Raw genomic sequence first — 72089 nt, forward strand, 5'->3', positions numbered from 1 at the left:
CAACCTACCCCATCCCCTTACCTGCTCTACAGCTCTCGATGCCCCTCACAGACTTCAGCAGGGGACACGGCCTCCCTCGTTCTCCCCACAGAGGAGGCAGGACTGGAGCAGAGAATAGACCCTCCCACAAGTAAGCAGCAGGGCTCTTATTATCCTGGCTGCCGATCTCACACGGGCCGCACCTCGAGGCGCATGTTGGATGCCCCTGCCCAAAAGCAATACCACTCGAACAAAAATAATTCCCCAGGACACAACCTTTAGATGTACTGTAGTTTTACATAAATATTTGACACATAAATGGGATTATGTTTTTTTGTTTGTTTTTTTAAAGAGAAACGTGAAAAAAACATAATTATAGCAGAGGTAAATGAACACCAAAGGAAACAACAACAGCTATAAAATATCAGTCGTAATGAGCTTCATTTGTGTCAACTTGCATTAACAGAAAATATAATTTTTCCTCTGATCCTATAAAACAGGTTGTGACAGAATAGATGTGCACACTGGGCTGTAATTATGAGATATGGTTGCTAAATGTGTATGTGTATTTAAGCACTTATTTTTTTTATTTGTGCCCTATGAGTTGCTAATTAGCAACTATGAAATCTTTGCAAAGCCTCTTGGCCACACATTTTCACCTCAATGGCAGAATAGCTTGTCTCACATACTCACATACAAAGTGTCCTAATGCCTGTGCAATCACCCAGGAGACGTGGCCTACAAGTGTTCCTTAATGATAAATTGCTCAAAAAAGAAACCCCAACGAACAAAAAAGGCCATTACACTCCTGTTGGCTTCAAGATGATCATGGACTTCAGACACTTAAAAATGCACCTTACTTATTTGTACTGATGCCAGGAATTCTTGGTTCTGTGGAATCGCAACAATAATTCAGATTGTGTGGGGATTTGTCAGTGTCTTTAAAATGCACAATTCTGATTATTGAAAGGGGAAATGTCAATGTCACAAGCTTCAACCAAATCAATTTATTGAAAATACCTATAGCTTGTGCTTTTTTCTGTCAATCTTGGAGATAGTTAACTTAAACATTTGCATAACTGAATCTGAGATTTGTGGCTGTCTGTGACAGAATCACATTTCCTAATGACTGTCAAATTCTCACTTCCCTCTCTGTATTAAGCAACAACAATCAACAGCTTAGTAATAAAGAGTTGTGAGTTACTAGGCAGGAATGATAATGGAGGACCCGAGAAAAGGAGACTGTTTTCCCTTACATCACATAGGATTTACACATTTCTTATTAGTAGGTATTACCCATTACAAATGGTTATATAGTGTATAAAAACCGAAACTATTTGATACTGCATTAATTACTGAGAACTACAAGGTTGGTTAATTATTGAAAACGTACGAAATTTTCCTTGCTTACCTCGGAAATTTCAGTTCCTGTAGTCCGTAGGCAGCACAATATGGGTTAAGTTCCGTTCCCAGGAACAAGGCAGAAGAGTCCAATTAGCATAATTAATGAGCAATCTATTTAAGGCCCCAAGAACAGACATACACTGAGTTCGTATGCAGCAAAGAAAAATTTATTGGGTGGGATCCCTGTGCTGCCTATGGACTACAGGAACTGAAATTTCCGAGGTAAGCAAGGAAAATTTCGTACGTTCCTGGTCGTCCTACGGCAGCACAGTATGGGATCTAAGTAGCAGAACTTAAAGGGAGGGTCATTAGTAATCTCTCGCCTTTTCGAGCACTTTTTTGCCTAAGGCTGAGCTCTGAGACAAATCCAAACGGTAGTGTTTATCAAAAGTAGATGGAGATTTCCATGTTGCAGCTCTACAGATCTCCTGCAAAGGCACTTGGCATGCTTCGGCCCATGAAGCGGATGTAGCTCTCGTGGAGTGTGCTTTCAAACCCTGCGGGGGCTCCATGCCTTCCTGTGAAAATGAGAAGATTATAGCATTTTTAATCCAATTGGATATGGTCGCTTTTGCGGCCTTTTGACCCATGTTTCTTCCAACAAATTGAAGGAAGAGATTCTCAGATTTTCTAAAAGCTTGAGACCTGTCTAGATAACATAAAACTGCTCTCCTAACGTCAAACGGAGACGGTTCTTCAGAATTATCTGATAACGGAAGAGATGGAAGAATGATTTCTTGGTTGAGATTATCTGGTTTGTTTATTTTGGGAATGAAATCAGGTAGGGTTCTCAAGCATAGAGCGGTTCCCACATCCCTCAGATATGGTTCTTTACAGGAGAGAGATTGTATCTCACTGATCCGTCTGGTGGAGGCAATGGCAACCAAAAAGGCTGTTTTCCATGATAAGAATTTTATGTCAATATCCTGGATTGGTTCAAACGGAGGTAGGGAAATATGTTTGAGGACTGTAGGTAAATCCCATGATGGTATGGGTCTAGATACTACAGGTATAATATTCTTCACACCTTTGAGAAATTTCTTTATTACCGGGTAACCTGTGAATTTCCCCATCAGAAAATGGTTAATTGCAGCAAACTGAACACATAAAGTAGAAGCTTTTAAACCTTTTTCAAGGCCGGCTTGCAGGAAACAAAGAATCATCTGAAGATTGACTTCTTTATCCGGATATGAAGCTCAAAACATATCCCAAATTCTGTTACAGGATTTTTTTGTATTTGGTCTATTTGCATTATCCAGAGTAGCACATTATCTGGAAGACCTTCTTGTCTAAGCGATTCTAAGACACTTTCCATGCCGCTAAGTTTAGGGCCTGAAGATTTTGATGCAGCATTCCTCGTTGTTTGAGGAGGTCTGGAATTTTAGGAAGATTTCAGACATTGTTGTTGGCTAGCTGTGTTGCCAAAGTAAACCATGCCCGTCTTGGCCAATAAGGGAGAATTAAGATGGCTTTCGGTTTCTCCCTTTTCACCTTCTCCAAGGTCCTTTGGATCAGTGCTGGTGGAGGAAATGCGTAAACAAATTTCCTCTCCCAACTTATGGCCAGACCATCGAGGTGAAATGGACAATGATCCTTGTTGAGGGAACAGAATAGGTTCAGCTTCCTGTTGTCTCTGGAAGCAAAAACGTCTATTTCTGGGTGACCGAACTTCATTATTATCTGTTGAAAAATCTTGGTGTTCAGTGACCACTCTGCTGGGTGTATGACATGACGGCTGAGGGTGTCTGCTTTTATGTTTAAGGTGCCTGTGATATGAACAGCCGAGAGACTCTGGAGATTGGCTTCCGCCCAGTTGAAAATCAACTTGCATTCTTTCATCAACAGTGGAAAATACCGTAGGGAGGTTGTCTGACCTCACTAACGCTTCTTTCCCCATCAGACAAGATTTCAATTGGAAAAGAGCTAGTCTGACAGCTCTTAGTTCTCTTACGTTTGACGATAACGCTTGACTTTCTGTTGAGGACCAGGAACCTTGTAGCTATTTTTGATAGACGTGGGCACCCCAACCTGTTTGTGAAGCATCGGTTGTTACTACCACTTTTTTTACGTGTAGTAGTGATCTTCCTGTTGCTAGACGTCCTGGTTCTAGCCACCACTTTAGATCTTGACAGACTTGTGTCGGTATATGGAGGAAATGATCCAATGACTGAGGATCCCTGTTCCACTTGTTCAGAATGCAATTTTGAAGAGATCTCAAATGGGCTTTCGCCCAGGGCACTGCGTCTATAGTTGAGGACAGGCAACCCAGGGTTCTCATGGCTTGAGGAAAGGACACCTTTGGAGATTGAATTAGGTTGTTGACCTCTTCCTTGAGTTTCGTGATTCTGTCCGGGGAGAGAGAAATATTCATCTTTCGGGAATTTATCATGAACCCGAGGAATTGAATAGACTGTGTAGGGGTGAGTTGTGATTTTTTGAAGTTTGAGAAAACCGTGTCTTTGAAGGAATTGGATGGTTGTCTGTACATGCTGTGTTAACAGAGCTTCTGATTCCGCTTTGATCCACCAATCGTCTAAATAGGGAACGATGAATATCCCCTGCAATCGGAGTGCTGCTGACAGTACAATAATGATTTTCGTGAACACTCTGGGTGCCGTTGAAATCCCAAATGGAAGACACGTGAACTGGAGAAACCAGATTCATTGATCGACCTGAATGGCTACTCTCAAATATTTCCTGTCGGATTTGGCAACTGGGACATGTAGATACGCATCTGTAAAATCTAACGTAGCCATCCAATCTCCTAGACTGAGAATGGGAAACACAGACCTTATATTCTCCATCTTGAAGTGCTTCACATCTATGCATTTGTTCAGATATGTTAGATCGATCACCAATCTCCATCGTTGATTTGGTTTTGGGACTGTAAATATTCTTTAGAAAACCCCCGTATGTGTTTGATCCTGGGGGACCCACTCCAAGGCGCTCTTGTGAAGGAATTCCTGTACTAATGGAAATAATTGGGGATTGTTCGTATAGTTCAGGACGAACTTGTCTTTTGGCATTTCTTTCAACTCGATGGAATAGCCGTTCCGAATAATTGAGCGAACCCACCTGTCTTGAGTGGTTCTGTGCCATTCCTGAAAAAAAAGTTTTAATCGACCCCCAACCTGGACAGGTAGTAATCTGGCGTCATTAATCAGATTTCTTTTGTGGTGGTTTCCTTTTTGAAGTGGAAGCTTGAGGATTATATGCCTTTTGTCTGAAGTTCTTGAACCCCGCTGATTTCTGAGGGTTACTTCTGATCTTAGGAGAACCTCAGAACCTTTGTTTGAAATTGTAGTTATCCTTCCTAGGAGGACGAGGAAAATGTGTCCCCTTATCTTCGTTCAGCTCTTTAAAAATTTCTTTAAGCTTTGGCCCGAAAAGCGATTCAGGAGAAAATGGCAACGAACAGAAATTATTTTTTGAAGAAATATCTCTCGGCCAATTTTTTATCCATAAGGTTCTTCTTATGGAGTTGATGACGGCCATGTTCTTAGAAGAAAAGCGTAACATATCTAGAGGGGCATCACACATGAATTGAGCTGCAGTCTTCATGATAGGAATTTTTTGAAGAATTTCCTCTCTGGGTACATTATCTTGCAAATCCTTAGACAGCTGGCTTAACCAGATTCTCAATGATCTTGCCACAGGTAATGTTGCCATTGCAGTTTTAGCTACTGCAGTAGCTGCTGAGTGTGATTTTTTTCGCCAGAGCATCTGCTTTTTTGTCCATGGGATTGGACAGCATAGAAGATTCTTCTGAAGGAAAAACTGACTTTTTAGCCAGTTTAGCCACAGATAGGTCAATCTTTGGAGGAGCGTACCAGGCTTCTGTCGTCTCCGGATCTAGTTTATACAAAGATTTAAACCTATCGCCCACATCGAGCCTTTTATCTGGCTTTTCCCAGTCAGCTTTAAACCACTTATCGACCAACAGATGAGAAGGAAAAAACTTATTATCTGAGACTGGAAAATAATACAAGCCTTCTTTGGGCGATTTACCCTTAACTGAACGATCAGTTTCAAGGACATGTTTTACTTCTTTTATAAGTTTGTTTGTGTTTTCTTTGTGGAACAGAAAATAATCTTCAGGAATATCTGAATCAGACCCATCTGAAGAATTTGAACTGGCGGCTATGTCAGAGGAAGAAGAATTATTTGTAATTCTTTTCTTCTTAGCGGGTGGTAGCATATCACCTATGACTTGAGACATTTTCTCTTGAAACCAGGAAAAAAAAATTTGTGGCTTCTGATTGAAAGCCGTCTGTTGGTGCCGGTGTTGCACATGATTCACAGACATCCTCCTCATAATCCTCTGGTAGAGGTTGATTACAAGACAAACAAAGTCTATGCCTAGTCTTCCTAGTCGCCTTCCTTCGTGATGAAGATGAGAGAGACATCTATCAAGAAGGAAACACACCGTCAGTAACGATCAAATATCATATGTTATTGCCCATAAATCTGCAAAGAAGGGCAAGATATCCATAGACATGCATATGTAAGGAAAACAAATGCTGAGCAAACTGCAGATACAGATCCCCTGCAGGGAAGCAAGATATACACACAAAGTATAATAGCCTGTAATAGAAACACATATGCAGCCAGTCTGTGTTGAATTACATTCCTGCAGGAAAAGATGCTCTGATTACTCGAGCAGGGATTACTCACTGCGATGTGCTCAGAGCTCAGCTGCCCGGCGATGTGCTGGGATGCTGAATGCAGAGGTAGGAGCTTTATTTTTAAAACCTCCCGCCTCCAGAACCAAGCAGCATAACACTGAAGGGAGTGGATTGCTGAGTAGGAAGATGTCCAACACCTGCTGCAAACGGTATGTTGCTCTGCTCCCCTCTAGAGTGCAGGAAGCTGGGTGAGAGCTATCCGGATGGCTCAGACTCTGGGTGGTAGAACTGCACACCCGGATAGAGTCTGCCAGCAGCGGCTGGATAAGCAAAACGGGTCCATTCCCGGAATTTAAACGCCCCTAAATATCACTCCCGGCGGTAGAACTGCACGCCAAAGGGAGCATATGGGGCAACGTAGATAACCCAAATAGGTGATAAAAACTGCACACCTGTAGAGGGTTCATCAGTCCATAGATCACACTGTTGTTCTTTCCAGGTAGACTCTTCACCTTGAGAAGAAAAAAGAACTCAGTGTATGTCTGTTCTTGGGGCCTTAAATAGACTGCTCATTAATTATGCTAATTGGACTCTTCTGCCTTGATCCTGGGAACCGAACTTAACCCCATACTGTGCTGCCGTAGGACGACCAGGAACAAGGGTTCCGAATTGCATCACACAAGCAAGCCACTAGGATGGTTTCAATGAGTAAGCAAGCTATTGATGCTTCCTTTCAGTTTGTTATTGGTATTCCCTATTAGTCTGTATTTTGTTAGTTGCTTTATATTCAATTGTTATAGCTTGAAACATATTTAGGGTTTATTGCTTACAGTTGTATGTCTGGAATATGCCTACTCCTTCTTCGTACATAACCCTAGATTTTACCCTGGATGCCTAGCAACAAGCTGTCATACTTCTTTCTGATTTTTTCCACCTAAGCAATGGAGACACACTTGGTTATTATGGCAATTACCAGAATAGAAACTCTTCAATCAGGGCCGGCCTTAGGTGTTCAGGCGGCCTGTGCGGACTACTTCTCTGGCGCCCCACTCGACAAAAAAGAAAGGGAAAAAAATCTTAATTAGAGATTCTTTATGTGCAAGTGCAAACAAGCACAATAATATATATCTGGAAACACTGGCAACAATAATGTACCTTAAATACATTAAATATAGGAAAAAACAGCTAACAATGCAATCTTTGTAACAAAAACATTTGGGGAAAAATGGACCCTAGGCAATTATTTCCTTTGCACCCCCTCTACGCACCCTAGCATGCAATGACTCCTTCTGCTCCCACACCAAAAAAAAATATTTGTGAGAGTCAGTGCAGTCCTCCCTCCTTCTGACTCTACCGTGATATTGAGAGGTCCTCTCTCCCTTACTCTTCCATATGCCTAAAAAAGTTTATATTTATTGGTTATTTATCTATGAACCTAAATAACAGTTGATTTAATACAACAATAGATACAATGTACTTTAATCTTAACTACACAACTTGTCATATGATGGGGTACTGAAAAGAACTTGTGAATTTTTGTTTAGCCACTGACTTAGTTAGAAATCACCATACACTTGTCCGAAACTAGCATCACATTCCTTGATGTTAATATGAAAATGGAAATAACTGTATTAGGCCAATAGAAAAGACAGTATTTAATAGAAATTGATACCCTTTATTGGGCCAACTTAAAATAACTCAGTTACTCAAGCTTTCACCACCACAGAGTTCTCTTTTTGAAACTCCAGGAACTCAAGCAAGAAAACCTACAACAACTGTTTTCAGAAAAAGTTCATTCAGAAATACTGCATTAAGAGCGTTTTCACTTTCTGTAATTGATTGAAGTGTGACCTTATAGTGGAAAGGAGCTTTACTGAGCCACAGGATCAAAAGCATAGTCTAGAAGACATTTTCAATATTATATATGATGTATTATTATATTATTCAAATCTGTAAATTAAATGAATAAAAAAACAAGTTACAAAGATTTTCTTGTAAAAATGGATAATTGTAATATTTATCAACATGCATATTGCTAAGTAAATCTATCATAATGTGGTCAATACTGTTTAGTTACCATTTTGAATGTCTTATTACTCAGAATTTAGTGGCTCTTATAATACAGGTACCTTAAGAAAGAATTTTATATAAATAGTAAGGTCGTTCATATTCAATAATCGAGGCTATGATAAATTAAAGGAACATGCAAGTTTCATGGTTATATGCTTATTGACTACAAGATTAAATGAAATTAAATCCATCAGAGTATATGAAAGTAAGTATAATGCTTGCCAACAAAGATAATACATTTCAACATACTTAAAAACAGTCTCACTGTAATTGCAGTGTTTCTCCCTTTTTTCCCTTTTTTCTGTGTGTGATATATCCTCTATCGTGGCCATAGGTTACTTGGATAATAACATTATGAAACTAAAAGATGACATCACATCTCTCTTCCCATAGACTTGACATGACCTTGAACATAGCACACACTGTACATAACTCATACATTAAAGGTCCTGTGTGTATCTTTTAATGTTAACACAAATTGACTTCCAGTATGAATGAGAAAATCAGCACAAACGAAGTTAACCATTTCACTTACACATCTTTAGCTAACGTTCATGTATTAGCATGCCTATACCATTCTAAATGAGAGTGTGTGTACAGTAAGTCTAATATATAGAATTAGGATACCAATTTTAAAGATGACACAGGCAAACTGGGGGCAAAGATGGCACTGAAAGGCTGTTTGGGGACAATTATAGCACAAATAAGCTTATTGGGGGCTAAGATGGTGCTGATAAGCTGTTTCGGGCAAAGGTGTCACTCACAAGCAGTTTGTGTGACATGTTACTTGGTGAAGGTGTGGGCCCAGTGCGCCTTCAGTCATACATTTATCTTTACAAAATTCAGGAAACATTATCCAAAAACTGAAGCACTGCTTTCATTGACACCTTTGTAGTTTTATGAAGGGAGAAGAAACTACAATTCCCTGATTTATTGGAGATTGACCATGTGCTGATCCAACACAATGGTTAGGAACAGGACACAGTATTGCAGTAGAGAGAAGCAGAATAAATTTATATACTAATGGTTTAAATCCACAAGCAATATCCACCAACCCAGTCCCCATTGACACCCTTTTAATAAATATGTGTCGCCAAGAGCAACCAAACAGGGACCACATCCAGAATGGACGCTCATCTGTTAAGGAGTGCAAATACTGAACCACCCAGGCACCAACATTTACATTTACAAAAACTAAATGACTCTCTGCCTCCTGAACAGAGGGTAGAAATCTACACGAACACTTGAAAATTAACAGCTAACTTGTTCATTAAAGAAAACAGCTACGATGCCATAGCTAGAGGGCATTTAGACATCCATGCTTACACAGACTTATGCATGTACATCCATGCTCACATGCACTTTTACATAGACATCCATGTTCACATACACGTGACCCTGCTGCTCTCCTGTCTCTGCATGCTGGGCCAAAATTGTTTAAAAACTGAACAACTTTCAAGCAGCATGAGCAGACAGGAACAAGTGGTCTCCTAGTGACAGGCTCCAGTTGCGACAGTTGAGACCCCTGTAGTTACGCGACTGCCTATATGGAATGGCTGGCCCTGATCATCTCTGGACAGAAAACGTATATGCTAATTTTGGCTCAACTTACCATGGATCCTGGCTCCCATAATGTAAAATAGTGCACTTACAGTTAAAAAATATCTTAAATCTTAATCACAATCATTTACAAACAACAAAAGCACAAGATATAGGTACTCATTATTATAGGTAATACATTAATTCAATAATATTACTGTAAATTAAGAACTATGTGTGTAACTTTTCCATTTGATATATCAAATAATGTAGGCACATTGTAAACTCTGTTGCTGCTTGTGCTGATAACCCGTACAAAACATTCCATCTGCCACCCACCTGTGAAACCAAATCAATTAAACCACCCACTCATCTCAGACACTCCTATCAGTAACTTTTTATCAAGGACAAGTAAACAGGCTTCATGAATGTTAATTTTTCAGTGTGCAGTTTGTTTTCCTTATGCCATATTAACCCCTTTGTGACAATGGCTGATTTTATTTTTTGTACCCTTCGTGACAATGGCTGTTTTAACATTTCTGTGCTGCTTATGTTTAGCTGTAATTATATTCTTTCCCGTTTACTGAACCCACACAAGTTATATCTTGTTTTTTTCAGGACCAAAAAGGGTTTTCTTCAGATGACATTGTTTTGGTTGTATCATATTATGTATTATATTATTTACTATAAAAAAAAAAAAAAAAAGTATAAAATATGGCAACAAATTTAGAAAAAAATATTTTACTCATCTATAAAAGCTATTGAAAAACCCTGCTAAATACCGTATTTGCTCGATTATAAGACGAGGTCTTATAATCGGGGTCGTCTTATAATCAGACCTCAAAAAGGTCTCACTATGAGACGACTAAGATCCAGATCCCCCGCAGCTGCAGGGGACCTGGATCCTCCTGTCTTCCCCCCCCCCCCCGCCCCACTTACCGGTACTTCTGAGTCCCCGGTAACTTCCGCTGCAGCAGGAAGGAGGCGTGGCTAGCAGCGGGGGTTGTCTGCGTCCATCGCGCAGACCTTCCCCGGCTGTCAGAGATCAGAGTTCCCCGCACTGGTGCGGCACTGGCACCGGTGCGGGGAACTCTGATCTCTGACAGCCAGTGGCCACTCTAGAAACAATATATAGGGGGGGCACACAAGATACCACAGTCAAACTGGGGGGGCATTAATAATTTCCACCATTAAATCATACCACTGAAAAAACATATATATATATATATATATATATATACATATATATATATTGCCAAAAGTAATGTGCTATGGAATGATACTTTTGTTATTGGACCATACAATACTTGATCATTCAACATGGGAAGCCTGAAGCCACAATTTAGTACGACTAATCCTTGAAATCCTTTAAACAACACAATACCTTAACTTTTGCACTAAATGATTTCAGGGCCTAATATTAGATCCTGCTGCTGATATATATATATATTAGCCCCTGCTGCCCATATATATTTATATTAGTCCCTGCTGCCGATATATATATATATATATATATATATATATATATATATAAATATTATATCCTGCTGCTGATAGGAGGTATAGATCAACACATTAACACACAAACCCAGCTTTGCATGTATAGATCAATTGAAATTCACTTGTGATCTCAGCACTGAAGGTATATATCAAATAAACAGAATCAGACATACAAATCCTGTATTTGCAGGTATACAATAATAATATATGAAACGTAGCATTGCAGGTATAGATCAAATAAATACATGGAAACAGCATTGCAGGTATTAATCAACTGAACAAGACATACAAACCCTGTATTTGCAGGTATACATAAATAATGTATGGAAACATAGCATAGCAGATATGGATCTACATAATAACACAGAAACCCAGCTTTGTAGGTGCAGATCAATTGGAATTAACATAAAAACACGGCATTAAAGGTATATTTAAAACCCCCTAATTTACAGGGATAGATCACAGGTTGCACACCCCAACCACGCTGCCCACATAGAACCTGGCCAGCACCCAGATAACACACATAAGATTTGGCATCTTTGTCCCATATACACCCTGCCTGTGCCATCTCGGTCCCCAAGGCTCAAACATCCTGCTAGTGCCATCTTTTCCCTTCCACAATTATACATCTATGATACACACAAACACATTAACTCTTGCTCTCCCTCATTCAGACAATTCATCCACACATTAACTCATGCTCTCCCTCATTCAGACAATTAATCCACACATTAACTCATGCTCTCCCTCATTCAGACAATTCATCCACATATTAACTCATGCTCTCCCTCATTCGGACAATTCATCCATTTTGAGAAACTACGCCCCTTGGAGCTTCAAATGAGGGGCTACATGTATTTCTAGGACAAAAGTTGAGTGCACAAATAATGATGGAATATGTCGCTTTGGCTAGAAAATGTTTTTTCTGTCCATAGCGACATGTTCATTTGTGTCTTGCGCACTCCAGGTTTGTACTAGAAACACATACAGCCCCTCATTTGATGCGCCAAGGGGTGTAGTTCTTGCAAATGTGTACTTTTTGTGCCATAATTTAACTTCCTACATGAGCAGTAATGCCACGTCAAGGCTTCAACCCTAATTACTGATCGCTCACACGCCTTTCATATCTCCATTCACTCGCAGAAGCACACACCATACTTTACATACATTCACTCACAGAAGCACACACCATTCTTTCCCCTTACAATCCCAAAGAAATTATGGTAAAGGGAGAAAAAAAAATCACTTTTACAGCAAAAATAAGTTTTGCAGTAAAAATGCAAGGCGCTCCAGGGATGAGATGGTTACTCACGTACCGCACAGGCTAAATGGCTGATTTTAATAATATTTGCAGTTCATCAGGATTTCAAAAATTGCCTCCCTCTACCGTTGACTAAATTTAACCCCATGATCAAAGGGATCATGGGATTAAAAATTAGTATCGGCCATTTTTAAAAAGGGAATGTGACTTTTTATAGCTATATGATCACTGTGGTAACATTGGCTACCACAGTGATCATTTAGCTAGAATACTTAAACTTTATTTATTTTTTTTAAATTAAACTACTTTATGCTTAAATAATTTCATTTGGGGGTCTCTAGGCAATTTTGATCTTTTTTTATCTGCCTTTAGAGACCCCCAAATCATTTTTTTCTACCTTTTTTTACATTTTTATTTTTTTAACTTAAGATTTTTTTATTCTTTTACAAGTTATATACCGTTGGAAAGGTGAGGTAATTACCTTTCCAACGGTATATGTTGGGGGTCTGTAGCTGTAGCTACAGGCATCTAAGCCGCATGCCCCCATACCGCTTTAACTGACAATTGTCAGTTATTAATAAAGTTGCGCGGTGACGTCATCGCGTCATTGCGCGTGCCGTCACCGGCCGGATCGGGTGGCCCCGGTGATGCCCTTCAGTGTGAGGGGCAGATCGCCGGGGCAGGTGGTGATGGGGGTCCACAGACCTCCATCAAGGTAAGATACTGCTAGCGACGGCACCATGCCGTCGTTAGCAGTCAAGGGGACTGTCCTGTGTGGCTCCAAATTCGGCGGGGGGGCAACAGGGGGGGCAAGGAATATCCTAGGGGGGGCAATTTCCCCCCCTTGCCCCCCTGTAGCGACGCCACTGCTGACAGCCGAGGAAGGTCTGCGCGATGGACGCAGACAACCCCCGCTGCTAGCTACGCCCTCTTCCGGCTGCAGCGTAAGTGCGTGGGATCTACATGCTGCCCCAGCTACATGACAGGGAAGTCAAAAGCACCGGTAAGTTGGGGGTGCTCTGCGAAATGCCTTTTAACCCCCTTAATGCCACTCTGCCTCCAGAAATGCCTTTTTATCCCTCTATACGCCACTCTGCCTCCTGAATGATTTAAACCTCCCTATATGCCACTCTGCCCCATAATATGCCTTTTAACCCTCTAAATGCCAGAGTGGCATATAGGGGTATAAGGCATTTCTGGAGGCAGAGTGGCACATAGGGGGTCAAAAGGCATATCATGGGGCACATTGGCATATAGGGTTAAAAGGCATATCATGGGGCACAGTGGCATTTAGAGGGTTAAAAGGCATATCATGGGGCACAGTGGCATATAGGGGGTATAAGGCATTTCTGGGGCAGATGTGCATAGCTGGGGGGCAGGTTGGAAAATAGAAGGAAATAAAACAAAAATATTTTTTTCAATCATAGCTTTTATTAAAAAAAAATAGTTTAGATTAATTAACATTTACTGGTAAAACTTTTTTCCTATAGGGTCATCTTATATTCAGGCTTTTTCTTTTTTTCCTAAATTAATATTCAGATTTGGGGGGTCGTCTTATAATCAGGGTCGTCTTATAATCGAGCAAATATGGTAGATTCTACTGCACGTTATGGAGCAATAAGTACAGGTAGCGTTTTGCTATTTCAAAGCCATTTTTTCCAAATCTGGTAATTCTTCCCCCCATGTGCCATTTCGGTTATCTTTGAAGCCGGCCAATGCAAAACACCCCAATATGTGTTCAGCAACATCTCCTGAGCGCAGTGATACCCCACATGAATGATTTTGCCTGGCTGTTCGGGGGCAAAAGGGCACATTTGGGGCATGCACATTTTTCAATGTTGAACTTTGGCATTTGGGGATCCATTGCCCATGCCCTATTTGGTACATCTTTGAGCCGGGCCATTTCAGTGTGCCCAACAAAACCATACATTTTTGAAAACTAGACACCCCAGGGTATTTTAAATGCTGGTATTTTAACTCTTTGCATGCACACATTTTACCACCAGCATTTTTTCAAAGTTTGCAGTAGTATTTTTGTGTGTGTATTTTTCCCACACACACCTACTTTATGTATGAATTTACAGCTCCTGGTATATGCCGCTGTCACACGACACCCCAATATGTGTTCAGCAACATCTCCTGAGTACAGTGATACCCCACATGCATGGGTTTGTCATCTTTGGGGGGAACTAAAAGGCCACATTTGGTATGTGTGCATTTTTCTAACTGGAAATTAGATGTGTGGCCATCCTTCCCCCCGTGTTAATTGGGACCTTGTTGAACCCGGCCAATTCAATTTACCCCATCAAATCATACATTTTTTTAAATTAGACACCCCATGGGCATTTAATATGCCAGTATTTTAACTCTTTCCATGTGAGAATTGTTTTAAGCTAATATGCTAATTTTAGGACTTGCTCACAAAAATATATATATTTTTTTTTGCCTTTTTTTTTATTTTTTTAAATTTTTTTTTCAACTTGAAGGTTCCCCTGATAGTGACATCAGTGGGAAATTATTTTTACATTTTACTGTTTTTTTACTATTTTTTTTTCTAATTATTATTAATTTTATTTTATTTTTAATTTATTTTTTCTAATCACACTGTGATTAGAAAGCTGAGCTCCATTGACTTGCATGGTTGAATGCAGTACCTATATTCAACCTGCAAGTGGAGCCAGAGTTCTCTAGAGGGTCTGGAGACCGTCTAGCGAACTTTTTAGACTTTATTGTTTTTCTTTATTGAATTTTCCCGGACCGCCGCCATCTTGCTGATGGCGAAGATCACCGGCAGCTGTGGCTGTGACCGCTCTCTGGAGCGGTCACAGTCCATCCCCAGGTAAGTGTTTGGTGTCGCTGGATGCCTCCTGATCGAGGCATTCCAGCAACACCATTTAAGTTTAGGAGGCGATCGTTGATCGCCTCCTAAACGCTTTTAAAACGGGCGATGTTGACGCCCCCGGGGAGGGGCCTTACAGCAACGCCGTTTCGGTGCACAAAGCGAAAATAGATCGCTTTCTGCACCCGTTTAATGACGTGCTGGTCCTGGCACGTCATTTGTCGTTATCGACTTGAATTTCCGTGACGTGCCCGGACCGGCAATTGTCATCAAGGGGTTAAGGGACCCTGCCATCTTGCGAGTGGCAAAATCACTTGCAGTGGCGGTTGTGACTGCTCTCCGGAGAGGTCACGGTGCGTCCTGGGGTGGGAGTTCGTGTCACTGAACGCCTTGTGATCTGCCTCATTGAAGTTTAGGAGGTGATTGTTGATTAAGAAACCTCAAAGGGTTAACAAAGTTGGATTCTAATTAAGAAGACAAGTGCACTTCAAAGAGTCTTACTTGATACACTCAATATAGCTGACAATATAAAGAGGATGGAGAGGAGGGATCAACATGCATCTGAGGAAGCCTGATTGGGCAAAACGTGTTATGCACATTGGTGATCACATTTTAGGGTGACCACATTTTATTTCTGCCATTCAGTGACACACTATGAAGCACACACACACAGGTATATATTGTGTATCTCACAAAAGTGAGTACACCCCTCATATTTTTGTAAATATTTTCTTATATCTTTGACAATCTGCTACAATGTAAAGTAGTGAGTGTACAGCCTGTATAACAGTGTATATTTGCTGTCCCCTCAAAATAACTCAACACACAGCCATTCATGTCTAAACCTTGGCAACAAAAGTGAGTACACCCCTAAGTGGAAATGTCCAAATTGGGGCCAAAGTGTCAATATTTTGTGTGGCCACCATTTTTTTCCAGCACTGCCTTAACCCCCTTGAACATGGAGTTCACCAGAGCTTCACAGGTTGCCACTGGAGTCTTCTTCCACTCCTCCATGACATCATGGAGCTGGTGGAAGTTAGAGACCTTGAGCTCCCTCATCTTATGTTTGAGGATGCCCCACAGATGCTCAATAGGGTTTAGGTCTGGAGACATGCTTGGCCAGTCCATCACCTTTACCCTCAGATTCTTTAGTAAGGCAGCGGTCGTCTTGGAGGTGTGTTTGGGGTCGTTATGTTGGAATACTGCCCTGCGGCCCAGTCTCCGAAGGGAGGGGATCATGCTCTGCTTCAGTATGTCACAGTACAGGTTGTCATTCATGGTTCCCTCAATGAACTGTGTATGAACTGTGAAATTGATTATTTTCACTCTATATAAATGAGTTTGTATTGTGCAAACTAAGATAAGGTCACTCAGTGCCCTGTTTTAAATTTATCTCTGCCTTATTGGTTCAGCCAAAACTATTTTACATGAAGGTGTGTTGCTAATGAAATATGGTATTGGTGTTTCTAGATGCCATTAAATATCCAAAAGCATCAGGTTTTCATAAGCAGCCTTTAGAGACGAAGCACCGACTTGATCCACATATCTTGTCTTGCTTGGACCCTATTGTTCATCTGAGAAATCGAAACCAAGGAGATTGAAAAGTTTCAGTTCTGGAGAAAGCATGGCTTAAAAGAAGGAAGTCTGATTTGTGGCTTTAGAAAATAGTACTCATTACTTATATATATAATTCTAGGCACATGGAAAAAATTATTTCCAGCGGCACTTTTACCTCTTGTGTAATACAATGTAACTTCCTCTACATTGTAAACTAATTTGAGCAGGGCCCTCCTTACCATTTACTAAATGCTTACCAGAGACTGAGATTAATACTCATTGCTCAAAAATAATACTATAATTAATAGTAGACTTGTGCATTCAGATTTGTACAAATTGCAAATTTACAGAATTGTCGTAAATTCAGCGAATTGTACGAAGCCCCAAAATGGTGCCATACCAGATCCTCCAATCAGGGAAGAGAACTTCACTGCAAACTCCGCCACATTGCTCTCAGTTCACAAGTGGGCAAAATGACGGTTCTTGCGGCGACATCCTCTCCACCGATTGGAGGATTTGGGAGAGGACTCACCACAAGTGCTGCAATGTTATCCTTAGTTTACATGACGGCAAAATGACGGCGCTTGCAGTGACGTCCTTTTCCCCAATTGGCAGATTGGGCATAGGATGTCACGACAAGCATGGCCATTTAGGCCAAAGTTCGCACCGGGTTATGCCTGCGGAGATGCTGACAAAGAAAGAAGATAGCAGATTGAAGATAGAAGATAAGGGAGAAGATAAACACGAACTGAAAGTGGAAGAGGTCGGCAGAGAAGGTAGGACTGGGCACTGGGCAACAAATTTTGTTCCTGAATCAAAAATGCCCTCAAATTTTCGGGTGAACCGAATGGGCAGGGAACAAAATTCACCGTCTGAAAACAAATGGGCCAAAAAATAACCGAAAAAATGTATCCAAACTGTTTTTGACTGATTTCCTCATATGTAATCAATAGTTTATTTTACGGCAGAAAATGTACTGTTGTAGGTTGTTTTAAAGAAACTGTACTGTATTACAGGAAATGCAGTTTCTGAGTAGACTTTGAATGGGCCATTGCAACACCTTGCAACACCTTAATTCTTGTCTGTTTCAGCCATTATATTATAAATTTGCTGGTGTGCTTGGGATCATTGTTCCGAATTTCAGCCAAGCTCTAGCTGTCAGACAGATGTCCTCCCATTTGACGCTAGAGTATTTTGGTATACAGAGGAGTTCATGGTCGGCTCAATGATTACAAGGTTCCCAGGTCCTGTGGGTGCAAAACAATCTGAAATCATCACCCCTCCACCACCGTGCTTGACAGTTGGTATGAGGTGTTTGTACTGATATGCTGTGTCTAATTTTTGTCAAACGTAGCACTGTGCATTATGGCCAAACATCTCCACTTTGGTCTCGTCTGTCCAAAGGACATTGTTCCAGAAGTCTTCTGGTTTGTTCAGATGCAACTTGGCAAACTTAAGCTGTGCTGCCATGTTCTTTTTAGAGAGAAGAGACTTTCTCCAGGTAACCCTTTCCAACAAACCATGTTCAGTGTTTTTCTAATTGTACTGTTATTAATTTTAACATGCTAATTGAGGCATTGCACGGTGTCACGGAGCTGGATAGTCCAACGGATTACCTCCGCTGACTTGTACTCACTTAGCCTGGGACAACACACTCTTTCCCCGGGTTTCCCAGTCACTAGCCGACAATCGGTGTAGGGTATAACCAAAATGAAAACGACTTTATTTTTCACACTTATGGCTGGATATAGCCAGCAAAGCACACATTAACATAAAACAAGATATTGGGATAATCTGGCTCCCAGAGACAACACAGTCAGTAAAGGGATTAACATTACAATGGGGTCCCAACCTCCACTATCTATTACTGTCCAGAGATTGTTTGGCCGGGGTAAATGTCTGTAGTGGTAGAACTGGGGGGGCTGACTTATACAACATATTAGTGCAACATGGGGGGTGGGACTGATTATACAACATATTAGTGCACCATGGGGGAGGGGTCTGACATTAAACTGAAACTCCCTGGTTGCATATCCTAGCTGTCTGCTGGAGATAATCCCATGAGCAAGTGATGAGATGATATACTTCTGGGGTAGACACAGAAGTATTAACAAAGCCAGAGCCCATAGTTGGTAGGGAGGAGGCTGGCTGTCAGGCCTCTCCAGTGGCCCCAGTGATGGAGGGTTCCGTCACACACGGTCTGAACTTGGGGTCAATTTGTTGAAATGTCCACTCCTGGGATCATTGCGGATGTCTTTCCTCCTTGGCATTGTGTTAACACACACCTCAATGCGCCAGACCAGCAAACTTTATATAGGTGGTCAAACTTGCTAATGATCAATTAATCAAGGGCATTTGATTAGCAGCACCTGTTTGACAGAAACTGTAGTGTATTACAGGAACTGCAGCAGACCTTTTTCACCTGTTTAATTAAGACAGTTGCCCACTTATGCTACTAGCTAAACTTTGGTCAAGCAATTTTTTTAGATCATCTATTATTCTTAATTGATAAATAACCTTTGGTGACAAAACCACGCATTTTACAAAACACAGGTTTGGCTGGTAGTGTAAATGGACAATTGTCTTAAACTGTCTCTCAGTTGTTTAAAATTTAAAACCTGTTCGTGAATAGCTTAAGACAGTTGCCCATTTACGCTGCCAGCCAAACCTGTGGACAAGTTAATGATTTTTATTATCTTTCTATAATATCATATATTATTGTTCATTGATAAATACATATTGGCCACAAAACCTGTCAATATAATACCGTATTTGCTCGATTATAAGACGATCATCTTATATCCGAGGTCTTCTTCCCCCGCAGCACTGCAAGGGACCTGGATCTTCCTCTCTGGTCTGTGCAATGTGTGCAGACAACCTCCTCTGCTGCCGGCTCTTCCCCCGGGGCTTCTATGACGGTGTGTCACATGACCTTCCGGTGCTCATTCATAGAAGCCCTAGCGAAATGCTGGCAGCAGTAGCGGAGATTGTCTGCACGCAGTGAGTACTTCCTTTGCCCCCAAGCAGCTAGTGAGTGCCACATTTGCCATCAAGCAACTTATCCGTGCCCCCAAACAGCCTGCCTGTGCCACGGCTGAAATGGCGTTCAGGAGAAATGGGATTATGTAAAAGCTGTATTATTGAAGATAATAGAAAATTGTATTAGGCTGGTCAGTAAGAGTAAAAAATTAAAGAAACCGCTGTGTGCAGAAGTGGCCAAAATCTTAAAAGACAAGAAGTTAGCCTTTAGTAGATACAAAAATACCCAAAGTGAGGAAGATAGACAGATCTATAAAAATTAGGCAGAAAGAGGCAAAGAAAGTTATAAAATCTGCGAAGAGCAAATTGCCCTGTCAATAAAAAAATGGAGATAAAACATTTTTTAGATATATAAATGAGAAAAGGAAAGTTAAACAAGGATTAGTTAGACTAAAAACAAAGGGAATATATGTAGAAGAGGATAAAGGTCTAGCTGACTGAAGCTCAATGAATATTTCTGTTCCGTTTTTACAAATGAAAATGAGGGAATGGGACCTCAGTTGGGAAAAAAGACTGAATCGTTTGAAATATTTGAGTTTATCGAGGCGGAGGTTCTACTTCAGTTGTCTAAAGTAAAGACTAATAAGTCGATGGGGCCTGATGGGATACACCCCAAGTTGTTAAAAGAGCTTGGGGGTGTACTAGCAAAACCGTTAACTGATATATTTAACTAATCAACGGGAGTCGTCCCTGGGGATTGGAAAGTAGCGAATGTTGTGCCCATTCACAAAAGGCAGTAGGGAGGAGTCGGGCAACTACAGGCCAGTAAGTCTTACATCTGTAGTGGGTAAATTAATGGAAACTATGTTAAAGGAAAGGATTGTTGAACATCTGAAGTCACATGGGTTTCAAGATCAAAAACAACTGTCCCACATAGAAGACTTATAAATAAACTGCAATCTCTGGGTTTAGATCCCAATGTTGTTGAATGGATTAAGGAGTGGCTGAGTGACAGACAACAGAGGGTTGTAGTCAATGGCGTATATTCAGAACAAGGTCTTGTTACCAGTGGGATACCTCAGGGATCTGTACTTGGACCCATTCTCTTTAATATTTTTTATTAGTGATATTGCAGATGGTCTTAATGGAAAGGTATGTCTTATTGCTGACGACACAAAAATTTGCAACAGAGTTGATGTTCCTGGAGGAAGAAGCCAAATGGCAAACGATCTAGGTAAACTGGAAAAATATTGCAAAGTAATGCACCTGGGGCATAAAAACCCAAGGCAGACAATGCAGTAGAGCAGCAGGTAATGCTAGCAGAATGCTTGGTTGTATAGCGAGAGGTATTAGCAGTAGAAAGAGGGAAGTGCTCATGCCGTTGTACAGATCACTGGTGAGACCTCACTTGGAGTATTGTGTACAGTACTGGAGACCATATCTCCAGAAGGATATAGAAATGTTGGAGAAAGTTCAGAGAAGGGCTACTAAAATGGTTTATGGATTACAAGATAAACCTTACCAGGACAGGTTAAAGGATCTTAACCTATATAGCCTGGAAGAAAGACATTTAAATACTTAAAGGGAATCAACAAGGTAAAGGAAGATAGTTTATTTAAAAGGAGAAATACTACCACAACAAGAGGACATAGCCATAAGCTAGAGGGGCAAAGGTTTAATGGTAACATCAGAAAATATTACTTTACGGAAAGGGTAGTGGACGCATGGAATAGCCTTCCAGCAGAAGTGGTAGATGTAAATACAGTAAAGGCATTTAAGCAAGCATGGGATAGGTATAAGGCCAAGCTAGATATAGGATAAGGGCAGGTACTAAAGGAAAGTACTCAGAGGTTGGGCAGACTGGATGGGCCTACTGGTTCTTATCTGCCATCACTTTCTATGTTTCTATCTCCCCAACATACACTATAGCACACATATGTAAACACACGTATACAAATTTACACATGCTAACACACAAACTTACTAATACTCACTAACACACACACATACACACTCATTCTACCACACAACCTCTCACACCACTCAGCTAACACACACACTCCACATACGTACATGCTTACACACAAACACACACACATCTATGCTCACACACATACACATCCACACTCACACACTTATACATAGACATCCTTCCTCACATGCACTTAAACATAGACATCTACACTCACATACACTTAAACATTCATGCTTACATCCATAAAAAAAAATTATACACCCTCCGGCACACTGTGTGAGCAGCCTTAGTTTCACCGTAGGATCATGTGATGTAATGTATTGTGACCCCGCTGCGTTCCTGTCTCTCCGTACCGGTCACAATTATTTAGAAAGGGCCCTTCCGTCCTGGACTAGCCCAGTCAAGGTAGGAATCTGGGCCATTTACACTATAGAGGGTAGTGCAGAGTCAGCATAGCCTCCATGGAATGCATTACAAGATGCTATTTGCCATTAAGGCACAGAGCATCAGGATATGATGTCATATTGTGGCGCTCCGCAGTAAGGATGGCGGGCACAGAGGGGGTAAATATGCTGCTGGCTGTGTAGTAAAGTAGTCACATCTATGTATATAAATCACAGTGAACGTTTTGAATATCGATTCACATCTGGATGATAGTGCCACTGAATTTTAAAACTCTATTTTACTTTTATGATTCACTTGCAATTTTGAGACAATGAGTTTTAAAATGCTTTCTCTGAGCAACCAGCAATGTCTGTGCAGAGACATTGATGTGGTCACCCACAGTGACTCACAGTGCCTGCCGTGAGTGGGCCAGATTCACCCTGACTGTACAACTGTTATTCATGATTTTAAGTAGATAATAAAGAGCCAAGTAAGAAACTTCCCCTTAACCCTTGGACTCAAATCCCCTTAATCTATCTCCCCTCTGTCATCCCCTCTGATTATGGGAACAGACGTGTAGAACTGTTCCATATTCCCAAGAGTTTACTACAGTGCAAAATACCAAAATTGAAGAGAACCTTTTGAAGTGTAAAGTTGAATATTGGGAACTATGATCTGGGTTTTTACTCCATTGTCCCACAAGAAAACAGCCTACACACAAGTGTTTAAGTGGTGAACTACTACTGCACACATACTGTAGCTCATGTACAGATCCTACACCACTACAGACACTTATTGTCTGTATTTTTATTCCTAGTAACTGGGATTCATCGACAGTGGTACAAAATGGTTACACTGCGGAGCTATCGTCCTATCTCCCTCCTTAATATAGACATTAAATTACTTGCAAAAATTCTTGCCTTAAACGCCTGCTCCCCTCCCTTATTAATCCAGATCAGGTTGGCTTTGTCCCGGGGCGGGAGGTGAGAGATAATACAATAAGAGTGTTAGATGTCATTTCCCATGCATGCAAAACTTTCACACCAATGGCCCTTGTCTCTACAGACGTGGAAAAAGCCTTTGACAGGGTGGCCTGGCCCTACTTATTTCAAGTGCTCAGATGTCTGGGATTAGGTCCAACGTTTAGAGGTTGGATTGAGGCGCTCTATTTCAACCCATCAGACCACGTTACGTTCAATGGCTCGCTATCCCAACCGGTCACCCTGTCAAACGGTACGAGACAAGGTTGCCCCTTATCACTGCTTTTATTTATTTTGGAGCCACTTGCCACTTGCCAATTCCATTAGGCATAATTCGGCTATTAAAGGGGTCTCTATTGCACATAAGGAACACAAACTATCATTTTCTGATGATATGTTGTGCCTTCTGACGGATCCGATTCATTCACTGCCAAATGTTATACAGGAATTAGCTACTTTTCAGTCCCTTTCCAATTATAAAATCAACATGGTGAAATCAGAGATCCTTGGAATTAATTTATTAGACCAGACAAAACAATACTTAAGCTCCCACTTCCCATTCCGCTGGTGTACCTCTTCAATTAAATACCTGGGCTTGAAGATCACTGGAGATTTGCCTTTGCTATATGAACTGAATTTCCTACCCTTGTTACACCAGGTCTCTGAGGACCAGCGAAGGTGGGCTTACCTCCACATATCCTGGTTTGGTCGGGTTTCAGTAATCAAAATTAATATTTTACCACAATTTCTTTACCTCTTCCAGACCCTCCCCATTTTCCTTCCTCGTGTTTTTTTTTAAGAAGTGCCAGCGTGCTTTCACTACCTACATATGGGTGTCCGGTGCCCCTCGCTTGCAGTTTTCACATCTTATTCGCCCCAAGGCTAGGGGGGGACTGGGTGTACCAGATTTGGAGCTCTATTACCAAGCTGCGCATCTGCGCAGAGTTATAGAGTGGTCGATCCGTGCTCCTAAGCAATGGGTGTTGTTAGAAGAGACTTTTATGCCCCACCCAATCCACTCGATCCCATGGCTCCCGGACATGCACAAGCTTGCTATTAAGCACCATACCATATCTCCTACGCTTAAGATATTTAGAAAATATATTTCTAGGGTTACCTGACTTCGTTCCCCAACCCTCTCTTACCGCTGGCAGATAACCCTGCATTCCCACCGGGATACCTATCTGGCAGAGTTAAAAAGTTCTCCCCATTGCCCTCTGGCATCCTGCGTATGTGCCATGTCACTACCCCTGATAATATGAAACCCTTGAGGGCGTTGGTGGATTTATCTACCCCTCCGGCCCGAGATCTCTTTTTTCTTTACGCTCAACTGCAACACTTTGTGGCCTCACTACCGCGACATGCCGGTTACCGCAGACCTTTGATGGACTTTGAACAGCTATGGGGGAACCAGCACACCTACTGTCTACACTCTATGCTATGTTGCTGTCCGTACTATATGGCTATGTGGGAGCTAGATCTCCCCTCTATCTCCTCTGAAGATGACTGGGATAGAATTATCAGGTCTATACATAAAGGGGCTATAGCAAGTAAAATCCAGGAGACATTGTACAAATTACTTCCTAGGTGGTACCGTGTCCCACATGATCTCCATCGTTTTTTGCCGCAGATACCCGACCTATGTTGGCGCTGTAACTCAGGACCTGGCACATTACTGCATATATGATGGGAGTGTTCCCTCATCAAACCCTATTGGAAGGTGATTGAGCGAGTCCTTAGGGAAGTTGGTGACCCTGATTGTGTCCTGATACCCCCACACAACTATAAACACTCGATTACATATCATGTCCTTAGCGCTGCAAAGGCGGTCATTCCTCGATTTTGGAGGAAGCCATGTACACCACCGATTCAGGCCTGGCTCCGTCAGATGCATTTTATTTCCCATATGGAGGATTTAGTCTGGTCCTCTAGGGGAGAATCTCCTCTATATGAGAAGAGGTGGTATTTGTGGAAGGCCCTCATTACCTCCTCGAGCTTTGCCACTCTTTTGGGTTCCATCACTTAGCAGGCTTACGATTGTGTATGTGTTCTCTAGCCCCTTGGCTTCTCATACCCCTTTGATGATACACACTGGATGGTCCTCATCACGTTCATTCACTTACACGACACGTTGTTTTTTTGTTTTGTTTTTTTAATCTTCTTTTCCCTTATGTGACTAGCATGCAGCGACGAGGCATACGCCATTAAGTTTTATGTTTAATTTTTTATTGTTTTGGTTTCCCTTTATGTTGCACCTATTACAATGTATACTCTTTTACTGATATACATTTATTGACTAATACACCTACAAGGCCGTTTCAGTCTGTTTCATACACTATTTATGTGGTATATTTGATGCTCCAAGTTCCATGCATTCCTACGACTGTTCGTCTCGGTCTCTTGTAATATGATGATGACCTCGCTATTATCCATTGTACATCCGTTACATCTTTGGCTGTGTATTTGATTGTATGTACTTTCTCATTATGCACTTCCATTGTACCTGGATGAGATTCAGATTTGTATGGTCAATAAATGACGTATTACAATAAAACATTGACTGTTCTAGCAAACACAAAAAAAATTGGTTACACTGTTCCACTAAAAATAATTGGAAAAATGCACTTAGAAATAGGAGATTTCAACATCTAGAACATTACATCCTCATTTTAAATGCCTTATAAAGCGAATATATAAAGTGTATTTAGGCATGAATTTTTAAAGAGGAAATACTTTAGTTTAACAGGGGTGGGTAGGCTTTTTATATCCACTGTATATATATATTATTTATTATTATATAATATTATTTTTTCAACAGATGCAGCCATTCAATTTTATAGAGACTTTGTATTCAGTGGAAAACAAGGCTGGTGAAAGGGATTCAATCCGGATTAAAGTTTTGGTTTCATGTAACATCTGACTCATTGCCTAAGAAAGCTGTCACCATTTTTTGCTTTGCAACTCAATGGGCAGTATTAGCAAAATTAAAGGGGAACTCCTATCATACATTTTTTAATACTGGTATCGCTTACAACTGTTTTAGGGAAATTTAGTTTTTTGTATTATTGCACTGTAGTGTCTTGATGCATTCTACTCTATCATGGACTACATATTTTTGATGAATTTTGCCTATTGATTGTGTATTCCCTTAGCTTCTTTGCTTTACTCTTAATGGAATGAATAAACAGACCTCCAGCTCCCTTGATTTTGGCCCCATGGTGTAACAAGAAACTTCAACAAAGAACATGTCCTACAGTGACACCTTTGTCCCCAAACAGCTTGTGAGTGCCACATTTTCCACTAGCAGCTAATCAGTGCCACCCTAACCCCAAACACTCTACCTGCCCCAAACATTTGGTCTGTGCCACCACTGCCCCCAAACAGGCTTGTCTGTGCTTTTTTGTCCCTTGCAACATACTCCCTGGCACACATGCGTAAACTTCCATGTTACCAGGAAGTTGTTGGGTGCATTGGAAAGGCCACCCCATAGTAGAGTAACCTGTGGCTGGGGAAGGTAAGGTTTAAAAATGGTGCCTGTGGGTTAAACGTACCTCTGTAGGTTTTACTGGGGCTCCAAGGGATGAGGAAAAGAAGGATGGGTTAGCAGGAAGGGGGAGCAGAGATCAGGGAAGGAACAGAAGAGGCAGGACGAGAGGCAATGTTGTGACCTGGAGACCATGACAGCCTCACCACCTGCCAGTGGATCCTGGCAGTGTCTCCTCTGTGCTCTAATTTTTCTTTTTGTCTTCTCAAGGTAGACTCCACATCTGGCTTTGGAGGTTTTGGTAGCAGTATAAACTGCTTTGTGTGTCCACTATGTAGGAAGTGAGAGTAGGTTCTCACCCTATTGAGAGTGTGCCTTGACGTGGCGGGTGAGCTTAATTATGCTTTGGCCAATTCATATAACCAAAACCTCTCATTTATATTATGTTTATATATTTGTTGCCAACTTTATTAGGGTAAGAAGCGCAGACAGTTTTTGTTTTTTGTTTTTTGTTTTTTTAATTTTGAAAGTTAAAGGCCTCAGCTTCCATGGCTCCTTTTCATCAGGTTCAGTTGCAGGGTCTGGAAAACAAAGCAGAAAAGGGGAAAAGCATCTCGACCCCAGGCAGACCCTTTCTGGTTTGGTTTTTATCTGTTTACACCAAGGAAGAGCCAATGGCTGAGCCCCTGCTGACTGAATCGATGCAACAAACATGGGAATCTGGCCCTGGGTATAGCCTGTGCCACTCTCATAGTAGTTTTAAAATTTAACGCCGTATCTTGACCTCTTTGAAGAAATGTCCTGCTTAAATATTAATCTGCCTTTAAACTGCGCGGCCACACACGGCTTAAATTAAAACATCGGGGTCAATCCGGCCCTGGGCCGCCTGGCCAACCGGGAAAATGCCCGGTGTGCCCGATGGCCAGTCAGGGCCTGATTACAAATGTATATTAATATACTGATGTGATATTGGTAGGTAATGCTGTTTGGGGGGAAAAGATGTCACTGATGACCTGTTTGGGCCCAAAGCAAAACTGACAAGCTGTTTGGGGGCAAAGATGGCACTGCTGAACTGTTTGGGGGCAAAGCTAGCACTGTGGGAAGTGAGGGTCCAAAGAGGTGGGTTATGTTCGTTAAGGGGAGGATTTAGCAATATAGCCACACCCACCTAGGGACGCCAAAACACCCAGGCATCAGTTATACTAGGCTCCACCCTGAGTATATATTTTCTTCATCTTTACAGAGATGAAACACTTGAGCACTCAAGTGTGAAACATTATATCTCTGGTTTTCTGACATCCCTAACAAAATGTAATGTTTTTTTAATTATTGTAAAAATAATAATTATAATGTATTTTAATGTTTCTCTGCCTCACTAAAGAACTGTGAGTAAGAGAGGAGCAGAGCTAACGTTCCAAAAATTTTTTTTGTAATGTCATCCCTGTTATTGGTCACCACACCGATCGCAGGGGCAGAAGTACACAAATTGCTGGGACTACCACGGCAGTGTGTCTATTTCCTGACGTACAGCACGCGTTTTCCATTGCTTTGGAATTTCGGGAGCCTAAACTCTCGACCTACCGCCCCCTAGTGGCTACAAAATATAATGTACTCTAGGTTTATCGTTTGTAAGGGACACATGCTGTCACGTGACTTCTAGGAAGTGCCTCCTTTGGTATCAGCCGTCATTGTCATTCTGCTACACTCTGCAGTTTAGAGGGCACGCCCCTTTGGACACTGTCTGGATTCTAATTGGTCGTTCATTGAGAGCTGATGCATATTTGGGCTGAGTTGAAAGAGGTATATATGGTCTGACTACCACGCACAGTCCATGAAAACAAAACCTTTACGGATCAAAGTAGGGGGACTGTTCAACATCGAGGTAACGCTGCTCGCTCGAGCTAATCTTCTTGCAGCAATGCTTTACAGAAGTGTTTCCTGTTGGGGGCATTCTTTCTTTATTCATTTACGTTATTACACCGTTACTGTATGGGGAGCCGCCATAGGTCTGCACTTGCTTCACTGGGAATTAAAGTGTGAATGGTCAGAATTATTGATGATGAAAGTGTCAATTCCTGCTTCCGTAGGAGTGGGCATTGCGTGCTCTACGATTTGGGGTTAAGTCTGTCTGATAATCCAACTCTATTTCCAGGCTGGCTGTGCATGCTAGGGATTGTTTACAAGGTAGCTGGACTATCACATATTGGAAGGTATTTGACAGAATGTAAACTTAATTCAGTGCTTTATTACTAAATATGGATTGATTTGAGATGCTTATGACTAAATTGAAAAATGCATAGATCTAATGTAAGGAAGTTTTGATGAAGGGTGATGGATAAATGGAACTGCACACCAGCAGAAGTGGTAAAGGCTAATACAAAGGGGAAAATTTTCAATATTCATGACAATGGGCTATGGCTCCTGAATCTAAGAGGAGACCAAGGAGTGGTTAAGGTGATTAACTTTTTTTTTTTGTGGGGGGGGCAGCTTTGTTACTTTGATACTTATATCATCTAGCAGTACCTGTAATGTATTGCAATAAAATGTTGAATTGCTTGAAAATAAAACTAGATTTTGGGGTTTTTTTCATCCTACGAGTAAAATACAGGGTTAATGTTACTTTTGCTGTTGCTGCATTTGAGGAAGTCTATAGACCTGCGCATGTTGAATATTCCTTCTCTCCTTTGTTTTCTTTCAAAAGATGGATGCAAATAATAATAATTTAATTTTAAATTAAAAGAGAACTGTATGGCGTATTTATGATACTTATGATAGGGCATTGGTACAACGAGGGTAAATGTCAGTGCCAATAATAATTTTATATATAAGTTATTGGCATAGCATGCATGTAGCAGAAAACTATGTTATTGTTGCATCTACACATGGAATCATTATTTATTATGGGGACGCTACCAAAGAACAATGTACAACTCATCCTAAAAAATGCATCTTTCCCATTATATGTAAAGAGACGTGTACATCTGCAATTCTGCATACATTTTCTCTAAACACATATGCAGTACTAGCCAAGGTGACAACGGGTGATTAGGACCCCGTCACAACGCTGGAGGCCAACCAGTGAAATTTAGAGTGTCGGGTTTAAAGGGCCCCCTTATCTGCTGCTAATGACTTTCAATATTTATTATCTGTTATGGTAAAGTTATAGTATCACTAGCTTGTTTTGTGCACCTCTTTCGTACTTTGCACTTGCCGTCTATTTTCTCTGTAGTATAACATTAGCGAGTAATGATTTTACCCATCAAATGACTTATTCCAACATATTGCCATTTCAGATCCAAAGCAGGATATATATATATATATATTACGTATAGAGAGGGTTCCTCAAAGCAGCTTGCTGTGAGTCCCTAAGATTACTTTTTACACGCTGAAGACGACGCTCCCACAATGATTGCGTAATTAATACTTTATGTCTGCAGAGCTGAGTTTAGTGGCAGTCACTGGTAAAAACTACTGACTAATTACTTCCTCTTCTGCAAATCGCCTTCATTCTCGGTGGAATCCTACCAGCCTTTTCTAAGGCTGCAGACACCGGTTGAACGCCAAGTGGGGGAAAAAAAACTCATGGAAGGTATAAGTATACAAACCATGAAAATCACTTCTGCCACTGATATACACATAGGTCGTATTTATACCTGGGAACTTTTGGGCTCTGGCTACCTGGAGCCTACCCTTGTGGGACATGGCTAGGATTGCCCACCGTCGTCAGTGGGCGATCCTGCCGACATTGTGGGAAACACCCCCATTTAAAGGAGAAATGGGAGAGGAGTGGGCGTGTCAGGACATCCACTCCCACAACACAGAGGATTCGGGTGTTGACCCGGAGAAGCAGCACTTCTCCCGAGCTCTCTGGGCCAAACTCCAGGAGATTTCAGGTATGGGCATATGCTAGCCAGGGCCAACTTGGCCTAGGGAAGCAGGCCTAAGGGTGACAGGGCAACCTCTCTGCTGCTGGTCAGTGTGCTGGTTAAAAGGGAGATCTCTCTCTCTCTCATGACCCATGTACACTATGAAGGACTGTGCCTAAGCTCCACTAGCTCTGTACCCAGAAACCCAACATCCTTAAGAGATACAGTGCCAGAAAATGACATCATATCCAATGTGAATATGTAAAATAAGCTTCTGATACACATCATGCAAATCCTATTCAACACACAAATTACATTAACTAAAATATTAGATTTTAGAAATACAGATCCACTATAACATACTTTAGTAGCATTTGTATGCTCTGTTGGTTAATGTCCAGTTATTTTAACAGGGTCAAGTTAACTTGTTCTACATTTTAGTAATCATGTCTTTCTTTATTTCCAGGTCCTATTTTGTGTCATCTACAATACAATTCTGAAAGCCTCAAAAAACATTAAGTCACAATGCCTGTGAGAGATAGGTAAGGCAGTGGGTGCTTTTTCCCCCCATAAGTGTAATAAACATTTTCTAATGTACAGAACACAGGAAAATGTGGAGTTGCTACTAGGGCTGCAACTAACGATTATTTTAATAATCGATTAGTTGGCCGATTATTTTTTCGATTAATCGGATAAAAAAAAAACAATATGCAAATTTTTTGTTTATTTAAAATAATTTAATGAACTGGATGTTAAAAAACAACTTAAAATTTACATTAACATTCTTATTTTGTTATGATGTAATAAAAAACAATATTTTCAAAGTACAAGAACCCAAACACAATATTTATGAAACAAAATAACCCCAAACATTCTGAAAAGAGGTGGACTATTACTGTTCAAGAAACTTTGCCCCAGCCCTGGCACTTTGCACCCAGCACTTTGCACCCAGCACTTTGCCCCAGCCCTGGCACTTTGCACCCAGCCCTTTGCACCCAGCCCTGGCACTTTGCACCCAGCCCTGGCACTTTGCACCCAGCACTCAGCCCCAGCCCTGGCACTTTGCACCCAGCACTTTGCACCCAGCCCTGGCACTTTGCACCCAGCCCTGGCACTCTGCACCCAGCACTTTGCACCCAGCCCTGGCACTTTGCACCCAGCACTTTACACTGTGTCCCTGCACCCAGTCTCCAACTCTGCCCTGCCCCCACACTCACACTCTGCCCTGCCCCCACACTCACACCCTGCCCTGCATCCCCACCCCCACTCTGCCCTGCACCCAGTCTCCCACTCTGCCCTGCACCCACACTCTGCCCTGCACCCAGTCTCCTGCCCTGCCCCCACACTCAAACCCTGCCCTGCATCCCCACCCCCACTCTGCCCTGCACCCACACTCACACCCTGCCCTGCATCCCCTGAAACCCCACCCCCACCCCAGCGAACCGCTCTGTGCGAATGGAGCCACTCGCACAGAGCGAATCGCACAGAGCCACTCACACAGAGCGAATCGCACAGACATGAAGAATACTTACCTCCGGAACGCGTCACATCCGTCACGTAACTAAAAGAAGGCGGAGACTGCAGAGCGTGTAGCAGAAGCGGGGAACGCTCGCGGAGGTAAGTAAAAGGAGCCGAGTGCTCCAACAACGAATCGATCACTCGATTAATCCATAACGGAAATCGTCGACAACGATTTCCGTTATCGATTATCGATTTTATCGATTCGTTGTTTCAGCCCTAGTTGCTACTTTTTCTGGAAAAAAAAATGCCAATTAAGTTATAGTTCATAATAGCATTGTTTTTACCGGGCAGACTGAATAAATTGACTATGCAGTAATATATTATTTTGAGTGTAAGGGGAGGGCTGTCGGCATGTGCCATGCTTTCCCCCCCACTTACACGTCCATGCCATCACACGCATTTATTAATTTACTCATTCAAACTTTTATATACTCATTTATTCACAAACATTCATATACTCAATCAAGCATACGCGTTCATACAACCTCCCCACCCCCTTACCTGAACTGCAGAGCTTTCTGTGCTACTCGCAGACTTCCGCAGGGGCCACTGCTTCCCTCTGCATTTCTCGCACTATGTGTGAAGAACTCCTCTTTCCGCCCAGGGGAAGCATGAACGGAGCAGGGTCATGTGATGTAAATTTACGTGACTCTGATGGGTTCCTGCTTCCCCTGTGCAGAACAAGAGACGTTGCTCGCACAACGCAGCAGGGCCCCTGTGGAAGTGATCTATAGTGGCACTCTCGATCGCAGTTGCGACCCCTATGATCGCGGTTGCTGCAGCTTCATTAGCCCCTTGCCCTGTGCAGCGGCCGTTTAGATTTAGGGTGGCCTGGGGGACAATTGCCCAGCCTGGTGTGTACGCACAAAATGACTTTTTTTTTTTTCCATGCTGTGTCTCACCTCAGGGTTCACAATAGGGAGCTTTTTGGCCCGTGGCTCCTGCGACAGATTAACAGCAACAACTTTGAAGGTGTGCACTGGCTTAATGATGATCATACTCTATTCTGCGTACCATGGAAGCACCTGAATATGAAGAGCAAAAACGAAAAGGATTATGGGATTTTTATGGTAGGTGGACAATAGGGTTATAATGTTGAGCAATATTACAAATGCTTTAAATCTTTACAGAGGTCAATTGTTACATTAAAGTAATCCAAGAAATCACAAGGAGATGGCATAGCTGAACAGAACTGGGAGGTGAACCTATAATTCCGGAGGCACAGGATGGTGAAACAAAGTTAGGATGCTTTACTGACCTACCTGGGAACTCCCCAGGTTTCGCTCAGTCTTCCTCTTTGTTTTGTACTCCCTGCCCACTAAAGGCAATCTGGGGAAGACCTGTCATTGTGTAGGTCTAGCCCCGCCCCACTCATGGCTAGCCCTGCCTCTGTGGACACCTAGCCCTCCCCCCTCAGGAAGCCACTCCCCAAGAAGACTGATCACCAATCTTGGAAAGTTTCCAGGTACTTCTACTGGTCAATAAGAAAAAGGAGTATGTCCCTTTAAATACAAAAACATTTTTGATTGTGTTTCTGAATACAGTGGCTGAAACTTATGATATTACGCATTTTCACCATTTCTTTTGTTTCACCATAATTTAGGCCTGGGCAAAGGAGAGTGGCAAATACAACAAACATTACGAAGATCCACCTGCTTGGAAAAGGAACTTCCGCTGTGCCATTAATTCTGTTATGTCTGGCAATATTAAAATGTTTTCTGAATACATGGACAAATCAGACGATCAACAAAATCCTCACAAAATATACCAGGTCAACTATGTCCAAGCTGTTCCTGTTCAACCTGCGCTTCCTGTTCCTTACTCCAATGCTCAGACTGCTCCACTGCCAGGTATGGATTACATCACTGTGCGCTTTTTGCCTCGTCTTCAATAGAGTTGTAGGTCTAAGCAGGTTTCAACCTGGGGAACAAATCCAACCTAATTACAAAGTGACCGAAACCACATTTGCACTGCTCCAACATATTTGACTCGCTGTTTGCCACAGGGGTATATTCACAAGGGTCATTTGACCAATCTGGCCCAGGGGCTCTATTTCCAGTAACCCAGATTGAGCAGTTGTCTAGAGCACCACTTCTTAATGTGGAGGGCTTTACATGTAAGCCCCACTCTGCTGATTCTCAATGGCCCCTTTTTTCATATGGTTCTACCATTTTGGATATGGTGGCTGCAGCTTTAACCTTAATTTTTATTTTCTCTTGATTTATTGCGCATGTTCCTTGCTCGTACCTGGCAAATGTTACCTCCAGTGAGCTCCCTGGATTTAGTTTTGTTGCACACAAATAATGAATGTAGTGAGCACTCTTACTCGTAGGAGCAGCAAGTTATATTTCTTTTGGATTAGCTGAGCTAACAGAACTCCCATAGAACATTGCAAATTTCAAAATAGCACAATGATACTTTTTAAAGCTCTCCGTTACATAGGGTTTCTTATATTTAAAGTTGAATATTCTTTTCCATCTTCTGCACTTTGAAACACACGCTATCTGTGATTACCTTTGAACAGAGCAAAATATGATGCACAATGATGATGAATACAGCCTGCGGATCAGCCCCTATAGCGAATCTGTTCTCCCTTTTTCGGTGAATAGCGAACAGGAGCTGGTACGTCTTTAACATATTCAGGAAGGGTTTCATTCTGTCTTAGTTCTGTTTTATGGGACCTGGTGCTCTGGTGCAATGCCACATGTAGTCACTACGAGGGTACCTAGAAGCCCACATTTTTTGTCCCTGAATATAGTCAACAGGTTATATTCAGATACATGTGTGTGTGTGTATATATAACCTTTTTTTTTTTTTTTTTTTTTCCCTCCCCAGGATATAGATGCGCTTCTGGAGAGATTCAATCTTGCTCATTCTGACATAGGTGATTTGGATCTTATAATATTTGTGTGGACCTTGTTTGTTTCCTTTATATTCAATTTTCTTAAACACAAATGATTTCATGTTTAAACCATCTTCCTAAATCTGTTTAAGCAATATGGTAGCATTAGGTTTAACGCAGTCCCCCAGATTATTCTTTATTGTTTTATTTATCATCATTAGACTCCGCAGCGCCGTACAAAGGGTTGACGGGACATAACAATTAGTAAATAACATAACAAGATGACATACAGAAACAGATGAGGAGGACCCTGCTCGAGCGAGCTTACAATACAGGGAGGAAGAAAGGCAACACCAACGTGATCATACAATAAGATTGTGCAGCATGTGTTTATTCTTTTAAAGTACAGAAGTTACCATGTAAAATACTGTTTAATTACCATGGAATGTTTAAGTTGACTATATTTCTGTTGTACAGCAGTAGCAGATGACAGCCCTATGGGAAATGGCAGTTTTACAGCTACCAACAAGGTGTTAGACCATGGAGGGGCAACCTACACTGAAGATCAACCCAACTGTCTCAATGACTCTGAAGTCCAATGGCAAACCTGGAACAACCAAGGTAATTCTGAGTAGACCCCTTGTATAAAGAAAGTGTGGTGTTGTATATTTTTATTTTAGATCCTAGTGATTGTATAGCACTCTGGCTCTCCCTTGGGTAGTTTTATGGGATGTCCTTTAAGGCTTATAGAATACTGTACACATATTCACACATAATGGCTACCCACAAGAAGAATCAGTAAACTTAACACAATTCATTGGTGCTGCAAAGATGGAAGATGACAATCTTTAGACCGTTATTTGTTTCAGTGGTAATGGTAGCCCACAGTTCTAGCACAACAATCTCCCATAATGGTAAATATGGGTAATGAGATTTTAGAGGACAGTAATTGTGTGTTTTAGCACACTTGCTTTTTTTTTTTTTTTATCGAAGTCACACAGTGCTGGGACATATTAGGAAATTAATAACGTATTGTGGGTTCACAATAGAACACAAAATGGCATTTGCTTTGTTCCTAACTTGGTGGACAACTCTCTTTGGTTATTGCATGTCCTTCAGCTTTTTGTTAATTTCTTCTGGTTTTCTAAACCAAGAGAGGATCTATTACACACCAAAAAAGAAAACCAAAAAAAAACAAATAAAATAGCATCAGAGATAAAGCCTGGATAAAAAGATTAATAATCTCTGGTAAGACCTCTTCTCAAATATTGTGTACAGTTCTGAAGATCCCATCTCCAGAAGGATATTGACATTCTGGGAGGAGATCAGAGAATGGCAACTAAAATAAAAATTGGTTTATATGATAAAAAATGTATCACAAAAGACTAAATGATCTGTGTGTATAGCCTGGAAGGAAAAAAAGCGGGGATGGGATAGAAACATTTAAACATATAAGTATTTAACATAGGAGGGAAGTTATTTTAAAGGAGAAAAACTATTAGAGATGGTGATCTAAAATTATATTCTAAGAGACTTGGCTGTAATGTAAGGAACCTTTACATTAGTGAGGGGATAGCGGATTAGTGATCTCCCAACAGCTGTAGATGTTAATACAAGGGAATATGAACATTCGTTGGATATGTATACTTCTATACTGAATCCAGGATGAGGATTGAATGAGGTTGGGGTCTTTAAAGCAGGTAAACAAACAACGGTAATGGACTGAATGGTTCTTATATGACAAATGTCTTGTTTCTGTAAGAAAACAGGTGAAAAGAGGAGTGTTAAGTTAGTCGTATATTTACCTTGGACGATGCCCTAGGCCACCCAGGGGAGTTCATGTTCATGTGTCCTTTTTATAGGTGTACAGAGGCCCTATATCGGCAACCATCACTCCCATGTTCCCATGTTGTTTTAGCTAATCCAAGGCTAACTGATCATTAGAGAACCCTTTTCGGTTATGTTTTCATGAGGAAAAAAGTGACCCCAAACCTTTGGACGGTGGTGTACAAACTACATTTTAGTACACTGTATAGTAGTCTAGAGTTTTTCAGATGACACAAATACTTGTTACAAGTTTGACATCCCTTGAGGGGCAGTAAAGTAAAAAAATGATCTAAGCAGACTAGAGGACTAGACTAGGGTTTGGTACCTAAACGTTTACAAGGCCAAGTTTAAAAACATGCATTTGAGACACAAAAATCCAGAATATATACATATCGGTGCTTTACTCACAAAGGAACTCAGAGTTGTTTATTTCAAGTGGGGAAAAAAAGGATGCTACCAGAATTCAGCTTTACAGCTGGTGAGGATATCTAATTTTTTTAGAATAGTAAATCCAGCTCTGGAGACCATGGATTCAGATATTTCAGAGAAGGTGCACACAAAATAGTAAATTGTCTTACTAAAAAAAACATAGCAGTAAAGCATAAAAATCCTGTTATGAACACATTGGTAGCAAAAGGGGTGGTGAGATATGATAGAACCCTTCAAATATTATGAACAAATTTTTTTTTCAATTCACATTTGAACTCTATTTCTTATGAAAAAATAATGCAATCTCTCTACAGGCATGCAACATCAAGTAAATAACATTTGTCAGAATGGATTAACACAGAATTCCCCGTTTGTGCAAGAAGTCTACAGAGTACCTTCTGGGTCCACCTTCCAGATGCTGAGAGAACATGTGGAAAGCCAACCTATCGTAGTTACAGTCCCTCATCTTATTAATGGGTATGGAGCGTCCTTGTCTGAGACAAACACACACCAACCACCCCATCAGCAAAGTGAGTAAATCCGCGTAGTAGGCCAATGCTTCTCTTTTTATTTTTGTGATGTGTGTCTAACATTTTACAATAAACTGTCTTTGTCAGCGTTTTCCTCATAAATAACCCTAAATTATTTATTTTCTACCAAATGAAAATACCTTCTGATAGACTGGTATATAAAAAAAAAACGGTTAGTAACTGTTGCTTCATGTTAGCAACGGAGTAATTATTAAATCAGCTTGGCTGCATGCATATAAAGTTACATGCAGGGATTGTAATGTAGCAGGTGTCCCTCATCAAAAGCCCCATCTCCCCCTTATAAATTGGCACAATAACACTAACACACATGTATGTATTGACATAAATCCATTTTTTTCATTAAAAAGGGCACACAACTAACTGTGGGCCTACAACTGCCTTGACCCTCTGCCAGAATGATGACAAGAGATGCAGAAATGTGTATTTTCACCCTAGGTTGTCCTTCTTTAGTTTGTTCCTACCTTGCAATATGTTGTGCACTCACACACAGGCTTTGTGTGAAATCTACATGCATTTACAAATACATATACTTGATAAGTTTACAAAAATATGGTGTGTGTTTTTGTTACTTTTATTATTTAATTTGGCTTAACAATGGAAATAATGGGGATTTTTGTTGCATTGTATTTAGCTTTCAAGTTGAGAAGTTATGTCTACAACCTTTGCACCCCAAATCATAGAAGTAACCTTTGTTTGGTGACCAGACCATATACTGTGTGTTTTGTTTTTTTGTTTGTTTTTTTATATCTTGCCTTGTGTATGAATTAATGTTGAACCTCAGCATTATCACTCTACACAAATAATTCCATCTTTGTATAGATATGCAGCATCAAATATATAGCGCATGTCAGAATGTGTTAACACAGCATGTCCCAGTTGTGGAAGATGTCTGCGGAGTATCTCAAGGGCCCACTTACCAGATACCAGTGGAACATGATGAAAGCCAACATGTAGCACATTCGGTCCCTCCTCTAATTAATGGGTTTGGAGATTCCTCTTCTGAGACAAGAACACAACAGCTGTCCCATCAGCAAAGTGAGTGAACTTTAGTAACACGGACCACCCTTCCTCTCATTTTGTCTCGCTTAGCAATGTGCCTCTAGTAGTAGATTATTTTTCCAGTGGACCCCCAATATCCAAGCAAAATCCTAGTTCAGTTGTTTCCTATTAAATGCTGTTACCTGTGAAATTAGGCAAACATAAAATTTACTCAGTGTCATTCAGAAGTACCCTCTGAGCATAGTGACCACAAGTTCAGAATTTTTATGAAAATTCTGAGTGTCCCAAAAATTGTATTGAAGAAACCCAGTAATATAAAATTATAAAAAGTAAGATTTGCAGAATCGCTTCAAATGTGTCCAAGACTCAGCCCCCTGCTGTTTTCTGTTGAATGCCACATCAAGCTTTATTGTGACAGTAATAGTATACGTAAATGTTTCGTATAATAGCTGTGATTTTTTTTTTTTTTTTTTGCACAGTTATGGTAACCATACAGTGCTTTGTTTAAGACCACTGATGGTAGTAAAACATCAAGGCTGGATTAAGAAGCTTTGGGCCCTGAAACAATTACACAGGAAGAGCCCCTTCTCTGGATTTTTTTTCTCTGCCTTCTGCCTCTTGTGGTACTTGTTTCCCCAATCTCTTCTATTTCCTTTCTATTTTGGTGACTTCTTTTGCCCCTCACTTGCCGACATCTTATCCTCACTCTTTTTCTGTACCTTACTTGCCTTTTACTCCTTGTAATTTATATTCTGCCCCACACACACACACACACACACACACACACACATACATATACATACATGTTTCCCCATTTTGTGAGACAGGTGATAGGTATGGACCAGTCAGACTGCCTGGGCCTGGACTATCCTGTCCTTTACCAAATAACTAAACTGGAGAAGTCCTAGATCTCAAAGCCAAATTTGCAGAGCAAAGCAGGCTTAGCTACACTTATGTTCCTGGGAGGGCAAACACAAGGTGCTACTTCTATCTTTGAGCTTTAGTCTGGGTTGTGTTCTTCCCTTGCTAAATGTTGGGCTAAGACAGGCACTGAGCTGAAGTCCACACCAACTCGCCTAGATCGAAGGGTGGGCGCTTATGCCTCCTCAGCCCATGTGTGCCTTCATGGAAGTTGTTGGTGGATAGTCTGTAAACTGTTGTGTAGGCTACATTATGGTTTATATTGTTGTGCAGTCAGTTTCCACCAGGAAGAATATGTATCTGAAATGAGAAATGTTATTTGTAAATTGATGCACAAATGTTGGGATTGCCTTTAGGTATTTGTATTAGGACAAAAATATAACAATCTAACATACAAATGCAAGGAAATTATGTTATATAATAAGACCTTAACATATGGTCTAGTAGTTTGCTTATATCAATTATACGTGATTGTAAAAAAAAAATACTCTCTTTGCTCCCTGTTCTTCTAGTGAGGTTTCCTCCTTTAACCAATTGGGAAGTAACAATATTCTACAAAGGAAAAGAAGTTCTTAAGAAAAATGTGACCAAGAGGTTTCTCATTAACGCTGGACAACCTGATCCTCGGTGTGGACCTGCAGATCTTATCTGTTTTCCTTCCACTGATGACTTAGTGGACCAGACTCAGATTAATTTTACCACCACCATCCTTAATAATGTTAAAGGGGGGTTTCTCCTTGAGGTTAGCAACACAGACTACAAGCTTTATGCCACAAGATTTGGCAAGTCAAAAGTTTATTGGTCTCTTTCTGAAGATCTTGAAAACTCTGCAGATGAAAAAATGGTGCCCAGGGAAATCCAGACCGAGATCTTTGACTTTGAGAAGTACTGGAGAGGTAAGTTCACCATGAAGTGTTAGGTACTGGTTAATGGCTGTTAGATCCAAATTGAATCCACACCGCTTAAAAAAAAAAAAAAGAAAGAAAAAAAAAAAAATGCTCACAAATCCCTATTTTCTGTCCTGGGCAGAAACGGGTTGTGTGTGTGTGTGTGTGTGTGTTGGTTGACTCAGAGGTCTGTTGGAGCTGCCTCCGGGTTGGGCAGGCACACAAGTTCACCCTGCAAGGCTCCAGGACAGCAGTCTTCTGTCATGGTGGCCGTCTTCCAGGAACACCACTCAGATTTAAAATTTCCATGCCAGCCTTTGCGGGATTCCTTGGCGCAGGATGATGACATATAAAATTCCACTTCTCTCCCCTCGGCAGTGCAGCAACTGTCTCTGGGTGGTATAAGTGCACTCTACCATTGTAGTTTGACACAGCTCCTCAAGAATTAAAGGTACCTGTTCTTATTTTCAAACCAGGATTTTATTATACATTAGGTCTAGTGTATTGGTATTTTTGGTTAGATGTCTGCTTGTAATTATCCTCCTCCTGATCTTTTATCTGATGCCTATGCCTGATGGGTACAAGAAAAAATACTGATTGTATTAAACTGGCTTCAGATGCCTCTAAGAAAACAGAAATTTCTGAGTTTGTCATGGTTCAAATCAAATCTGCAGTGGACTTTTACAGATATTCTCCAGTCAGTTCAGCCCTCTCTATTCAGCGAGTTCCCGGTAAAACGTAAGTTTTAAGATTTTTCTGACATCTACTCTAAGCAGAAGTCTGGCTATGCAGATCGAAGGGACGATTCCAGATAAGAAAACTCTTATTTCTAAGCATTTTATATCCATCGTTCTGTTAGATGAAACCAATGTTTTAGAATCCTCCTCCTCCTACTGTTGATACAACTGTGTCTCGCTTGGGAAAACATTCTACCATCCCTATAGAAGATTCTTCTGGCTTAAAGGATATTATAGATAGAAGAAAATAGATTTTTAAAATAAATAGTCCCTTTCTACAGAAGACAGATGGGTGCATTGGCTTAGTGCAGAGATTTACCAAATCCATTTTCAGAAACCTCCAAAACTGGTATTTCTTGTCTCGGAAAAAGTTTGCCTATTTACCAGAGAGTCTGCTCTTTTGTGTCTGAAGTGTTAAAATAAAAAAAGTGTTGTAGAACTAGTTCCTAGAAAGAGTGAGACGTGTCTCCAGAATATTTTTAGTACAATAGTCAACAGGTTGAAGATGGGCCATTTGGTCATTGAACTAAAAATATTCTGGATATTCAGTAAACCAGGTAGTAAAAAAACAACAGTTCAGAAAGGAGTCCCTTGCATCAGTGGTCAATTTTTTATTTTTTTTTATTATTTTTTTACAAAGAGAAGATTTCATGGGGTTCCTAGATATAAAAGAAGTTTTATTATGGAAATAAAACTTCTTCACCCTTTTTAGACAGTTTAAGATTTGCCATTTCAAATTAGTTGCACTATTCTCCACTTCCAGTCTCGTTCTCTTCCATTTGGCTCCAAGAGTCTTCACAAAGTCATTGTGGTTTTGGCAGCTTTGATTTGTTGCCTAGGCAGTTACATTGTTCCATATCAAAATGATTAGTTCGTGAAACTTTTTTGACGATGGTTTTCAGTCTCCATGTGTCAAAAGTAATTTCATGATTGGATGGTAAATCTTGAGAAATCGACATTAACACCATTGAGAAGGCTCCAAATTTTAGGTATATTGGTATTCTCCAAGAGAATCACATTTTTCTCCCAAGGGACAAAGGTGTACCATTGGCATAGCAGTTAAAAGCCTCATTCATTGTTCCAGATGTCACCATGAAATTCATGAGGGTTCTAGGTCTGATGGTCGCTACTACTCAAGGGGTCCCTTGGGCAAAAGCAGATGTGAGATCATTACAAAGTGGATCCTAAAGTCTTGGGACAATGTAGAGTCTTCTCTCAGAAATATCAAACGCCAGCAGCTGGCACCATGGCTGCTGAATAGGTCATACTCAAAATCCAGGGGTTTTCCATTATATATATATATATATATATATATATATTTATTTTTTATTTATTTTTTCTCATTTCTTCTCGTAATTTGGTTTACATTTTGTCAAGGCTATTTCTAATCTCCAATTTTTCTTAATCCACTTCCTCCTTGGGAATTTAACCTAGGGTTAGAGATATTGCGTGTTGGTCCTTTTGGAACCCCTGAGAATTGTTCTCTTCAACAGCTTACCCAAAGGTATCCTTTTAAGTAGCCATCACTTTGGCATATTTCATTTTTTTTTTTTTTTTTTTTTTTTTATCAGGACGTTGTTCTGATGACTTAACCAGATTTCCGACCCAAGGTTGCATTGTATCTCAACCCTTCCCACCTTCTGTCCAAACCCTGTTTCCCCATTGGAAGGGAAGTTTCACTCTTTAGAAGGACTTGCAAAGGGACTTAAGGCTTCTAAGTCTTCAATTTCTAGATGGATTAAGAGACAATCAAACTTTCCTATTTTTTAGAAGGTCTTCATCTTCTTTTTTCAGTTACAGCCCATTCCATGAAACCCGTGGGCTGAAAAGGCATCCGCTTCTCCTGATCAGATATGTAGAGTCACCACGTAGTCATCTCTCCATCTGTTCTAGAAGCATTACATACTCCCCATTTTTTTTTTTTTCGCCAGGGGTGAAGTGTTCTAACCCACCCAAGTTATCTTGCTTGCTACATCCTATCTGTATGTTGCCACTTGGAGGAAGAGAAAATGTGAGAGAGGGGGAATGAGAGTGCATGAGTGTAAGAACATGAGTGAGAGTCAATGAGGGTGAGTGCAAATTTTGTTAACGTTAAAATTAATCCGAATCCGAATGCACAAGTCCAATAAGGAGTCATTGTGTTTGTCTAGTAGAGCTAAAACACATGCAAATGATTTAAAGTGTTTCTGGTTGTGTCTGCAGCTCACAATAATGGTGAAGGAGGGAGAGAGACTGATAGGTGTAATAGGGCAACAATATAACCATCTTCAATCAACATTTAACAGCTATTTTTTTATTTAAGTTTCATAATTTGGGTTTTCTAGGGGGTTAGTGTTTAATTAGTGGGCAGATGTGGAAATTATAGGGAGTTTTTATTGGGTTTTGTGGAAGGAATTGTTTCCTGACTGTTAATACTTATATGATTTGATTAATTAGGAGTTATGCTGCATTCTGGTGTTTTCAGATTACTACGTTACATGCATAAAATATGACACTGTCTCTAAACACCATGTTTATTGTATGTTTTTTCCAGAGCTGAAGGCATACACACTTCATCATTGCAGATCCCCAGACTACACAATATACATGTCATTTGGTCAGAACATTGACAATCGAATAATGAGGAAACTGGTGCTGGTGAAGGTAAGTGAGGAATGAATGTCAGTATTTCCCATCTCATGGTGTCACAGAAAAAGAAGCTATAAGGACAATGGCATCAGAATACATGGATAAGAATTCAAGGTCTACAAATGCCCTCTTGCTACGCAGGTCTACTGCTGAATTCTCATTTTGTCAGTTTTCTGAACTCTCCCCATCATTAAGTCACAGCATATACACAATATGGACAAAAGTATTGGGACACTGCTCCTACTTATTAAATGTAAGCGTTTCAGCCACACACATTGCTAGCAGTTTGTGAAACTTTGCCCTGCTAGATCTGCCCCGGTCCACTGTAAGTGCTATTCTTGTGAAGTGGAAATGTTTAGTAGTAGCTCAGCCACAAAGTAGACCACGCACACTCGCAGAGCAGGGCTGTTGAGTGCTGAAGAGTGTGGTGTGTAAAAATTATCTCTCCTCTGTAGCTCACTCACTACAGAGTTCAAAACTGCCTCTGGAAGCAACATCAACATAAGCACTGTGTATCAGGAACTTCATGAAATGGGTTTCCATGGCTGAGCAGCTGCACACAAACTGAAGATAACTATGGGCAATAGCAAGCATCCTCTGCAGTGGTGTAAGGTACACGGTCACTGGACTTTGGAGCAGTGGAAATGTGTTCTCTGGAGTGATTGCTCAAGCTTCACCATTTGAAAGTCTGGTGGACATAACTGGGTTTGGCAGATGCCAGGATAACACTACCGGTGCCTAATGCAGTGCATTCTTCCTACTGTAAATGGAGGAAGGATAATGGTCTGGGGCTGTTTTTCAGGGTTTGGGCTAGGCCCCTTAGTTCCAGTAAAGGGTAATGTTAATGCTGCAGCTTACAAAGACATTTTTCACAATTGAATGCTTCCAGCTTTTGGGAAGGCCCTTTTCTATTCCAGCATGACTGCCTCAGTGCACAAAGCAAGATCCATAAGACATGGTTGGATTAGTTTGTTATGGTAGAACATAACCAGCCTGCACAGAGTCCCGACCTCAACCCAATTGAACATCTTTTGGATGAACTGGAACAGAGATTGGGAGCCAGGCCTTCTTGTTCATTATCAATGTCTGACCTCACAAATGCTGTATTGGATAAATAGGCAAAAATGTGCACAGAAGTGGAGGATTGCATTGGGAGGCGAGTCCCGCAAAAAACTTGCGGGCGCAGGCGGTCTTGCTGGGGCTGCGGGCGGTCAGGCACTGTACCTGCGGGTCCTGGTAATCCCGCGCAGTCCCGCAAGGCTGTCTTCTCGCTGCTCCATAACAGTGTCTCCTATCTTGCTCCGCCCAGGAACAAGGCGGAGTCACGTGATGTGACGTCACTTCCTGTGACTCCGCCTGAGGGAACAACTTGCGGGACTGCGCTGGAAATCAGGTAAGGAGGCGGGCGTGATTGGCCACAAATGTGGCGGGAGCGGGCAGGATTGGCCACAAATGTGGCGGGAGCGGAACACCCACATTGCGGGAGCGGGATTAAAAACAGTGGGAGCGGGCGGGAGCGGGATTAAAAAAGCAGTCCCGCGCAGGGCTTTACACAGAAGCACTCCAAAAATCTTGTGGAAATCCTTCCCAGAAGAGTGGAAGATGTTATAGCTTGAAATGGGGACCAACTACATATTAATGTCTATGTATTTAGAATGCAATGTCATAAAAGTCCCTGTTGGTGTAGCAGTCAGGTGTCCCAATACTTTTCTCCATATATTGTATCTCCATGTATTCAATAGATTTCTGCTTTAGTGTTTGTTTGTTTTTTCTTTTTCTCTCCATGCGACTGACAAACCATGGCATAGGAGTTATGCTGCATTCTGGTGGTTTCAGATTACTACGTCACATGCATAAAATACGACACTAACTGTCTCTAAACACCATGTTTATTGTATGGTTTTTCCAGAGCTCTTCAGGATGGGGGTTGGTTTAGCTGGGCGTGGCTAGCTGCATAAACAGGCGGGGTTATCTGTGCAAGGGGTGGGGCTACTGCCAGATTAAAACTTTATGGGAGTGAAGTAGGACGTAGAGTGGGTGTGGCTAAACGCCACTCTTGCAACCCAGAGACAGAACAGTGACCCAAGAAGCAGTGCTTCACCCAGAGACTCACTCACCTGGTGAAACTCGGAGAGCTCCTAAATATGCTTATTTCATAAATTCTTCTAAGCTTCCTTAATGCCACCTTGACAATCCATAACAAATATCAGTGGGAAAATACCTTCCAAGCAAGGGAACCAATAAAGCAATCTAAAAGCTATTTAGCAGACAGCAGGCTTAATGTGCATTAACCAGTCAGATCCACAACACATTTAAACAATGTATAGAATACATGTAATAGGAGAAAAGGAAAGAAAGGATACAGACAATAAATGAATGCAGCATAATATCTGTATGCAGAATTACAGATAAAACATTCCACAAGGCTTCTGGCAATAGCCCAGGTTCTTCAGAATGTTACCCCACAAACAGAGCAGGGTAATTACAATATTATCAGTAGAATTGTTTTTGAGATTAAGTTCACCTCAATAACTCTGATATCAGTGGCAGACTCTGTTGCAAAGGTTGACAAAAAAAAACAATTTGCAGTTTAATTTAATGGAGAGGAATAATCCTGTAGATCTAAAAAAAAGTAAGCTAAAATACTTTTCTCCATGGTATACATACAAGGTTATAATACTTATATATTGCTTATTTTTATATGTTTAAGTAGTGTATATATCAGTAAAATATAGGATATAGCAAAGTGATTGATCCTCTTTAAGACAATTGCAATTTTGGAATTATAATTTTGATAAATAAGCATTGTTTCCGGGTCTCTGTAGAAGCAGAAAATTATTTACATCTACAAAAACCACATCTTTATCAGAGTACCCCCCACCAAACCAGCAATCAACATAGGAGTCAATCCACAGCCTGCAGTGTTCCAGAGGTTCCCTAGCCCTATAAATTCCCTTTGCTTTATATTGACAGAGAAGGAACGGCCACTGTCGTCCCAAGCAGAGGTAGAAGACCCTGACAAACTCCGACAGTCGGAGCTCACGGCTAATAATAGTGGGATTAACATTTTTCTGCAGAAACACGACTGACCACCATATCGAGATTAGACACCACTTTAAGGTTTACTAACAGTAGCTGTAGTTGTTTAATTATCGTCTCAACAAATCATCTCAAACAGCTGTGATATAAAAGATACTTACGGTTGTAGGTATCCTCTAGATAATGGATATTTCACGATTAGGATTTTTTTTTTTTCTTCTTCAGACCCTTGATAAGTGGTACATTAGCCCCTTTTCGTTAACAAATGAAAGCTCCAGATTTTTTAATCCATTGGGTTTCATGTCTTCATGATCATGTCAGTAGCTGTTTTTAAAAAGTAAAATTAAGTTGAACTACTTGATAAATCCAAGTTTGTTGTATAAGTATAGATCAACTGTTGAATATCACACAGTTTACAAATTTCTTGAGGATCAATATGCCGTCCACGACCATTGCTGATTATTTTGTAGTCCTATCCTTGAGGGAGTTAGCGTTCAAATGTATACATCTAGTGTTCTTGCTCTAATATTTACCTCTAACTACCACTAAGTTTCACTTTCCGATTCCTGAGAAAGAATGAATTTTATTTGGTCTACCCCTTATGCATGTCATGATGTTTAACCTTTTGAATCTTTAAAAGATCTTCTCTATTATTGTGACAACTGTTGGAGAGGTATGTTATAATTTTGGATAGTTAATTTTTAATTTTTTTTTTTTTTAGACTGATGTGAATTTTGTGTTCAATCAAGCATTCATATAAATTTAAATAAGTAATAACAATATTTTTATAAAGGAGGATTGTTTAAAATGTGTACTGTAACCACTTGTAAAGTTGAATGCATTCTAGTTTCGTCATATGCTTCATATTGTAAAAAGTGCTGCATAAATTCTTGACGCTGTATAACTAAAAGCTAATAATCTTATACGTTATACATACATATAAATCTATACCTCCCTTCTAGTACCTTACCCTATATAATATATACACGTGCGCACACACACACACATACTTATATGTGTGTGTGTGTGCGTATGTGTGTGTGTATGTATATACTAGAAGGGAGGTATACATGTGTGTGTGTATATAATATATATAAACGTATCAGATTATTAGCTTAGTAGGCAGAGGGTAAGGTTACTAGAAGGGAGGTATTTGGGTCCTTTGCCTTCCTTTATAAAGTTAATTTCTTGATTATAAGTGCAAGAAAATCAGCTAGGGCAATTTTTTTTCTGTGGATTCAGTGGCTGGAAGGTGTATATCCAGAAATAAACTTGAGCCCAGGTACATTGTGTGTATGTTGCAGGGACAGGGGAACTGCTGATAATCCATTTAGTGGTTTAACACTACAGTCAGGGCTGACTGTCTCCAGGGTGCAGTAAAGTTTTTTATTTTGTGTATTTTATTTGCCCTATCTATCTATCTATCTATCATACAGACACAAATATTGTATAAACATAATACTATTTGATTTTGTACATCAATGAAACATACCCAATTGTCCTACCAGGATACATGACATCTTGAAATTTTATAAAAATATCTGACTGAATTTTTATTTGGATCTTTTTTCAGCTTGTGCCGCAATTCTGTGTATACACTCATGAGATGGTAAAAAAACAGGGTGCATCCTCGCTTAACCAAGAGCTTATAAGCCTGCAGATCTCTACAGAGGGCTCCTTGAATGGGACAGATCAAGACGTCTTCTCCACAATGGACATTGATTTCTCCTGCTTGATATAGACTGCTTCCCTTCCTCCGATGTAAATATCTGTTCTAGAAAATAACAGAGATGGGCCATTGTTATAATATACATAGCATGGCTATATCCTGTATAGGGGGACTCATTGTCCTGTCATGTATGAGCTAGAGATAGGTAAAGATCTCTTTCCGTATTTTTCATTGGTGGCATTTTTAAACGATTATGGTATATAAATTAAGAGACCACAATGCTTTTGGTATGTCTGCTTTTACAGACTTGCGCATTTGATTCAGACAGAATACTTTCATTATTAAAGGGGGTCATCCAACAGTAACCCCTTCCCAGCTATTGTAATAACCATCTGCCACTTTGCTCTAAGATGTTCAGAGCACAGCTTTACCAACTGTATATGGAATATCTGACCTGCTTATGCTATGTTAAATCTGTTGTTTTCGTGGTATATCCACCGTACCTGGGCAATAGTACTATTGCACAATTTTGATTTGGTTCTACTTATAATGTAAATGTTTTTATTTAAAAGTTTATCTGAAAGAGCTCAAAATATCAGTTAAAGTTAACATTTCCTTAAGTTCTTTCTATAAAATAAACACCAAACAAATAGTTACCTATGCACTATCCCATATCCCTATGCTTATTTAGACAAACGGAGGTTTTTAGTTTCACTCCAATGGCCATTTATGTATTTTTGGCTGATGAATATTATAGCCGTTGCTGCCGCCCAAGAGTGATGGGAGTCTGAGCGCAGGGCTTTCTATGTGCTTGTATTTCAATTTTGTATTTCACAGCCAGGTTACAATCGCTGCTGCCCACCCCATGTGGTCCCTATTAAGGGCTAATAAGTGTGTAGGTGTTCAGAGAATACCCCTCTTTGTCTCATTAGATATTTTTACCTTTAGCTCACAGCAGCGAGGTGAATTGTTCAGTGTAGGACTCGCCTAAGAGGTTTGCCGTGACGTGGCAGGCGAGCTTCCACTTTAAATGGGCATTGGAGTGAAACTAAAAACCTCCATTTGTCTAAATAAACAAAAGGAGTCCGCAGGTAACTATTTGTCTGGTGTTTATTTTATGTATTTTGGGCTGATGAATACTATAGCCGCTGCTGCCACCCAAGAGTGATGGGAGTTTGAGCGCAGGGCTTTCTTCTATGTGTTTGTCTTTCTATAAAAGTAGATTTTTTATATTTAAAAATGAAACTTTCTGTTGGTGAATGACAACATGGTTTTGAGAAGGTAATTTTTTCAATCAGTGGCGGGTCTCTAAGAGTTGAACAAAAACTAAAAAAAAAAAATATAGTATTTTTATTATTTTGTTTTTCATTACTATTTAATCTATGTATAACTGAAATTGTGACCTCTGCTGGACAGTGACCTCTTCTGGGAAAGGGACTTGGTGAGGGGGTTGGGCTACGTACAAAGGGTGTGGATTATTGTGCATTGGTTGGGGCTAGCCTAAAATAGCATCTAGATGTATGAATGGGAGGGGGATTGAGTGGGTAGTGGGCATGGATTTGCAGCACTTCTGTGACCTAGGATTGGTGATTGTATGTGCAATAATGTGCAGGACACAATTTACAAAGGAGACCGTTTAATAGTCTAATTTTTTTGTATAGTTACGAAAAGCTCATGGACAGTAAATTCGCTGTTAAAATGTTTTTCTTTTGCAATACTGACTTTTGCTGTCATTATACATATCTGAATTCTATTAGGATGTGACCTCATTGAGTATAGCAGCCAATTATCCAGAGGAGGGTTGGCAATATTCAGGTTGGGTGATAAGTCCTTCCGTAATGCACAGTAATAAAGCAGCCCAAAACGCGAATACCAGAAACGCATTTAATGGGCACTAATGTAATCTAGCCCTGCTAAACAAACTAACATACCGGGAATTCATAGAGAACCAGTGAAAGAACCACAGCAAGCATTTAGTCTTCATGTAAATGCTGTCAGTTGTTCTCTTGGCCTGGTGGCAATACATGGAATTGCAAGTAAAACATGGGAAATCGAGTAGTGGGCCCAAAATCCTTAAATCGGGGCAGCCTTGGGGTTCATTAGCTCCAGATGTACACATTGGTGTACTATAACTAGTTTCAGGTAAAAAGATGGCATTAACCTGCTGTGATTTTTCCTCAGTAAGCTAAAAATACAAGGAATTCCCACGCAGAATTGAAAAATTTATTTTTATTTTTTTTTTGTCTCATGTTCTCACTTAAGGTAGTGCAATTTTATATATTGAGAAGAAGCTCAGCAGAGGCGTGTGGAAAAATCTATAGTAATATACAAATGCTTTTTACAGTGCTCATTGTATTGAACACAAATTATTGCTCATTAAAGATCTGTATTCTCCAGCTTGTACTTTTTTGTGTTACAAATGGCCTGGAACAGACCTCACACTCCTACCACAGGACTTAAAGGTAGGATATGGGAAGAGATAGTGAAAAGGTGTCACGGAGCTGGCTAGTCAGACCGACTACCTCCGCTGACTAGTGCTCCCTTAGCCTGTGACAACACACTCGTTTGTCTCCACCTTACAAGGATACTCAGAATCGACACAACCGTAAGCCACGCTTTCCTCAAAGGGATTGCACAAGGTGAGCTGCCGTACAAACGCCAAGCCACACTTTGGCCGTAGCATCAAAGGCATTGATGGAGTACTCGAGAGCAGCGGAGGCTTCTGGAGAGGACTGTGAAGAGCATCTCCTGGTGAGCTGAGGATATTTCTGAAATGTGAACTCTGTTACACGGCACTGAAACATGCGTCTGGAAGTTCCCATTGGAGTCAGGGGATAGAGGAATGAGCCTAATGACAAGACGGAACTGGGAAAATGAGAAGAGAGATCGGTAGAAAGGGGAGAAATAGGGAATAAATTATAAATAAGGGGACAGATGACGAGAAAGATAACGAGAAAAGGGGGAGATATTGAGACAGAGGAAATTAATGGAAAAAGGGAAGTAATTTAGAGAGAATGATGAGAGATTAGGTTTTAAATGAATAGTTATTTTTTTGATGGCATATTTACTTATAAAAAAAAAATGTGGGGGGGAGGGGCAGCATTTCATCCTTGGACACAGCACAATGACTATAACTGACCTTGCAAGCAGTGTTCCCTCTAAGCTGTGCGCTTGTGCTCGCGCACATAGCTTTTTAAGAGAGCGCACACGTCCAAAAATTCTGCGCACAACAGTTTTTCCCCAAAAAAGAAAAAAATAATTTTTTTTTAAACTTTATGCGGCGTGGATATTGTGCGCACAAAATTTTTGCACTAGAGAAATTTTCTGCGCACGCCAACTAAGAAAAATTAGATGGAACATTGCTTGCAAGTAGTGCTTGCCTTTCACCCTTGAATGTGGCCTAGTCTCCATCCACTATTATTAATACAGCTGAAGTAACAGTTATATCCTCAACTGCAATACAGAACATGAAATGTGGTTAGATCCCCTATTATGTATAATGTAGTAAATTGATTTAACAATCAACAAATGTGAATACAATATATAATGAAGACCGTATGCTGTTGATGCTATTGGTTCGCAGTGGGCACTTGCAAATAACCCAGCCCCCATTCTCGGTAGGTGCTTCTGGAACTTGAAGTCTACCACAATGGCATGCCTTCTTTCTATAGATACCTGGTCCCAGAAATCTAGATTGTGACACTTAATTCTAACAACTTCATATGGGGCCATATAATTGCATTTACTATACATGTGCATTTGAATATTTAAGCACCATTATTTTGCCCTAACTTGAACTCAGGATATATATATATATATATATATATATATATATATGATTTAAGATAGCAGGTTCTTGTCTGCTATCACGTTCTATGTTTCTACGACTATAAAGTTTATAGGTTCACTTTTTTGCTGACTGGTGTGTTTCAAAATGTGACCCATGAACTCTTTCAACAACAACACATTGTGTAGATGAAAGATAAACGATGGAAAAGGAAAAAAAAGATGAAAAGGCAAACTCTGCTAAGATGAAAGCCAAGATAGTCCTATGTGTTTTGGGCTTTTGATCACTGCCATCCAATGTTCAGTTTACAAAGTGGCACAGTAATTGCCAAATACAACCAATAAAGGTGGTGCTGAAAAATACATCCGATTAGCGTATGGTAAAGAAACCCTTGTTTTTGTGGAGTGTTGAGACCTTGGATATTGATAGATATAGTTTTATGTGTCATATTAAAGTTTAAACATTCTGTCTCTGCTCTTTCCCCAAATATCTGTTCCCTATGTGCCTGTAACCTAACGAATCAGACTTCCACACAAAGACTAAAAGAACCTACCGTCTACATCGATTGTCTATCTTCCGTTTGGAAAAGTTTAGTAAGACCGAGTCCCTGGATCTAAACCAGGATAAATTATGTTGCTGGTGGTAGCGTTTGGGGTATTATCAGGGGAGGGCTGGCAGCCTAAGGCCTGGGGGGCAAGTCTAGTCAAGTGGCCCGTTGCGCCACCGAATCAGCCCACTATACATGCCCAATCTTTTCCTGATTTTCTAACGCATATTGATGTAATGTGATGGGACTGGGAGTAAAAAAATGATGTTTAATACATTAAAAAACAGCTAATCTTTGTAACAAAATAAAATTTAAATATGGAAAAATTGGACCCTAGGCATTTCCTTTGGCCCCTGCCTGTAATTATCCCCAGAGTCCCTTTGTCCCTCATTCACTAAGCCACACCTTTGTTTTACTTAGATCAAATAAACAACACATGTAAACAGCACGTGCATGTATAGATCAACTGAATAAGAAATACAAACTCTGTATTTGCAGGTACACATAAATAATGTATGCAAGCATAGCATAGCAGAATAACACACAAACCCAGCTTTGCAGGTACAGATCAACTGGAAATCACATAACAACTAAACATTAAAGGTATAGATAAAACCCCCTAAATTACAGGCATAGATCATAGGATGCACACCCCCAAAGCCAGCCCTGGTGTCCACACTGCCCACATAGAACCCGACCAGCACCAAGATAACATTAACAAATTACAGTCCAGAGTGAGCCAACTTTGTCCCCAAACAGCCCAGGGTGAGCCAATTTTGTCCCCAAACAGCCTGCCCTGACACCAGTACAAGCTCTGCAACACTGACACCCAAACACACACACCAGTACAAGCTCTGCAACACCGACACCCAAACACACACACCAGGAAAGGCTCTGCCACACCGACACCCAGACACACACACCAGGACAGGCTCTGCCACACTGACACCCAAACACACACACACCATGACAGGCCCTGCCACACACACAGCCAAACACACAGACACCAGGACAGGCTCTGCCACATCAACATCCAAACACACACCAGGACAGGCTCTGCCACACCGACACCCAAACACACGCACACACACACACACACACACACACACACACACACACACACACACACGGACAGGCTCTGCCACACAGACAGCCAAACACACAGACACCAGGACAGGCTCTGCCACACCGATATCCAAACACACACACACACACCAGGGCAGGCTCTGCGACACTGACACCCACATCCAAAATGCTTTCCACAATGGTTTGTTTTTCCCCCTTGTGTATTAATGCCCAGCCAGCCCCCCCCTTTGGTTTTAATGTATTTCCCCCCACACCCTTGTGTATTGCCCCATGTGGATTTGTGCCCCCAGCCAGCCCCCTTTGTACATTATGCCCCAACACCCTTGTGTATTGATTTATGTGATGTCCCCAGCCAGCCCCCTCCCTTGTGTATTGATTTATGTGGTGCCCCAACCACCCTGTTGTGTACTTATACCCCCTAGCCACCCCGATTTTGCATTTAATTGTTGTCCCAATGCATCCCCCCCCTTTGAATATGGCTCCCCTTCTGCCTATTACCCCAACTATTTTTTTTATTTTTTTAATACTTACGTTTTTGCTGCCATCCTTCACTGCTGCTGTGCTCCAACGTGCTCTTCTAGCTGTCACGAGGAGCTGTTCCGTGTGACTCCGCCCCCTTGAGCGGCCCATTACATTGACGATGTGACGTGCGACTCAAGGGGGCCAAGTCACACAGGACACTGGGCGGCACTGTGCAGGCCGCTTAATGATTAACCATTGCAGCCAATGTGGCTGTGACTCTTAAAGCGGCCGTAAGACACGCTGGCCGCTTTAAGAGTCACAGCCACATCGGCTGCAATGGCATTTCGGTGTGCCGGCCAGTTCGGCCGGCCTACCGCGGATGCTGCGGGCGTTAAAGACGGCCCTGGTGTGGCCGAATCGGCCGCTTAAATGGGCGGCCGCGCGGCCGTTTAATGTAGATTCAGGGCGGCCTGGGGGGCGATTGCCCCCCCTGTCCCCCGGCCCAGCCCGTCCCTTGGTATTATCAACCTAAACATAATCTATAGTATATAAAAGCATTTGCTGGTCAATATGTCAAATAATAGAGGTTTCAAGGCTTGATTTAATAAAGGTTACAATTCTCTATTAACATTTGTCTTGGATTTACTTATGGGAGACTTTTTTTTTTTTTTTTTTTTTTTTTACAGGATTCCTTAAGATTTCCATTATAGTAGTAGCCGCAATAACTATTGTTTAAATCAATTATATTCTAATATCTTGCTGCAGTGTTTAAGGTGGTTATGTTTCTATTTGTCAAACTATTTGACTATGTAGGGGAGGATGGAAACTATCTGAGGGGAAAAAGAGAAAAGGCTCAGATCCATTAGGGATTTTTAGTTTGAGCTGTAAAAACAAAATGAACATTTAGGGAAATCAGTCTCCTGAATAAAGGTTTCAAATGTTGCTCCTACCACTAATTTAACTCCATTTAATTTCATATAGATTTGTGGAAATTTACTAGATCACCAACTTAAAATAAAAAAATTTTGAACAATCCAAAAATTTTTATGATGAATGATATTTTATCTTTCATACTTTATTTGAAAAATAAAAAAGAGGGTGAACAATTCATTGTTAGCCAGTTCAGGCTACGATTTTGTGATAAGTTATATTTGTTAGATTGTTAAATATACGATAAAATTGTAGTAGCGTTGTCAGATATTTTAGGCGAGAAAACAAGTATTTTAGTATATTACATGAACACAAAATGGAGTCAGAGCCATTTTGTTTTCCTTAATCATATAAAGGATTTTTTTTCCTGTCCTTGTTCTCTCTATATTGAGAACAAAGGCGCTTTTATGAATATAGCCATTTCAGCAAATATTTCCTAATTAGTGTATCTTCTATGGGAAAATTTAAGGAGTGGAAGCTACTTATCTCTAGAAATGTAAATTGGAAGGGGGGGTATACATTGAAAGACCACTGAAACTGATTTACTACCCCACCGAGGTAACTTTTAGAGATATGTGTGATTAAGGACAAATTCCAGATGTTATATGTAAATGTCTTAACGTTATTTCTTAGACTGGAGCGTCTCTCAGTAATGGAAATACAATGGTGCAAATATGCTAGGAAGGTATATATTTTGTCAAACTTAAGTTGACAATTGCCCCACCCCTTTTTAGGCAGGGTCACCCAGTCTCCTTTTTTTGGACACGCCCATGTGCAGAATGATTGCGCAGTAGATATTCTGCTAACCACGCTCCTATGATCTTGAAGAACCATGCCCTTTTTTTATATGCTTGATTTTATTACATTTAAGAATATAGCCCTAATTAATAAATACATTTATTAATTAGGGCTATATGAATTAAACAAGCCCCTGTTATACGTATCCGGTCTCATTCACCGTACCAATATACGTTAATATCAGTTATTTTATATGTTAATGTTAACTTTATGTGTGATTGGTGTACACCTTAGAACTGAGGGGGGGGGGGCGGGGGTATTTAGGACAAGTCTGGGCATGTTTTTTTAGAAATAGTAGACGTGTCTGGGCATGTTTATAACTGAGGGCTATAAAAGAGGGGTCATGCCGTGACTAAAAATAAATGATTCCTAGAAGTAATTATAGAAATAAAACAAAAAAAGCACACTTCTATACAACATTTATAAAAATAATTTAAAAAAGCAATAATTTTATACACGAGATTAAATACACCAGCAAATATTTTACATATAGATAATAACAGATTGCATCATTACACTTTAGGTAGCAAATAGCTGAGGCTAGTAGTTACAGATGACAGAGTTGAAGAAAAATTACTCAGAGGGTGTTTTGGGGGCGGATAGTTCATGGCGGGAGATGCAGATGTCTCATGGTTCTGGGTTTTCAAATGGTCAATAGTCTCTGTTTGAAGAATATCCTACCGCCGATGAGCCTATGTTCAGTTTAGCCATAACCGGTATAAGTGAATCCCAAACCTCCACAATGCGTAGTTAGAGAATGAACTTACTCTACAGTGAGTTTTATATTTTATATCTTACTATATTCTTTTATTATATTGTCTACTGATTGTCTGTATCAATCCCATTACTCAATTTTTTTTTCTATGTCTTCAATGTTTTTTTTTTGTTTAAAGTGTATATTTAATATTTTCTTTTAATTTGTTTAATATTTTCTTTTAATAAATTATATATTTTTATCTACATACTTCTTGAGCGCTGTCTTCTTTTAGTTATTTTTTTTTTTACCAAAACTTTGACCTTTAGAAACAATCAATCAAACCCCCACCCAACCCCCTCACCACCAACCAATAAGCTGTGACTAAAGTTTAAAGAATATATAAGCTCATTAGAGGTTCCACACTTTACAAGACTAGAAGCTACAAGAAAAGCATGGACAAGACCACTATTTCCACAGATTTAATGGATGCGGGGAGATCTTGAAAGTTATAATAATTGTGTAAATCTCTAGACCTTTAAATTGTATCCTTACACTGTGTGAATGAAAAATGCTACTGATAAGCTATCAATAGCCAACAAATAAAAAGGATGTCCTGCTACTAATGAGCTGTCAGCCACCTAAACAAAAGGATATCTGTTTATAGGAACATCTGTGGATAATTAGATTAGACAGAAGGTTGTTTGAAGACTGTATACATTTTATATAAAACCAGTTGTTTAAAGTATGACACAAAATACAACTTGGAATAAAAAAAAAGTAAATGCAAAAAATATATTTTACACCGAAAGAATACTGCGGTATTGAGAATTTGTATCAGGCAGCCCAAACCCCCGGATTGAAAAGATCAGCGGTTAAAGATTGGTTGACAAACCTGCAAGAAAAAAAATGTAAACGTATTATGATTTGCGTCTCTGGCATCAATGTTTAATGACAAGCGGATCTTCTCTCAATGATCGAATTTGCAAAATACAACAGTGGAATGAAATATATTCTGACCGTTATATACGTATTATCAAAATAAGCTTGGGCCGTAGGCTTGAGGACTAAAACAGGAAAAAGCATAGCAGATGCGTTTTAAGACTATTTTTCAGGAAGGCCGTATTCCTCAAAAGTAACAAACAGAGAGGAAAAGAATTCCTAAATAGAGATGTAAATGCATTAATTAAAAAAAAGCACAGAATCCTACACTTTGTGACAAATAATACTCTGAAAGCGGCAATTGTAGAACTCTTTAACAGAACTCTAAAATCCAAAATGTGGCGCTATTTCACCGCTCGCAATATATAACGATATATAGATGTTCTCCCCGACCTACTATTTAGTTATAATAACCACACATCGGACAATACGCTGCACCCCAGCAGAGGTATCGAGGGATAACAGTCTAGCAGCGTGGAAAACTGTTTATGGTGATTATTTCAAGAGTAAAAGGATTACACCCTCATTAAAAAATTGGAGATCAGGTCAGAATATCTAAATACAAAAGCATTTTTGGAAAACATCTTTTAACCAGCTATTTTGGCGTTTTATTCATACAGCATCCGTAGAGTGTGCCAAGTCCAAACTGGACCTGTTTAAAAAAAGCCGACACAGACCAGCATAGAAAAAAAGTCTGTATGTAGAAGCGCAGCCACTTGCAGCTATTTCTGAAACGTCACCGCTTGAATCCTACATTGCAGGGAGTGGAGAACGCTATTTTGATTTGAATAACACCCTATTATATATTACGTGTAAAATTGTAAAAAAAAAAAATAATTAGCAAATTTCTGTGTCAGTGTAATCAGCTATCCTATAGCGACTCTATTCAATCAACTGGATGTCACCCTTGGCGATAGATTGATATCACAATCTAACAATTTGTACTCTTACAGAGCATACATCGAGACGCTTCTGAATTATTATTATATTTTACAAAGGTACAGTAGGACATCATCAAGACCGCGTGCTAAAAGGAGACAATAATGGTTTTACATAACGGGCGCAAATGACAGAACGTGGAAAAACTGTAGAACTACTACAGTTTGCACATAACGACTTTGCACACAAATGTTAACCGGATATGTTTTCAAAATGCGCAGTTGCAAAGTACTCTGTGAACCGTCTGTGGGGAATTTTGTATATTTTTTTTTATTCATCATATGTGTAAAGGTGTATCATTTCAAGATGTTTTAAACCATTTTACTAATGAATTAAAACAAAATGATCGATTTGGTGTCACGTTTTGTGTGGAGATATATGCGTGGTATAAGAAATAGGAGTTAACGTAGTGTATAGTGTGTTATCATTAACGTCATTGATTCAATATTTTGCTATTTTTCTTATGCATTTATTGGAGTTATCAATAATAAAACATTCAACTTTTATAATGAAAAATATTCATTTTTTGGGGGGTTTTTTTTGCAGCTGAAGAAGTTTTTGAACGAAACGCATCCTGCTATTGATGCCAATAACTTACTCTACAGTGAGTTTTATATTTTATATCTTATTGTATTATTTTACTTATATTGTCTACTGATTGTATCAATCCCAATACTCATTTTTTTTGTCTATTATTATATGTCTTAAATGTTTTTTTTTCGTTTTGTTTTAAGTGTATATTTAATATTTACTTTTAATTGAATATTTTCTTTTAATAAATTATATATTTTTATCTACATACTGCTTCAGTGCTGTCTTCTTTTAGTTTTCTTTTTTTTTCTTTTTACCAATACTTTGACCTTTTCATGAAACTGACATCCTTTAGTGACAAACCCACCCCCCCTTTAGAAACAATCAATCAAACCCCCACCCAACCCCCTCACCACCAACCAATAAGCTGTGACTCTAAAGTTTAAAGAATATATAAACTCATCAGAGGTTCCACACTTTACAAGACTAGAAGCTACAAGAAAAGCATGGACAAGACCACTATTTCCACAGATTTAATGGATGCGGTGAGATCTTGAAAGTTATAATAACTGTGTAAATCTCTACACCTTTAAATTGTATCCTTACACTGTGTGAATGAAAAATGTTGTGTAAATTTCAATATATGGTCAGGAGTCTCGTATGGAAAAAAAATGTTTACTCTGTGCATGTTGCCTTTTAAATGTATGTAGCAGATGTAAGTATGGCGCGTTTAAGTGATCATTTTTACGTCACATAACTCTCAATAACCTATGGTGTTTCAGGAACAAACAAGTCAGAAGTCATTTGACGCCAGCCCGTTGAACGGTCTCTCCGTGTCCACACAAGATTGTAAGTTTTTAAACTAATAGCATATTTTAAAAACCTTTTAAATGTGTCTTAAGTTCATTGGCTAACCTAAAGCGTTTGCATTATTTAGTGTTTGTGGATAATTCCTATATCGACATTTTGGCTGATGCATTTACGACCGGATCTCCAAAGCCTCAGAGTGAGAGTCGACGGGATTCAGTATTATCGGGTGTGTTTAAATACAATTTTATGTACTGTGTATTCCAGTATATATGTGTGTGTGTGTGTGTGTGTGTGTGTAATTGCACTCTCTAAATAAGTTATTGGTTCTCTTAGAAACTACCGATACAAATTCCAACCTCTGTCCCAAAGTGCTGATCAACAGTGACTGTGATAGGTCTGCAAGCTCTTGGAATCATCAAGTATTGATTTCTAATAACGGGGGATCCACTCAAAGCACCAAAAAACCTAGTGAGTATAAACACTAAGCAATGACGCAAAATACTACTTTTTTCATTTTTTTCACTTTTTTTTATTTGTATTTTTCACACAGAGTCAAAGTTATCGTTATCGCTGAACCGAGCACTTAGGGATAGTCTCCGTAAATCTGAAGAACTACCGTCTACTTCGTCAGACGTTTTTGTGAAAAGGACACACCCATCTAAGGATTTGCCCCATGAAGAATCGATATTGAAAGGAACTCATTTTCCATCGGGTGAGTCACCAGACATAATCCCTGTCAGTGTTTCAGGAATCTTGCATGATGGTGGTCCTTGTAAGCACAAGGTTTTATTTACCGTATTGGCCGCACTTTTTTCCCCCACTTTAAGTCCCCCACTTTAAGTCTTTAAGCCTATATTCGGGGGACTGCATGTCCCGGGCGCCGGGCAGGGTTAGGATACAGATCCCCCGCAGCGGTGCAGGGGACCTGCATCCTACTCCCCGATACGCTTAGACAGCCTCCCCTGCCAGCACTTTCCACGGGGGGGGGGGGGTGCCGGCACGGGAGGTTGTCTAAGCGCATCGTGCGGATGGTCACCGGCTGCGGAGGTTGTTTACCCGCATCGCCGCAGCCGGTGACCGTCCGCACGATGCGTTTTACCTCTGCCCCCAAGACTTACCAGAGGAGACTCTCGGGTGTCTTGCGGGGCCGGCGGGGGACATCTACGCAATACGCGTATACAACTTCCGGTGCCGACACATCAGCTGAGTGCCGGCACCGGAAGTTGTGTACGCGTATTGCGTAGATGTGTACCGCCGGCCCCGCAAGACACCCGGGAGTCTCCTCTGGTAAGATCGGGGGGGGGGGGCAGAGTGGCAGCATATCTCGGGGGGGGGGGACAGTGGCAGCATATCTCGAGGGGGGAGGAGGACAGTGGCAGCATATCTCGGGGGGGAGGACAGTGGCAGCATATCTCGGGGGGGGAGACAGAGTGGCAGCATGTTTTTTTTGGTGCTTTTTTAAAGAAAAAAACTTTTTCTTTAAAAAAGCACCAAACTTTTAGGGTGTGGCCTATATACGGGGGCGGCCTATATCCGAGCCAATACGGTATATACCACGAAGACAAACATTATTATGGTATAAAAATTTGAGCATTCATCGGATCCAACTACTTTTGTGATTACTGTCACACACCGTTCCAGCACAAAAATTCCCATTCATGCATGTATTTTTGTAAGGCTTGTCACAGACAGGATTGTGTAGAAGTGAAAACTGAGATACCTAGATGCCCTTGCTGCCGGACATTTTGTCGCTCACACAATAGCTTAAAACAGCATCTGGCACCATAGATTGTAAGCAAAAATTGTATTGCGACATTTGTGGCCATTACACAGACATGTCTAATCATGAATACAAAGGGTTAATATTCCAAATATGTTATGCAGAGGTAGATACGTTTGACGGACATATCTGTTGCATGCGCAAATACACATCAGAGGACCCGACTGTAAAATGTATTTTTTATGATTTTGAGTGTGTGCAGGAAACTGGTGTCCATATACCTAACTATGCGTATGTATTAGCATTAGAGGGTGATAACTACTGGGACTTTCAGGGTCCATCTTGTCTAGAAACTTTTGTCACGACATTTATAGACACGCCATTTCGTGGCTACGCATTTATAGCCTATAATGCTGGTAGATATGACTCCTATTTTGTGGTGAACCAGTTGATTAAGGAGAAAATTGAAATTAAATTAGTCGCTCAAGGAGGGAAGTTGTTGTGTGTAACCATGTCTGACCTGGGTATCAGATTCATAGACTCTTCAAATGTTCTACCCATGAAACTTGCTGCAGGCTTTGGGGTTTAATGGTCATGAAGGATATTTTCCACATTTCTTTAACACCACTCAAAACCAAAAGTATATTGGCCCTATGCCTTCTGTAGATCATTATGGTTATCAGAGCCGGCCTTAAGTGTTCTGGTGTTCTGTGCAGACTACTCCTCTGACGCCCCCTTCACACTACCCCCCCCCGCCCCTCCTCACTATCCCCCCCCCCCTTTCTGTCCCTTCTTACTATCTACTCCCTCTCCCTACTTCTCATTATCCTTATTTACCTTGTTGCCGGAGTCGTGCGGTGGGAGTGGGAGGCATCCGTCTTCTCGCTCTGCCACGGTGAGGGCATTTCATGTTGAGCGCTGGAATATGATGTCATATTCCGGCGGTCAACACGAAATGCCGGCACCGCGACGGAGTCACGGAGAGTGAGGGGCATCGAGTGGTTGCTGAAAACTTCACGAGCAACCGCTCGGCGCCCCTGCCCGGGACTTAAATTAAATCATCGGGTTTTTTTTGTTTTTTTTTTATTTATTTAACATGAAGGATGTTAAATAAAGTAAAAAAAAAAAAAAAAGATGTTTTAATTTAAGTACCGGGCAGGCGCCCCTGCTGCCATGGCACCCTGTGCTGCCGCACAGGTCGCACACCCCTAAGGCCGGCCCTGATGGTTATGATCAAATGATGCTTGATGAAAAAAATGACTTCATGATTTGGTACCAGGAGAACAATAAGTGTGTATTTAACTTTGAAGAAGAACTTTAAAAATACTGTATTAAAGATGTTAAAATCCTCAAACAGGCCTGTATCTGTTACAGAGATAGTATAATCGAAATACCAACAATAAAAAAGATAATTAAGGGTGATTTGGGCTCTGTCAGGCCCCATGCGGGCTGCAGAGCTGCATGTCTTTAGCGTCCCTAGTCCTTGCTACAGTTTTCATAGTCCTTGCTATAGTTCTTCCTTTGCAGTAATCCATTCCTGGATTTCTCTATGCTCTGTCCTGTACCTCTGATTCTAGTCTTGCTGTTTGCATTAGCTCTGTTTCCATCATGTGTGTGTTCTGTTTGTCTCAGTCTACAGGTGTGTCTCTCTGATATGTGTTTGGCTTTCATGTTTAGTTTGTTTATTACCTCTGTCGGCAGGTTTTAGTGTTAGGACCCACCATAATTGGAGTACTTTGGCGTAGTGGTGAGCTAAGCATACTATGGCCATAAGATGTGACAGAATCTCCAATTGTTATCTTATAGTCCTAGGCAAGTCCTGTATCCATGTGTGTCAGTGTTTTGTGTACCTTTGCCCTCCTACCCTGAAGCATCTGAGGAGTTTGGTTCCTCTCTCCTCTCCCCATGTCCCAGTTAATATGTCCTATCCTTGCTTAAAGGAGAAACGTCCGAGGATGGCTCCTCACTCCGTCCCCTGTGTTCCTTGCCTTGTTCCCTGTCCTGTGTTGTGCCCTGTATCATGTATGTCTTGTCTGGTTATGTTTCTTGCTTGGTCTCCCTGTCCCTTTCTCCTTGCTCTGTTCCTCTTGTTTCTCCTGTACTCTGCTCAGCTTCCCTACTCCAAGTCTGCAGCATCCTGCCCATGTCTATGTTCTCTTATGTCTCATACCTGCTCCAGGGCGCCTGTAAGTTATTACTTTGATTTGATCTGGACAACATCCGCTGCTATGTCAGGGTGCTGGTATGTGGCTGCACAACCATGGGTGCTCGGCGCCCTGGAGGGTGCGGTCGCCCTCCATCAGGCCCTGACCACTCCGCTACTGCGCAATAACCCCTGAACACCATCTTTGGGCGCTCTGGGTCATTGTAGCCATCTGACCACGGACCCGTGACCTTACAGGCTCTGAGGAAGTCATAGATTACATTGGCCCTTTTCAGCTAACAACATTAGCCTCTGTGTGCATGGCCATGTACAGGTTTAAATATTTGCTGGAAAACACTATAGCGATTTTACCAGCTGACAACTACCATAGAAATAAGAAACCGTTTTCAACTGAGTCTATACAGTGGTTGATGTATATCGCTCATAAAGAGGGCATCACGATACAGCACACCTTACAAGGCGGTGAAAAGCCTGTTGGTTCCTATTTTTTGGATGGTTATGCGTTAATTGTTAGTTGTATGCGTAACAATTTTATGTACTGTGTATTCCTGTGTGTGTGTCTAATTGCACTCTCTAAATAAGTTATTGCTTCTTTTAGAAACAACCGATTCAAATTCCATCCTCTGTCCCAAAGTGCTGATCAACAGTGACTGTGATAGGTCTGCAAGCTCGTGGAATCATCAAGTATTGATTTCTAATCAAAAACCTAGTAAGTATAAACACTAAGCAGTGATGCAAAAAACACAGTTAAGATACTACTTTTTTCATGTACAACATTTGTATTTATTTGTATTTTTCACACAGAGTCAAAGTTATCCTTATCGCTGAACCGAGCACTTAGGGATAGTCGCCGTAAATCTGAAGAACTACCGTCTACTTCGTCAGACGTTTTTGCGAAAAGGACAGACCCATCTAAGGATTTGCCCCATGAACAATCGATATTGAAAGGAACACATTTTCCATCGGGTGAGTCACCAGACATAATCCCTGCCAATGTTTCAGGAATCTTGCATGATAATGCGACAGTAAATGTAAAAGCAAAGAGGGCTCTTACAGATGTAACACCACCATTGATTAAAAAAAGGAATGTTTTACAAGACATAACAAAAACCACAAATGTACGTGTATCACAACAATTAGGTCATTTACACCACTTACCAAATAAAAATAAGAAACAAAAGCTTAAAAAAAATAAAACCCCCCAGTATTCTCAAAGTTTAGAAGAATGTGTTTTGTGGTGTATGCATACACTCGCCTTCTGGTGTGAGCTCAGAACCTATGTTAAGCGTGCACTTAACATGATTTATAAGGTGTTGACTGGCGATAATACGTTGGATCAGGGTAGACGTCTCAACCTCTTACTTCACAAGGTTAGGGAACCATTTAGAAGCGGGTACAATCTCATAGTGAAAGACACACCACAGAATGTGACTGATAATACACCCTCCTGTTTACCACCCACTGAGAATATACAGGATTTAACCATCCGGCTTAAAACAGAGCTTAACTTTTGGCTTGATTTAAGAGTTGTTATTGTCTTGGTGATAACAGAACTTCGTAAAATAGTGTCTACGACTGACGATGACGACATTCGACAGCCTGACATTTTGAATCGATTAGCGTGTATTGATAACGCTACTGCACACTTTCGCTCAGGGGTTCACTTGTGGAATTCAGCATGCCTAGACATGGGTGGTGGGGGTTTATCTCACAAACAAATAAGGCATAGGCATATTACTAAACGTAGAGCTAAGTCAGTTAAACGATCAATTAAGACATTGACATGTGCAATACGATTAGCACAGAGTAGAAGATTACCTAAAACAGCTTCTGGTACAGAGCCTAGTGTGACACCCAACACACAACCGACTGAACATGTAGCTGCTATACCTGTTTCACCATTGACGTCCCACCCAAATGAGACACCTGCGGCACCCCTAAGGTCTCCTGCTATTGATGTTAATGTTGAAGTAGAGCCTGAGGCGCCGAATGCGCATGGAGTAGATCCCCCTGTATTCTTAGAGCATGTTGAGCAGCGTTGCAGGAAATGTAACCATTTTAAAGCTGTTGAATATTATGACGTTTTTCGCTTTGTAAATTTAGACCAGATACCATCATTTACTGATGCGATTCAGGCTGCACATGATGCAGTTCAGGATCTTTTTAATAGAATAATGCCTGATATAGGTCCAAATGATTTTATCCAGTTATGCCAGGATGCTGATGGACTCAATACGCCTTTGTATTCTGTTAGGAGGTCTAAGGACAAGTTAAATGCTGAGGACTTTTTGAATGCTGTGGCTAACCTGGTTCAAAGCAACGTTGAAATCATTGGTGGCGGATCATTGAGACTCATTATTGTTAGGAATAGAGCCGGTGGTGGTGTGACTCGTAGACGACTCAGATGGACACCCTACAGCCGCATTATCGCAACAAAAAGGCGCTGGCTTTATGATCTAAACAACCATGATAATAACCTGGGTTTGGCTGCTAGTCTCTGTGCCCTCTTAGCTGAGAAAGACACCCCAGACTCTGTATTGTTGGATAGAGCTCGGGACATCCATAAAGCTCTAGGTATCCCTGATGGACAATTAGTTAGTTTCAGCGAAATACCCGCATTTGAACAACATTTAAAGGTGACAATTAAAGTGCTGTATCACAATTGTGGGTCATGGAGGTATTACCAATCCGGTGGTCCTTGTAAAGACAAGGTTTTATTTATATACCACGAAGATAAACATTATTATGGTATAAAACAAATTCGAGCATTCATCGGATCAAACTACTTTTGTGATTACTGTCACACACCGTTCCAGCACAAAAACTCCCATTCATGCATGTAATTTTGTAAGGCTTATCACAGACAGGATTGTGTAGAAGTGAAAACTGAGATACCTAGATGCCCTCGCTGCCGGACATTTTGTCGCTCACACGATTGCTTAAAACATCATCTAATCCTGGCTTCATCTGGCACCATAGATTGTAAGCAAAAATCGTATTGTATGGTATAAAACAAATTAGAACATTCATCGGATCAAACTACTTTTGTGATTACTGTCACACACACCGTTCCAGCATGTAACCATGTCTGACCTGGGTATCAGATTCATAGACTCCTCAAATGTTCTAGGGGTTTGAGGGTTGTAAAGGATATTTTCCACATTTCTTTAACACCGCTCAAAACCAAAAGTATATTGGCCCTATGCCTTTTATAGATCATTATGGTTATGATCAAATGATGCCTGATACAAAAAACGACTTCATAATTTGGTACCAGGAGAACAATAAATGTATATTTAACTTTGAAGAAGAACTTCAAAAATACTGTATTGAAGATGTTAAAATCCTCAAACAGGCCTGTATCTGTTACAGAGATAGTATAATCGAAATGACAACAATAAAAAAGATAATTAAGGGCTCTGAGGTAGTCATAGATTACATTGACCCTTTTCAGCTAAAAACATTAGCCTCTGTGTGTATGGCCATGTACAGGTTTAAATATTTACCGGAAAACATTATAGCGATTTTACCAGCTGACAAAATAGAAGAAATAAGAAACGGTTTTCAACTGAGCCTATACAGTGGTTGATATATATCGCTCATAGAAAGGGCATCACGATACAGCACACCTTTCAAGGCGGTGAAAAGCCTGTTGGTTCCTATTTTTTGGATGGTTATGCGTTAATTGGTGGTAAGCCTACAGCTTTTGAATTTCAGGGTTGCTTTTACCACGGTTGTCCCATATGCTACAACGAAAAGGACTTTAACAGTGTTACAAATACAACCTACAGTCAGCTGTGCCATAAAACTAAAATTATAACTGGGTGACTATCTAGGTGAACTGACTAGTGAGATACCCGAAGACACATACATAACCGAGTTTGTATCTGCAGGGCCCAAGACTTGGTACTGGACTACCACCACAACTCTGCCCCTGACAAACAGAAACAAATTTTGGTCCGACAATCGGGTATCGTCGGAAACAAATTGTGCTGGCAGATAGAAACGAGACCTCTTCATAAAACGCAAAGGTGTGTCTATACCAAGAGGCTTTTAACAGACAATTTTACCACCCTACCATACGGCTATTGATACTTCGGTATGGGCACACGATTACAACTCCCCTTTTCATGCATTTTAGTAGGTCTTTTGTTAAACAGCTTTTAAAAAATGTTTCATCTTTATTGTCGCATATTCCTGATAACATTGTCTGGTTTTATGCCTGCTGGCAGCCTATGTACGGTGAATTAACATGTACAATACCATATATCGCAAACATTTAGTGATGATGATTTGTTCCTAACAGGCAGAGTAAATTTGGTTGTTGTTGATGATGTAATGCAGGGGTGTCCAAGTTTTTTCTGCAGTGGGCCACTTCATCAGAATTGTATCCGTGCGAGGGCCGCACTTGTTTTTCCACTGAGAAAATATGGCCTTTAATAAGATATGCAGATTAAAATAAAGTAAATGACACAAAACCTTTACTTTTCCTCTCACTGATTTCTGGGATTTCTGGGCCTACAAATTCAGGATTCTTGATAAGTAAAAATAAAATAGTTCTATTTATTTTAGGGATGCACTAAAATGAAAATTCTGGACCAAAACTGAAAATTCAGGGTTCACTTAGCCGAAACTGAAAATGACCCCCCACACACTTTTAATGAAAGCAAGTTACACACCAAAATTGTACAAAAAATTATATATTATGATTGTTAACAGAAATCTCAGGCATACCCAGATTCCAGCATGTACTGGTTGGCTGGGCATTGTATTTTTTGTCCAATTTTAGTGTGTAACCGCGCTTTTATTAAAAGTAACACACCACAATTGGACAAAAAAAAAACACACTCTTTTTATACCCAGGCAACCAGTAAATGCTGGAACCTAGGCATGATGGGACTGTGATTGCTGTTAGCAGATTGCTGTTAGCTGTTAGCAATCACACTCCTATCATCCCAAGTCAGCCAATACATGTTGGTACAGGGTGGCTGTAAGTGCAGACCCCCATACTGCTGGCAGCATCAATACACAAGGGGGGCAGCTAGCCAGGTTTCAGCATGTACTGGTTGACTTGGCATGATAGGAGTGTGATTGCTAACAGCAAACACACTCTTTTTATACCCAGGCAACCAGTAAATGCTGGAACCTAGGCATGATGGGACCGTGATTGCTGTTAGCTGTTAGCAATCACACTCCTATCATCCCAAGTCAGCCAATACGTGCTGGTACAGGGTGGCTGTAAGTGCAGACCCCATATTGCTGGCAGCATCAATACACAAGGGGGGCAGCTAGCCAGCTTTCAACATGTACTGGCTGACTTGGCATGATAGGAGTGTGATTGCTAACAGCAATCACAGTCCCATCATGCCTAGGTTCCAGCACTTACACATCCATGCTATAACACACACAAATTCATTCATTCACTCATTCACACAACCCACCCCACCCCACCCCCTTACCTGCTCTACAGCTCTCGATGCCGCTCACAGACTTCAGCAGGGGGCGCAGCCTCCCTCGTTCTCCCCACAGAGGAGGCAGGACTGGAGCAGAGAATAGACCCTCCCACAAGTAAGCAGCAGGGCTCTTGTGATCCTGGCTACCGATCTCACGCGGGCCGCACCTCGAGGTTCCGCGGGCCGCATGTTGGACGCCCCTGATCTAATGGAAGCCGCGATCGAAAGTCCTGAAAGTGAGAAAGCTTTCACCTAATATGTGCATCACAGAAACCTAAACATCATATACCTTGTTCAGAACGTGTATTGCCAAGGTAAAAAAAGCAGAACAATAAATTTAAACACTAACTACATGGTGCGATGTTATTAGCAATGTAAATGGTCGCTATAAGAAAAATGCTGAATTATTGCTTACTAGAATGGTCAATATAGAATTTCTGTATAGATGAATAATTGAATTGCAATTACGCCTGACTGCAATTGGTGTAGAAGCTGTTTTCAAAATCGCGGCTTCAGGGGAGACCGCAACCTGAACTCAGCATCTTAGACAGCTCGGCCACCCTAATAAAGTTAAATTAGCTGCCTATGTGGTTGTTGTTTATTTGTATTCGTGTCACCCTAGGGTGCCTCAGAAAGGAAGCGTAAGCTTAACAGGTTCGTTACTATCTAATAAGTGACACTGGGGATATAGGGGGGGCACACAAGATACCACAGTCAAACTGGGGGGGGGGGCATTAATAATTTCCACCATTAAATCATACCACTGAAAAAACATATATATATATATATATATATATATATATAATTGCCAAAAGTAATGTGCTATGGAATTATACTTTTGTTATTGGACTAACATAATACTTGATCATTCAACATGAGTAAATAACACAATACCTTAACTTTTCCACTAAATGATTTCAGGGCCTTGAACGTTTTGTTCCCTGAAGTCACTACAACTTCAGGGGGGCATTTTATCTCTGGATAAGTATTAATGAAATAATTCCTACTGTAAGTTAAGTGCCAGGAAACAGATGACCAAACACACACACCAACACAGGCTCTGTCACACCGACACCCAGACACACACACCAGGACAGGCTCTGCCACACCCACATCCAAACTCACACACACACCCCAGGACAGGCTCTGCCACACCAACACCCAAACACACACCAGGACAGGCTCTGCCACACCAACACCTATACACACTTAACCCAGGAAAGGCTCTGCTACACTGATAACCAAAAACACAAAAACAAAAACAGCAGGACACAATCTATGTCACAGACATCTACATCAGGATGGATTTTTCACACTGCATTGTCGTTTATACCCCCTTAGTGTTTTTGCCCCTTGTGTATTGATGCCCCAGCCAGTACAATTTTAGTATAGATTAATGTGGTGCCCCCACACCCTTGTATGATCGCCTCCAGCCACCACTATTTGTATTAATGCCCCCAGCAAGCCCCTCCCTTTATTATTGAGTTATGTGATGGCCCCATTACATATACGCGTTAGACATGCATTTTTATCTACATAATATGTACTTATATCTTTGAAGATCCTGCTGCTGATATATAGATCCTGTGCCATATTTCCCCTTCCACAATTATATATCTATGATACACACAAACACTTTTACAGTGACTCACTAATTCACACTTTCATTCAGACAATTCATCCACATATTAATTCATGCTCGCCCTCATTCAGACAATTCATCCACATATTAACTCATGCTCTCCCTCAGACAATTCATCCACATATTAACTCATGTTCTCCCTCATTTACACAATGCATCCATACATTAATTCACACTCTTTACTTATTTCAATACCCTCTTCCTCAATATCTACCCCCTCTCCCTTCCTTATCAATTTCTATCCTTTCCAACTATATACAGGTGATCATTCTTCAAAAATTGGCATTCTAACTTTTGTGTTCACCCCCGGTGTTTGTTTGTTGTTCCTTGTACTGTTTCCTGTCTTCACCACGGTGTGGTTTTCTAACTGACCAGCTCTGAGTGACAAGCTGTACCGTTTCTACAACTGACTGTGCCTTTTTGATGACTGAACATGCCCATTTGAAAAAGTGAGCAAGATGAAAGGACAACATTACTAAAAAAACAGCAACCAACAGGCTTCAGTGATAATTCAACTCATGACCCATGGTTTACTAGACATGTGTTCTAACTGCTGAGCTATGGAACTCCTGTAAGAAGAAAGTTTTTCTAAGACTTTCACCAATTTCACCAACTTTGCATTGACAAATCAACAAGAGTTGGCAGTGGTACCACTGGAGGTACAGTAAACCATGTTTCTTCTTTAAATCATGCTTAAGTTTTATATAATAACCTCTACTAACTGTTTTATAAGAGCACCAAATCATAGCCATGTCAATTTCAGAGGGTATCTATCTCCATAAAAATTAGATCATGGTCCGATCACGTAAAAGGTTTGATGTTGAATTTTTTCAACTCTTTCTATTAAGCTCCATTTTAATTCTGGCAAAATATACTCTTTAAAAAAAGGTAAAATCCGTCTCTTCAGGGTGAAATATCCTCCATATATAGAGATTAAACTTGTTTAGTAATCTTGGAATTTAACAAACACTTTAGGAGATCTGCAGAGAAATATAACCATTTCTCTGTTTTTTTCATATTCATTGTAGCCTGCAAAATAATTGGGATTTGTTTGCCCCATCCCTTCGGTTTCAGTTCTTTTCTCCTAAAGGG

The 72089-nt window shown here is 40.6% G+C and overlaps 1 protein-coding gene across 1 annotated transcript; it reads left to right on the forward strand.

Moving 5' to 3' along the window:
• The first annotated feature begins 17348 nt into the window (after window positions 1-17348).
• Window positions 17349-48564, forward strand: LOC149278259 (interferon regulatory factor 3-like). The gene is made up of 9 exons (XM_089502157.1): window positions 17349-17550; window positions 22930-23095; window positions 32871-33033; window positions 33567-33813; window positions 35283-35426; window positions 38432-38647; window positions 40045-40428; window positions 43690-43799; window positions 48397-48564. The coding sequence occupies exons 1-9, from the start codon at window positions 17349-17351 to the stop codon at window positions 48562-48564; spliced, it is 1800 nt and encodes a 599-aa protein (XP_089358283.1).
• Window positions 48565-72089: the final 23525 nt, after the last annotated feature.

Source organism: Sceloporus occidentalis, unplaced genomic scaffold, assembly GCF_023333645.1.
Source record: "Sceloporus occidentalis isolate IW3139 unplaced genomic scaffold, rSceOcc1.0.p SCAF_196, whole genome shotgun sequence".
NCBI lineage: Eukaryota > Metazoa > Chordata > Lepidosauria > Squamata > Phrynosomatidae > Sceloporus > Sceloporus occidentalis.

Excerpts from the sequence above, each read along its gene's own strand:
- LOC149278259 (XM_089502157.1), top strand. The coding sequence starts at position 17,349 with ATGACGGCGCTTGCAGTGACGTCCTTTTCCCCAATTGGCAGATTGGGC. Across the intron at positions 40,429-43,689 it reads CTTTGAGAAGTACTGGAGAG|AGCTGAAGGCATACACACTT; the intron begins GTAAGTTCACCA and ends TGTTTTTTCCAG. Across the intron at positions 43,800-48,396 it reads GGAAACTGGTGCTGGTGAAG|CTTGTGCCGCAATTCTGTGT; the intron begins GTAAGTGAGGAA and ends ATCTTTTTTCAG.